We start from the raw sequence: 71,577 nt of genomic DNA, 5'->3' as shown, positions 1-71,577 counted from the left end.
TCCATACACATACATGCATAGCATACAATTGCATCTATATCAGAACAGTACACCAATCATAGAAAAATAAGTAAAGGAGATTGATATACGATTCTACGCATCACTACGAACACACAGTCGCGAGAGGCACTGCTAATCGAAGCTACAGTTGAAAAGTTACAACTACCGAGAGATTTGCCTTATACGTGGAAAAATAAACTATAGGCTTCATTTATGTTAACTTTATGAATTCATATACAAAAGATATTTTATAAACAATGTGGATTGATATTAAGTCAATTTTAGATTTAATATTATAAAACAAAAGTAATACAACTCATATTTTATGTATAAAACCTCAGTTGCATAATCATTTAATCAAGATATGATTTAAACTATGTATTTTATGAAATAGTAATATAGTAAACACTATTACTAACGTGTAAATCTCGTCACTTACGGAATCTAATGCAACTTGAACGGACTATTTCGGAGTTAGAATAAATAAGTTACGATTTAACAAGTTTTACTTTAATTAAATAATAGATTAAATCTACTCATGAATTTCAAGTGTTGAAAACATGCCTAACAGTTGTATAAACATGTAGAAAACGTAAATACGGTCCTAACGCAATTCGAACGGATCAAATCGGACTTAAAACGCAAAAGTTACGCATGAAATAAGATTCAGTGGCATTCCTGTAAATATTTGAACTCATTTTTGAATTAAAACAATTAAAATTCTGAATTTAAATGTATTTTGGACTGGGCATACTATTTCTGGAAAACACAGGGTCCTAAACGAATAAAAACAGGGCCTAAAAGAAATTATTTTGAACTGATTGGATTGCGGGTTGATTACTGGAAAACGCGGGGGCTTTTCTGCAAAACAGTCTGTGGCTTTGACTGCGGGTTGACTGCGACGCTGACTGGGCGACACACGGCAGGACGTGATTGGTGCGGTGCACCACGCGGGTGTGGGCCAGCACTGACGCATCACCGTGGACCGGGTCCGTGGGTCCACTGGTGGACCAATTACATAACCCCGAAGGGGTACGCGATCTCGGCCATCCACTGAAGATCTAACAGCATAGGTGCGTGCGGGTGTCTCTCCGGTGGCTGCGCAGTCATGCCGGCGAGCCTGCCATGGCCAGCGGCGATTCAACTCAGCGGCGGACGTCGGAGGGGGCGTTCCAGACCTCCTTGATCGAAACAACCTGCATGAGGATGATCTACACGAGCGCGCGAACACGAAGGAGGCAAAGCCGAGACGGGGTACTCGCTGGAGCGTCGGGTCCGCGGCGGCGCCATGGCCGGCGGGTCTGGAGCTCATGGATAAGGTGTTCTAGCGCTCCAAACGCGACGTGAAGGGGTCTAGAAGGTACAGGTGCTCACCGTGATTCGATTGGAACGGAGCACGGCGTCCGGGGAGGCTCCGAAGCGGGTCGTCGACAGCGGCCACGATCTAGAGAGAGAAGTGACGCGCGGTTGAGGTTGAATCCGAGGAAATCAAGACCAAAACCGCGAAGTGGAGGTACCTACGGCTTCGGTGGGTCGCGGTGGAACTCCTGGACATGTTGGCGACGTCGATTTGCGCTCGGGAGGAGGAGTTCACCGGCGGCAGTGCGAGCTCGAGCGGCGGTCGGAGAAAAGGGGGAGGGAGGGCGTCCAGGCTCGGGTTTTTATAGGCGGGCGGCTGCGGCGTACAAGGAAGGGAGCGGGGCGCGCGGATTGGTTACCTTCCTTGCAGGTGCGGAGGACCGGCGGCTTCCATTCGGGCATGCGCCATTACCGGGACGGAGGAAGGAAAGCACGCGAAGGAGAAAGGAAGGGAAGGTGGGGCACTGACGTGCGGGCCTCGTGTCACAGCAAGAGGAAGGGAGAGCCAGTGGCCGTGCGGGTGCGACGCTGAAGAGTGGGGCCAGGTCACAGCGAGAGGGAGCGGGCGCAGGCGCTGTGGTGCGACGCTGTGGGCACGGGTGAAGGCCGAAGCAGGCGCGCTGAACGGGCCGGTGCGGGAGAAGGTGGGAAGAAAGGGGAGGAGGAGGCGCTGGCTAGGCCGGCGAGCAGTGGGCCGGGCGCTGAAGGCCGAGCGCATGCGGGCCGCGGTGGAGCTGGGCTGCGCGGGATGGGCCAGGCAAGCTGCGGGCCACGAAGGGAAGCAGAGCAGGCCGGAAGGAGGGAAAGGGAGGGGATGCTGGGCCGGCCGTTTCCTTGGCTGGGCTGAAATGGAAAGAAGGGATATTTTTCAAATCAAAATCCTTTTCTATTTCTGAATTCCATTTTTTTTTCTTAATTCAAAACCATTTCAATATATACCAAATCAAGCATAAATATGATTTCGATATACTTCTAATTCCAACATAGAGGAACCAATTTTCGGGAAGTTTCCAAAAATAACTTTTTAAGTTCTTACATTTTTCCAATTCCTTTTCTTTTTCTAATCTTCCAATTCCAAGCTAAATTCAAATCCAATTCAAGTATGGTTTCAAAAATACTTTCCCATTTAATAAAAATGGTCAATTCCATTAGGTTTTCCAAGATAAACTTTACAACTTTAAAAATACTTTTATTTTCTAATTTTCTTTTCTTTCTTTTCTTTTATTTCAAAGCCATTTTCAACTCTTTTCAAAACCATCTTAACCATTTTGACTTTTCAATTAAAACCACTCAACCAATAAATTAAATGCAATAGCATGTATGCATCACACATGTTGCTACCTTATAATGTATTTTAATTAATGAAAATCTTTATTTTCCTATATTTCATGTGCACAAAAGTTCATAATAAATCATTTTAACTCTATTTCCAAAGAAGGCAATTTTAGGGTGTTACAATTCTACCCCCCCTTAAGATGAATCTCGTCCTCGAGATTCGGAAGACGTCGACTATGAGATAGGAATACTCCATCCTTGGATTCTTCTTTACTTCCTCGTGCTAGTTCCATCGTCTTGATAAAGATCCACTTTACTTTTGCATACCTTGTTGCTCTTACTCCTAAGTAATTTGCCTAACTAATTCCAAAATTTTGACAGGTACCTTGAACAACTCTCATGGTAACCCTAATCACTAGGCCATAATTCTCTTTTCTCATATGTTCACCCTTTCAATAAGGCTTCCTTATCGTCCTTGGTCTGAAAGAGAATCTATCACCAATCTTCAAAACATTAATGATCCTGGGAACCTGTGGGTTATTGGCCCATCACGCTTCCTTAGCTGACTTAACAAGCAAGACACTACTTTTCTTCTTGTATAAGGACACATCCCACACCTTCACAAGATGCATTATTGTAGATACAAAGCTCTTGTCCTGATCTATCAAAGCTAATACTTAGGCTTTACTTGGACCTCTTGGACTCCTTTAAACGCTTGGCTAAAGTCTCTTGATCCAAACTAACTTAAAAGCTTCTCCGGTAGCTTTTTCAACATCTTGCTGGTCTTGGATAAACCTTCCTTGGACTTCTAACCAAAACTCATTGAAACTCTGAGCTCTCTCTTACATCCTTGAGTACCACCATGCTTTCGCTGCGCACTCTGATTTCCATTGTGCAAACTCGAACGTATGATACTTCATCTTACCAATTCCTCAACTTGGCTACCCCCCTTAAGATGAGACAACTAGGGGACACCAAAGTATAGCTTGCATCATCTTGTGATTGCAGTCTACTGTTGTTCAAGATTTCCTCTGGGTTTTTGATCATCCAAAATCAAAGATATGAATCGAGAAAGACAGGCTGCTCCGAAGACAGGATAGGAAAAAAAAATAGAAGAACGATAACCCAACTATTTATTTCAGTAATCCTTATACCTTAAACCTATGAACTAAATGAAATTGCGGGAACACCCAACAAGATCATTGCAATCATTACAAAGATGCAAAACAAGCATAAACATAATGACAAATCAACAAAGCACTTAAAATGCACAACTCATTCATTGACTCAACTTGCGATACTATCGTTTTTATTACATAAGGGGCACAAATTCCTAATTCTTAAAAATGGCATGATTACAAGGACATCTCTCACATGGGAGTGACACGTCATCCACTACATCAATTTCATCATGGGCTTCCCTTGTATTGTGTGTCACCATCGTTTGCTGGTGGTAGTCCTGTATTGACCTAACTCTGGCTACCTCCATGGCATAATTGTTGATCCTTCTGTGGGCAAGATTTAACATAATGTCCTTCCTGCTGGCAATGATAACACTTCTCTTAGCTAGATCTTTAGTGATGTCATACTCCACATAATTGTTGCTTAGAGTATTGTCAGCTTGCTGACTTCTGTAAAGTTCATCTTTGTTTGACTAGACCGCTTTTTAGCTCGCTTGATCTTTTGGGGTTGAAACTCCGTGTAGGTGATTGTCCACCCATCTATGCATACCTTCAGGTGGAAAGAGTGGAGTAACCTTAGCTTGAGAAACTTCCAATTCTTTAGAGTCTGAGTTTAACTGACTAGGATTAGAGCTAGGATGTGACAATGTAATAGAACTCGAATGTTGATTGCTTTCTGATTCTGACTCTGGTGATATCTCCTTTCTCTTCTTATCCACATTGTCCTCAGGTACAGGCTGAATACCTTCGTACTCAATTCTTTCTCCTGACGGTGTTGTTAGAAGCACTGAATGCTGGGCATACTTGATCACTCCTTTACAAGCAGATAGCCATCCTATTCCAAGAATAACATCAATGTCCACTAACTCTAATACAATGAGGTTTGCTTCAAATTTTACTCCTTTGATGTTAAGACTAACTCTTGGGCACATGCGGTTTGCCTTCATTTCTCCTTCTGGGGTCTTAACTATCACTGGTCTCCTCATTGGAAGCATAGTTATCTTATGTTCCCTTACGTATGCACTAGAGATAAATGAATGTGAAGCTCTGGGGTCAAACAGCACTGTGGTGGAGGCTGAGTTTACTAGAATGATACCATACACAACCTCCTTAGCTCTATGAGCAGTAGTCATATCCACATTATTCAATCTTCCTTGGATGTAGTTCTTCTTTGCTTTACTTCCTTGCTCCTGTTTCTTCTGGACCTTCTGTTCTTGCTTCTGCTGTGGTTGATCCTGGCATTCATGTGCCATTCTGCCAATATCTTATTGGACTTCATATTCTTCCAAGCTTCTACTACTTGTCTCTTCACTGGTCCCGTTGGTATGTTGGTTTGACCTTGTGGCAAGCACTATTGAAAACTCCTAGGTTGAGTCATTCCTTCTGGTGCTTGTTGTTGCACAGCTACAAACTTCTCCTTGTTGAATGCAGTCAAGGGCAACATAGCTTGGTCCTCCTGATCTCTGATGCTGGTGGTCTCCTCATTACAATTCATCTATATAGACAAGGATAGAGGATTGAGAATAGAGACAAAGTTTTCATAACAGACAGAGGCTGAAGTGAGCATAAATTTTAGCAAATAACAAGGTTGGAGAGAAAACAAGAACTGAGCAAGATAAAAGCATGCTAAAACATCCAGTTCTATCTAGGCTTGCGTCCTACAGTCAGCATTGCTCTGATACCACTTTGTAGCACCCGGTTTTAAAGACAAAACCAGATACACACTATATGTGAGCCCAGGAAGTCAAATCTCACATATAGCCACAAATAAGGATAATATCAAGAGACAATACTTATTACATAACGTATTAGTAAAAAGGAAAATAACCTCAGAGTAAAGACAGTGGAAGGTCGACTCCGATCTTCTGGCGAAGACTCCAAATCCACAGGGACGACTGACTGGTTGACCACAAGCCTAACTCCTCCAAACCAGCAATCTGGTACCCATCCGGGATTTTTATCCAATGTATAGAAAAATAAAGCAAGCGTAAGTACATGTCGTACTCAACAATTATATCATGGGGTTCATGAGGCTCAAAAGGGCTGACACTGGTTTAACTGCGATTAGCTTTAATAGGTCATCTTTTTAAGTAATTGAGTAGCAAAGAATTTATCATTCCCATAAACACATGATCAGGTAAACATGATTAATGTATAGCATAAACAATCAATTATTAGCATCATCATTATCCATTAGTGATCATCTCTATTCTATAAGGGTCCAAGGCCGCTCGTGTCCGTGAGCACGGCTGTTATAACAGTTTTATACTCTGCAGAGTTTGTACACGTTCACTGTGAGTTGTGATTTACCCTTTCGCCCGAGGTAGCTATTCTCTTGACCCACTTCCAAGGAAGGTCGGCAGGGTTCACTATGAAGCCTTTCAAAGAATTCGTCTAACATGTTAGGGCCGCCAGGCGTATGTGGCCCATCTCTAGGAGTGGCAATGCGTGGGCATCGCAGCACGGTACACACTTCCTAGCAGCAAAGGAAACATACCCTGCGCCTCAAAGGTAACCACTAACAAGCTAGAAAAGATCCTCATACTGAGCTAAAGCCAGAGCCATATGGCCCTCACAGCTGTACTGTAAGTCCCGGATGATCGCTTACAGATAAGTCCTTAGGGAGAGGAATCTGAAGCATATAAACACTTCAGCCCCCTGATTCCATGTTACTAAAAAGTCATGTTTTAATGTTTATTGCATATATCATTAGTCAAGTTACAAGATCATGGTTTTGATTAAGCACTAGCAAAAACTATCCCAATGCAATTATCCCAAAGGTTATCAAGGTACAAGATATCAAATATCTAGGATATCCTTAATTGGTAACAAGGGAGACACATGCAATATGAATTAGTGATTAAATGTGAATAGGTAACAAGGATAGTCCCATGCTATACTTGCCTTACACACCGATCCTTCGGTAAGCTTTATTCTTTGATGTCTTTCTTCTTCTTCTGGATCACCACGTATATCTCACCGACTGGACAATCGTAGAACACCACACAAACTATCCATACACATACATGCATAGCATACAATGGTATCTATATCAGAACAGTACACCAATCATAGAAAAATAAGTAAAGGAGATTGATATACGATTCTACGCATCACTACGAACACACAGTCACGAGAGGCACGCTAATCGAAGCTACGGTTGAAAAGTTACAACTACCGAGAGATTTGCTTATACGTGGAAAAATAAACTATAGGCTTCAGTTTATGTTATCTATATGAATTCATATACAAAAGATGTTTATAAATAATATAGATTATATTAAGTCAACTTTAGATTTAAATTATAAAACAAAAGTAAAACAAATCATATTTTTATGTATAAAACCTAGTTGCATAATCTTTAATCAAGATATGATTTAAACTATGATTTTTATGAAATAGTAATATAGTAAACATCATTACTAATACGTAGATCTCGATGTTACGAAACAAACGCAACTTGAACGGACTATTTCGGAGTTAGAATAAATAAGTTACGATTTAACAAGTTTTACTTTAATTAAATAATAGATTAAATCTACTCATGAATTTCAAGTGTTGAAAACATGCCTAACAGTTGTATAAACATGTAGAAAACGTAAATACGGTCCTAACGCAATTCGAACGGATCAAATCGGACTTAAAACGCAAAAGTTACGCATGAAATAAGATTCAGTGGCATTCCTGTAAATATTTGAACTCATTTTGAATTAAAACAATTAAAATTCTGAATTTAAATGTATTTTGGACTGGGCATACTATTTCTGGAAAACACAGGGTCCCAAACGAATAAAAACAGGGCCTAAAAGAAATTATTTTGAACTGATTGGATTGCGGGTTGATTACTGGAAAACGCGGGGGCTTTTCTGCAAAACATCTGTGGCTTTGACTGCGGGTTGACTGCGACGCTGACTGGGCGACACACGGCAGGACGTGATTGGTGCGGTGCACCATGCGGGTGTGGGCCAGCGCTGACGCATCACCGTGGACCGAGTCCGTGGGTCCACGGTGGACCAATTACATAACCCCGAAGGGGTACGCGATCTCGGCCATCCACTGAAGATCTAACAGCATAGGTGCGTGCGGGTGTCTCTCCAGTGGCTGCGCAGTCACGCCGGCGAGCCTGCCATGGCCGGCGGCGATTCAACTCAGCGGCGGACGTCGGAGGGGGCATTCCAGACCTCCTTGATCGAAACAACCTGCACGAGGATGATCTACACGAGCGCGCGAACACGAAGGAGGCAAAGCCGAGACGGGGTACTCGCTGGAGCGTCGGGTCCGCGGCGGCGCCATGGCCGGCGGGTCTAGGAGCTCATGGATAAGGCGTTCTAGCGCTCCAAACGCGACGTGAAGGGGTCTAGAAGGTACAGGTGCTCACCGTGATTCGATTGGAACGGAGCACGGCGTCCGGGGAGGCTCCGAAGCGGGTCAGTCGACGGCGGCCGCGATCTGGAGAGAGAAGTGACGCGCGGTTGAGGTTGAATCCGAGGAAATCAAGACCAAAACCGCGAAGTGGAGGTACCTACTGGCTTCGGTGGGTCGCGGTGGAACTCCTGGACATGTCGGCGACGTCGATTTGCGCTCGGGAGGAGGAGTTCACCGGCGGCAGTGCGAGCTCGAGCGGCGGTCGGAGAAAAGGGGGAGGGAGGGCGTCCGGCTCGGGTTTTTATAGGCGGGCGGCTGCGGCGTACAAGGAAGGGAGCGGGGCGCGCGGATTGGTTACCTTCCTTGCAGGTGCGGAGGACCGGCGGCTTCCATTCGGGCGTGCGCCATTACCGGGACGGAGGAAGGAAAGCACGCGAAGGAGAAAGGAAGGGAAGGTGGGGCACTGACGTGCGGGCCTCGTGTCACAGCGAGAGGAAGGGAGAGCCAGTGGCCGTGCGGGTGCGACGCTGAAGAGTGGGGCCAGGTCGCAGCGAGAGGGAGCGGGCGCAGGCGCTGCGGTGCGACGCTGTGGGCACGGGTGAAGGCCGAAGCAGGCGCGCTGAATGGGCCGGTGCGGGAGAAGGTGGGAAGAAAGGGGAGGAGGAGGCGCTGGTTGGGCCGGCGAGCAGTGGGCCGGGCGCTGAAGGCCGAGCGCATGCGGGCCGCGGTGGAGCTGGGCCGTGCGGGATGGGCCAGGCAAGCTGCGGGCCACGAAGGGAAGCAGAGCAGGCCGGAAGGAGGGAAAGGGAGGGGATGCTGGGCCGGCCGTTTCCTTGGCTGGGCTGAAATGGAAAGAAGGGATATTTTTCAAATCAAAATCCTTTTCTATTTCTGAATTCCATTTTTTTTTCCTAATTCAAAACAAATTTAAATATGAACCAAATCATGTATAAATATGATTTGAAATACACTTTTTAATTCAAACACAAATGAACTAATATTGGGTAAGTTTTCTGAAAATAACTTTTTAAGTTCTTACATTTTCCAATTCCTTTTCTTTTTCTAATCTTCCAATTCCAAGCTAAATTCAAATCCAATTCAAGTATGGTTTCAAAAATACTTTCCCATTTAATAAAAATGGTCAATTCCATTAGGTTTTCCAAGATAAACTTTACAACTTTTAAAAATACTTTTATTTTTCTAATTTTCTTTTCTTTCTTTTCTTTTATTTCAAAGCCATTTTCAAACTCTTTTCAAAAACATTCCAATTTACTTTGGAGTTCTGGATCAACATCATTCATCACAATAAATAAGATGCAACAGCATGTATGCTCACACATGTTACTACCTTATAATGTATTTTAAATTAATGAAAAATTTTATTTTCCTATATTTCATGCGCACAAAAATTCATAAATAAATCATTTTAACTCTATTTCAAAAGAAGCAATTTTTAGGGTGTTACACAAGGCTAAGAGCTCAGCACAGAACTACTTGCTCGGAGGCCACTTATACTATCTATATCTCCAAGTTATTTCAATAACCGCCGAGCAGCACACGTTCCGCTCTATTCTCTATGGAGAAGACCCAGTCTCCAATCTCTCCCTACACGTGCCACGGGCTCCGTGCTCTGCGTTACGGGTGGTCGGCTATGGTTCCTTGGTCACACATGTTCCTCCTACACATGCACGGGCTCCGCGCTCGACATTATGGACTATGGGCTAGCCGAGGCCATGGGGTTCAGTAGCAAACCAACTGCTTGAACGCTACTTGTACTACATATAATTGCGTTATCGTTAAAACTACGAAGATTTTTTTGCCAAAATATAAGCTAACTGCATACACATGCACCTTATAACATTTATCATATACATAAGTGTTTTTGCGCTTTTGCGCGTTCTAACTACACTGTCCAGAAATTACAGACAATACCCTCCGAGCAGATCATTGTGCTCCGCCATCACCATCCGTCTCACCAAAGAAGTCTATATCATCGGCCAGCTTCTTTGCTATGTCCTCCACCTTATCCTCTAGCTGCTGGGTTTCTGCCTCGCTCAGCCCTTCGGTGAACCCACCTCCTATTGTTTGAAGGTTGATGGCTGGGTAGTGGGACCGAATCACCACAAGGGCATGAGTAGCAACGGTCACAATGGCATCACGGTTGAATATCTTGAAGTTCTCCCATGCCGCTTTGCACCTCTGGATGATGGTGTCCGAACATTGCCGCCTGTCGACGGGTGAAGGAGCCGGTTCTAGGTCGACGCAGTCGAGCACCGGTTTAATTGCGGCAACTACAGCGTTGAAGTTATCCCTTTGGGTCATGGCCTCTTGCACCAGCACATCAAACTATGCCTTGGCTTTATGACAGTAGCCTACAAGCATTACAATGTTCCATCATACAAGGAAATTACTTCAACAGTAACTCCGACTAGAAGGTATTCACCTTTCAGCTCCTCGGCCAGTTTGTCTGCTCGGTCTGACTCCTTCGCCTTCTCCTATCGGAGTTGTTCGATGTCTTGATGCAGTTGGCCAAGCTCCATGTCTTGCTCTACAAGCACAATAGTTATCACCAAAAAATGGTTGTTCAGCAATACAAAGAACATTCGCTGATATACCATACCTATTTTCTGCTCGGATACACTTCTAAGCTGTTCAGATTTCTGTTCCAACTGTTCGGAGGCATCCCTTAGTTGTTTGGAGATAGTGGTCAGCTATTCAGACTTGCTCCGCAGCTGCTCGAACACAGCCGCCAGCTGCCCGGACAGGACCCCTCTGATATGCCAGGTCCCACGCATTGGACTCTACAAGGTCTCACTCGCATCGGGCCCTCTGGATGTTTCTCTCTGAGAGGTTCATTGCCTCCCTGAGTTTCTTGTTTTCCTTGGCGAGGGGTTCCATTTTTTTATTAGTTGGTGTCGCTGCTCGGTAGTCCAAGTTATCCCCTACAAATGTACAATGCTAATGACAAAGTCCGATCTCCAACATCATAGTCGAGCATTCCAAAAGCAGTATTGACCTCGATTTGTTTCATTACTCCAGTGACAGCGGATTTTAGTCTCTTCATCTCCCTGGTGGTGTCTTCCTCCTCGATAACCACCACCTCAACGCCGTGCTTGCAGAGGATTTGGATGGATTGGAGTTGAGGTTCAGCGTGCTCGATCTCTTCCACCTCATCCTCTTCTGCCGTAGCTCGAGGCACCATTGGGGGGCTCCGTGGTCGGACAGTGGGTCCGACCATCCCCGGTGATGCCTCAGGGGGCACGCGTTTGCTCCTCGACCACCACCGACTTTGTCGCCCCAGACTCTAGTGCACCGCCGGTAGCTCCAGCTTCTGCTCCCAAAGACCCGACGATTCCTACCGTTGCCTTGGGTATCGTCGCTGACTCGTCTACTGCTAGCATCAATTGTTCGCTGCCGCCAAGTCCACCAGCGGTGGCAGTTGACTCCTCCACCGGCGTTGCTTCCACCCTAAGTTCAGCCCCTAGCTGTTCAACAGTCTAGACTGGTGGGGTCAGATCCATCATATGCTTTGCACTGCATCAGATCGGCTCGTTAGTCACCAAAAAAATTAAGAAACTACAGCAAAGTAACTCCAAGATAAGGGTACTTATGGCTTGGTCTGCCGGTTCAACTTCTTGAACCGGCGGTACCTACCTGAGCCCCCAGGCATAGCCATGGGGTCGACTCTCATGCTCTGGGGGGAGGTCCTGCTTCCTCCACAGTCGACCTCTATTCTGTCTGCTGCTCTGAGACCCTCTCCGCCTGCCATGTCGGGTTTACCTCTGCCTGTTGCTTAGGGACTCCCATCACTCACCCCGTAGGGACTCCCATCGTTCTGTTGTGTGGGGACTTCCCTTGTTTGCTACTTGGGGACTTCTTCGCCTCCCCTTGATTGATCCTCCACGCGCGTGCTGTGCGGAGGCTCCTTCGTGCTTGGTGGAGGAGCCATTGGAACTTCGTCGTCATTAGACCAATCGAACACCATGGTCCTTTGCGTTCGAGTGGTCCAATCATCACCAAGCGAGATGCCGCCAAGTTTGAAGGGAGCAGCAGCCGCCGTCTTCCTCTTCTTCTAGGCTGGCTCGTCTTCCACTGTCCTCTTCTCCTAGGCTTTCTCCAACACCAAGGGAGGACTCTCCATTCGACCAGCATCCATACCTCCGAACTCCAAAGAAACGCCGATGGAACTTTCTTCAGGTCGAGCCGATGGTCGTTCATCCACCACTGGTGGCCAATCGCCTTTTGGCACACCAAAAAAGTACATCGCCCTATCCTGCGAGTGGATCTTCACATAAGTGAATCAGTCCACTGCTCGATGATGACAAAGGATAAAAAGCATCAGGAATGCACAACTGAGATGTTTACCTAAGGATGTAGATTTTTGTAGTTGAAGGGCTTCGTATACCATGACATGTTGAATGAGGCAAACGGAGCGAATAGCTCTGTAGCCCGCTCTTCAACAACATTCCTCGATAGCATCTCTGGCCTCTCGGGTACCATCGGTCTCCCCCTTGAACTCGAAGGCTAGGTGCGCCCTCTCCTTATAGGGCTGCACGTGGCGTACTATAAAGCTTGCCGCTACCAATCCATTGTTGGTCCTCACGCCATTTATTAAGGCAAGAAGCTCCCTCACTTGCTCTATGTCAGCGCTTTTTAGCATCTTTGACCAGCTCCTCTGGCTCTCTGGGATGTGGTCGACGTCGCAGCGGACGGCTGGGTGGCTCTATTTCATGTAGAACCACCTAGCATTCCACCCCTTCAATGATGTGTTCAGCGGCATAGTAAGGTATTCGCCCGCCATCCCATCACGCAGCTGAAGTTACACCCTGCCGACCACCTTGGAACCACCGTCGCCTCTCTTCTTTGGCCAAAATAGGTGACGAAAGAGGTCAAAGTGGGGGAGGATTCCGAGATATGCCTCATAGAAATGGATGAAGATTGAGATGTGCAGAATGGTATTGGGATGGAGGTTGCACAGACTAACCACCCAGAACTCCAACAAATCCCTCAAGAATGGATGAATAGGAAATCCCAACCTGCGCTAGAAATAATCCTCGAATACCACCACTTCATCGGTATGAGGCATTGGGAAGGACTCACCGAGGGCCGGCCGCCATCCGGCGGTAGCACGGTCAGGAAGAATGCCAGCCTCCACCAATTGGTTAACCTTTGCCTCTCCTGTTCGCGATGACACCCACACTTCATCACGTCAGGCGCCGGTGCTCGCCTTCTTGGGGCTTGTTTTCTTTGATTTGGTAGCTCCCTTCTTCGGCGCCATCTCTCAGATGCGATTGGGGTTTGGCGGCGGAAGCAAATGTGGATGCGAATTTGGAAACACAAGGATTGAGGATGTAAATGGAATGGCAAAGGTAGGAGCGAAGGATGTGGCGGCATAGTTATAAAGCACTTTCCCCACCCTTTTGCATTCGAGGGTTTTTGGGGAACCGTTCCCACGATTTGCGCCCCTCTAAATTCTCCGATGGGGCTTAATGGGCCGTAACCTGGGCTTTCACTCAACCACAGCCCACGTTGCTCATTTATCGCTACTGTTAGTTATCACTCGCCGAATAATCGTTGACTTCTCCGCCATTTATTGTGGCTCGGTAACAGTTACTGTATAGCCGTTACTCTAGTTTTTTCTCCATGATTGGGTTTTTTCAGATATCTCTGTAAACGGCTCGGGGACTGGCTGCCTGCTCAGCTGGTCTTTTTATTATTTTTCTATTTCTAACCCCGGCACCACGTGACTACGTCATCTACTGTCAGGCTTTCTCACTAAGTGGGCACACTTCACCTTGCGGTGAATGTGCTCTCTCTCATTTCAGGGCTTCGCTCGAGAACTGGCTACCTGCTCGGCTGGTCTTTTACTATTCTTCTACTTTGGACCCTGGCACCACAAGACTATGTCATCTACTGTCAGGCTCAGGGACTAAGTGGGCACACTTCACCTCACGGTGAATGTGCTTGCTTTATTTCGAAAGACTCCATGCCTCTTGAAGTTGAAGAAGACTATCGCCTTTTCTCGTGGTCGGACTCTAAGTGGGCACACTTGTTCCACTGCGAAGAAATTTTCGGTTCTAAACTTGAGCTCCTTACACCCTTATGGCAAGCTATACTTGGGTTATGCTACTCGGCTACGGTTTGAGCTGCTCGATGATAGTATATGCTGCTCAGCAACTGCTCACAACTGCTCGGCAACTCATCATGGTGGTCAGACCATGAGTTCGACTGCTCGGCTTCGTTCGCACCTGCCTGGACAAGCTCAAGACGGCGTTGCACTATGGGTACAAGGCGCTCGAGGACTAGCTGTGGGGGGTATGACCCTAGATACCCATGGCAAACCACATGGGTTGCGCCCTCAGGGGTGTCCTAGCCCATAAGATGAAGCCTTGCGGGGCACGACTCTGGTCAGCGCCTTCCGCAAGACATCTAGAAGATATCCTGAAGATACTACGAGATCTGTTAGGATATGTATGATCCCAAGATTCCTGTAATCAGTTATTACTTTCTGGTTATCTCTCAGATCTAACCGACTTGTAACCCTGCTCCCTGGACTATATAAGGCGGGCAGGGACCCCCTCCAAATTCACGTAATATCATACGATAGCTAATACAAACCAATAGACCATAGGAGTAGGGTATTACGTCATACTAATAGCCTGAACCTATCTAACTCGTGTGTCTCTGTTGCCTCCTTGTTCTTGATCCCACACTCCTCTGCCGATCAATCTACCTTCGTGGGATACCCCTCGGAGGACTACCGACAATATTCTATCAACACAGATTGAATCACGGATGCCGCTACACCACATTGAGGACTCCACCTAGTCTCGGTGACTTGTTGGTCGATGAAGTTGATGAAGAAATCCCCATACAAGATCGAAGGTCGATCCCACCGAGAACGTCAAGTTGATCATGAGGCAAGCCATCTGATTCACAATGGAATCAGCACGCACACCCCCTACCTGGCGCGCCACTGTCGATGAAATCTGGTCAACAGTCTACCGAGGGGTATACCCATGATATGAGCCAGATGGTAACAGAGACACAAGACACAAGATTTATACAGGTTCAGACCGTCAGCTTGATGTAACACCCTATATCATGTGCTCTATTATTTTGTATTGATTGTGTATCAGATTCAATATCTCTTCTAGGGGACTCCTGCCCCTCCTTATATACTCTGGTGGGGTAGGGTTACAAGAAAAATATCCTATTTAGTATTACAATATCTTCTTGTAGTCTTGCGGTGCACGCCGACCAGTGTCGTACGCCACACATCTTGATCTTATGGGCTGGGCCCACCTTTGGTTGTATGGCCCATGTCTTATCTTGTGGGCATCGGGGGCCATACCCCCACATCAATGGTCAATTGTACTTTTTAGAGTTATTGCGTGTAACTAGGGGTACTGTATTCTAACAACTAGACTTTGGGAATAGAGAAAGTAGAGAAAGGCTACTAGAGTTAGATTGTCCCATAATTAGATGTGCATTTATTTTTGGATAAATTTTGAATGTTAGAAGTGCACTTGTTACAGGAAGAAGGGATTTGATAGAATTGAGTTGAGACCCAATCCAAGTTGTTAGACTCCCAGTACATACCGGACACATATTTTCTTTCTTCCATCCTCACCACCATCCACTCCGCAACTTTTTTTCGTCCCCCACTATGGTCTCAGGCTGCTTTACCATTATGGTTGAGTCTCTCTTGGGCCATGATGGACGCTTAGGTCTTGTTCGTTTTATCCCAAACGAAGGGGGTTAGAGGGGATGAAAGGAGTTTAATCCCCTACAAGTCAATCTCTCTTAATCCCCTCCAATCCTCCTGGTTTGGGGAAGAAACGAACAAGACCTTGAGGCTTAGCTCAATGTGACACGATGGTTGGGTGCTCTAGTCTCCATGTCTACACAAAATATCCGTTGATGGTGGTTCATAGAGAAAGCCTATAAACAAGGTGGATGTTTAGGGCATGTTTGGAACCCATTTGCTAAAAATTAGCACTATGTTTGGATGCTAATTAGAACTACTAAACGTGAACTAATTTAAAAAATAATTACATAAGCGGTGACTAATTGGTGAGACAAATCTATTAATCCTAATTAGTCTATGATTAGCCCATGTTTATTGTAGCACCATATGGGCTAATCATGGTCTAATTAAGATTAATAGATTCGTCTTGCCAATTAATCATCGCTTATGCAACAATTAGTTATGTTTGATGCTTCTAATTTGCATTCAAATATAGTGCTAATTTTTAGCAGTTGGAATCCAAATAGGCCCTTTGTCTGACAAAAGGCATAGCGCTATAATCTAAGCGCTCGTTGAAGGCATGAAGGCCTAGTTTAACAGAAGCCATAGGCTATAATCTTGCTCCAGACCTTTCTGGAGAAGCATCAGTCCAACAAAATACAACTCAATAGAAAAATAAGAAACATTCAATACTATTGATCAGTACAAAACCTGTTAGAACATCCATGGGAAACAAAGAACTATGTTGCTATAATTTCTAGAAATTAGAAGGCACAAATTCACTACTATAAAAAAGATTTTGCGAGGCGTTTGGCATAGGGGCTTAAAGGCGGGCAGAAATTTCAACCACCTTTAATGCCTGGCATTAACTGAGGCGGGTGCTTTTTATAAACTGAGGCGGTTACAATCAACCACCTTGCAAAATCAATTTACAGAGGTGAGCCTCCAAAAATACCTCCATTTTTGGAGGCACGGGCCACTTATAAGCCCGCCTCGGTTAATATTCTTGAGGCCCAGAAAAAGCCCATATCCAACGGGTTTATATATATACAGAGGGGAGCTAGGGTTTCTCTCACTCAGCCGTCTCTCTGTCCCTCAACCTAAAGCCCCCCTCAGCCTGATGTCTCTGCTCATCCCGCCGCCCCCTCCCTCCACTCTCTCCCTCTCTCTTCCCACAGCGGCGTCGTCCGTCCCTCTCTCTCCCCATGGTGCCCTTAGCTCCTCCCCCCACACAGAGGGCCGGCATGCCTCTGCTCCCTCCCTGGCCGGCGGTGTGGATCCGAAGAGGTATGCCCTCATCCTCTCTCTCTCTCTCTCTCTCAGATCTAGGGAGGATCGGTCCCTCACCAGAGCAGATCCGGCGGTGTGGCCTCCCTCTCCCTCCGGTGAGCGAAGCAGATCTGGCGGTGCGACCTCCCTCTCCCTCCCCTAGCTCATCGGATTCAGCTTCCCCAACTACGGATCAAGCAGCGGGGAGCACGTGGAGGCTAGATCTGGCTTCCCCAGCTATGGATCGGGTGGCGGGGAGCGTAGGGGCAGCGGCGGGGAGCATATAGGGGTGGCGGCAGGGAGGCTATCGATGTTTGACCACCGATAGCCTGCCACGGGGGTACCCGGGGCAGTATGTTCGGGCTTTAGTGTGTGTAGAACTCGATGGTAACGCAAGAGACAGTCGATTTATCCTGGTTTGGACCCTTGATCTTTGATCGAGTAATAGCCCTACGTCCAGTCGGCGTTAGCCTTTGCGTTGGATTGATCGTAAAGTGTTGGGTTGTTCAATTGTTGTTCTGATCTCCCGATTCAAGGAGCCCTGCCCTCCTTTATATAGTCAGGAGGCCAGAGTCCTAGTTGATTTATAATGAGAGTTCCTAGTAGGATTACAGGATAATACTACTACTAAGATTATAGGAGAAGAATCCTAGTCAGGCTAGTTCTTCTCCCTTCCTTGCGGGGTATCCCATGGGTCCCACACCGATAAGCCCCCAAGCACTTCATGGTTGAGTTCTGGAAGCCTCGTCTTGTTCCTTCAAGTCTTGTCGAGTAGGAACAAGCATCGTTCGAGTGCTTTCTTGAGCGAAACCGTGTAGCGCTTCGTGAGATCTTCGTGTGGTGTGTACCTTTTTGTAGAAAAAAGTACCCCCATTTGGATGTAGCCCCCGAGCCTCTTGTTGTTTGGCACAAGGAGCTTGAGGGTCTTTTCTTGAAATCTTCCTGATTCTTTGTTGAAAGGTTCCCCGGCTTCCTTGTTGAAAAGAGCTCTGATTTAGCTGTGTTCGGGTTCTTTTTGTCGGAAAGAGCTCGGATATAGCTATGTCCGGTTCTTTTTATTTTGTGGCCTTGAAGTCGTCTGTATTGAAGAAGTTTTCTGAGTGATGTACGCTTTTTGAAGAAAAAAGTGCACTCATTGAGTGTAGCCCCCGAGCCTCTTGCTATTTAGAACAAAAAGTTGGAGGGTCTTGAATCTGAGTTGTTCGACAGAACTGTATACCTCTCCTTTTGCAGCCCCCGAGCATATATATGGGTTGTTTTGTTTAGGAAGAACTTGGATGCAGAGTCTTGGCGTATTCTTTGGTAGTCTGCTATTGTCAGATGTAGTTGTATGGTGGTGGTTGAGTGTAAATGCCTTTTGTTCACGGGTTGTACTGTGTTGGTATATTCTTCCAAATATGCTCATCTTCGAGTATTGTTCCCTCTCGCCTGAGTCTTCCATTATTGAGCCCTGTCTTTTCACTGTGTCCTTTATTAGGCTTGTTTTGTTGGTACTCCTAGTCCATGTGCACCGCTCCTTCGATCTATAAATACCCTCTCGGAGTGCTTGTTTTCATTCATTGAACATTCTGTTGAAACCTTTGTGGTCATGAACATGGTAGTTTGCGAAGTAGAGCAGCCCCCGGGCATGTTTTGTAGTTTCTGTGTGTCTTGTCGTAGCTGGAGGAAGTCTTGTGATAGGGATTAGAGGTAGGCTAATCCCGCAGCAGCATTGTACCAGGATGCACGTGGCGGTAGTTGGAGGAAGTCTTGTGATGTGGCTTCGTTCCTTCATCTGGCAGTTCTGGGTTGATCCTCATCCCCTATCCTGAGACTGTTCGGTGCAGATCAACACCATATCCAGCATCACATTGGTCTTGGGTAGACAGATGCCTGCTGGCCTTCTCTCCTCCATGTTGTCCCGCCGTGCTGCTGATTTCCGCCTTGGATGCACTACGTCCATCCTTTGAAGAAAACAGTATAGCCGATGGCGGTTTGTCCTTCCGAGTAGCAATTTGGGACACGTAGTCATTCCAGAGCCTAGCCGTGTCTGGGTTCCTCTTTGCTACTTTGCTTTTCGTGGTACCGAGTTCGTTGGGTCTTGTCAGATTTGTAATCTTCTATTTTTGAAGTCCCTTGTAATGGAAAGAATCTTGTCTTCTGAGTTGTCATTTATTTTTCTACTGTAGTCCTGGTTGTTCATGAGATTCCTAAGTTCTTTCCATAAGAACCGAGTTCTTATGTTCCTTGTGAGGTAGCCCTTCTTTTCTTCATGGTTGACGGGTTGTTTTTTGTAGTAATCTGATAACTCCATCGTAGTGCTGGATGAATAAGTCTAAAATCTGTCCATTGAATTGTACCGTTGTGTGGATTTGTGCCCTCCGTCATTTTAGCTGTGTCAGTAAATGGACCGTTGCGTTCTCACACCATGCTTTAACGGGCCTGGTGGGCCGTTTTTATCGCTGTAAAATCTATTTAAAGACCTTTCATCTTCTTTTTCTTTACTGTCCATCTTTTGCCTTGAAACCCTAGCTCTCAGAAATCTGCCGTCGCCATTGCTGCCGCCATCTTAGCGCCGCCGTCCAAGCTTTCTCTTCCCCTAGTTGCTTTTTGCCTCCGTTAGTACATGGGTAAGAAGAAGGCCGCGAGCAAGTCCTAGGCAACCTTCGTGGACGAGGAATCATCCCTTTCTATGATTGAGAACCAGGAGTTCGTGGCCATGTGGGCTGCCTAGAAGTCTTGGCTGGCTCCGACGACGACCGAAGATTAGCTTCGAGAATTTGTCAGTGATGGTTTGATCCAGAGCAAGGCCATTGCTGAATGGAGAGTTCTAGGCAAGCATCAAGTCCCTGCTCCAGGTCCTGGTGAGATCGTTCTTTTCGTCTCCTTCATTCGTGCTAGACTTTGCCTTCCTGCCTCCGCCTTTCTTCATCAATTTCTTAACTATTTTGGGATTTGCCTGAATCATCTTGCTCCTAATGTAGTCCTTCACCTTTTTGTCTTTGTTCATCTTTGTGAAACTTTCCTTGGAATTCCCCCTTCCCTTTCTCTCTTTCGTTACTTCTTTTGCCTAAAACCCCAACCCCGCCGCGAAGACACCAGTGTTCTTGGTGGCTACGGGATTCAATTTCACCAGGGTCTTAAGAGCAAGTTCTTTGACTATGACCTGGTTGATTCTGTAAGGGATTGGCGTGCCGACTGGTTTTATGCCGCCAATCTGATCCCTTCTCTCACTGTCCACTCTGGATCTGGTCCCTTGGTTAATGACCGATGGGATAAGAACCCTGTGACGATGGCTGAGGTTTAGGCAATCTAGCCATTTCTTGATAGGATAAGTATCTTGAAACAGCAGGGCTTGACCAGCTTCGGTATTGTCTCAAGCTTTCTTCATCGTCGTGTTCAGCCTCTGAAGGAGCGAGACCACCTTGGCTTCAAGTACTCTGGGGCTGAGGATCCTTCGCGCATGGTCCCAGCCCTTGAGTTGACTAACGAGGAGGTACTCGAGCGTCTCTAGAAGATGCTGAAAGGAGCAAGCATTGTCCCGCTTACTGTTTCTGAGTTCTCCACCAACAACTCGCCCCTAGCTGTAAGTCATCTTTTCTTCGCACGGGTACTTTCTGTATTTCTTTTGCTGTATCTGTTTTTGCTTAATTTTCCTTGTCTTGTCATTTTATTCTTTTTGTAGGGATTGGGGCGCAACTTTATTGACCTGATCTCTCTTGATGTCCTCCCTGCCGTGGTGAATACTGGGGAGAACCTTGCTGGGGCTTCTATAACTAGTAAGTTCCCAATCACCACAGTGTTTCCTGGAGTTTCTTCTGGATTTGTTGATGTATATGAAGAATATGTTCCTCGTCCAGTCCCTTGAGGTCCTCATAGTGTCTCGAAGAGGGGGCGGGCGGATGGTCCTTCATCTGGTTTACCTTCTTCCAAAAAGTCTCGCCAGCCAAGTACTCATCCAGGTACTCCAGTTGTAGCTAGCATGCTCCTAGGTGAGCATATTAATACACTCTGTCCCTTTATCTTCTTGTTTTTGTCTTGAACCAAGTACTTTTGTTCCTTTTTTAGCTGGCGCTTTGGTGGCCTTGGTCGAGACTGAGGAAGAAGAGGATGATGATGTGCCCCTTATGCGGCGGTGAGTTGTTTTCTTATTTCCCTGCACTTGAATCCCTCCCCTTTGTTTTGACTTTGGTCTTGATCTTTTTGTAGTAAGCGGTCGTCGGGTACCAGTTCTTCTGAGGCTCCTACACCGGGTTCTTCTATGGCTCTGGTGCCAAGTTCTTCTGTAGCTCTAGTACCTACTATACCGCTCCTACCGCCTAGTGGCGGGGACGTTTTTGCTGCTGTGGTTCCTCCAGCGAGGTCTTCTTTTTGTTTTGCGAAGAAGAAGGTGGCTGGGTGAGTGGATTCTGGCTTCGTCTCTTTGCTTCTGTTCTCCTTTTCTCTGGATCTCATTGGTGAGTTCTTTTATCAACTTTCAGGCCTTCGTCTTCTCTTGTTTCTCCGTCGACTTCTTGCTAGCCCTCTGTTGTGCCATCGAGTACTAAGCCTCAGGACTCACAGCGCACTATCGGTGAAGTGGTTGTGGGGGCGACGAAGCTTTCTGGCGACGGTGCCGCTGCTGACTTGGTTGCCCCAGAGGTGACGGTGGCCATAGCGGTGGGTCCTTCTTAGGGATTGGCCTTAGCTTCCTGGGAGATTGCTCTGGCCATGCCTTCTTTGCCTCGGCCGGCTTCTCCTTCTCCTTCTCCTTCTCCTTCTCTTGCCTCTGGTGGTCCACCTTTTGCTGACGATGTGGTGCAGCAGTTTGATGCCACTCATCGACTATCAAAGTTAACTGCTGCCTGGGGAAGCTTATCGACCCTTATGACTTCTTTTGGAGAAAAGCTCCAGGTAAGTTTTTCCACCATTCCTTCTTTGGATGTTCACTTTTCTTCTGTCCTTATGCCTTGTTTTTCTTTGTCTCTTTTTGCTCAGTCCTTCTCTCATGATCATACCAGTTTCTTTTTCTTGTCTGAAAACGAAAAAAAGTTGTCTTCCGAAGTGAGCACCCTGAAAGCTGACCTTGACCTCCTCCAGGCCAAGATGGAGGCTGAGCGTCAAACGCATCAGGAGGAGGAAAAATCTCTTCATGCCTGGGTTGTTGAGACCGAGAAGCAAAGGGATGCTGCTTTCCAGGAGGCTCAAAAGAACTTGGAGGCCATGAAGAAGGAGTGCAACAGTATTGCAGGTTCTTTTTGTTTCCTTCTGCATTCAAATTCTCCTTTCTGCTGACTTGTTGTTTGTTGTCTTGTCCAGCTCTCCGGTTTGAAAAGCAGAAGCTCTCGGAGGGCGTTGAAGAAATGAAGACTCTTGTTCGTACGAGTCACAACAAGGCTGAGGAGGTAATTACTCATGCTGAGGAGGAACTTGCGCTTGCTAAGTTGATTAGGCGTGGAGCTAATAGAGATCTTGTGCAGGCCCAAAAAACTATTGAAGACTTGTTTGGCAAGTTGGTGACGACTACTAAAAATTGGAAAGCTTTGTGGAAATCCTTTCGTTCAGTAGCCGATGTTCTCTAAACTCCAGCGGATGATGGGCAATCTTGGGCACAGTTAATTCCTCGAATTCTGACTCGTTTCTAAGAGTTTGTAAAGAGGTGCGCCCAACTATGTACCAAGAATGTCCTGGCCCAGGTCCGGGTTCTTGCTCCAACGGCTCCTTTGTCCAAGATAGCAGAGGAAGCTGATAGTCAAGAATATATTGATGCCGTTGAGAGGATGGAGCCTAAAGTTGAAGACTTAGCTAGTAGAATTGTAGATAATCATAATATTGTTATCTTTTCTCCTGATGATGAGGCTTGATGTATTTGACCTTTATGCTCGTGCCTTGTAATATGACATTATACTTCTTTTTGAATGAAGATTTTTTGTCGATGTCTTCTTTGCCTGGATGCCTTGCTTATTCCTCGGATGATTTGTCCAATTGGTCAGAGTTACTAGACTTGCTAAGTACTTTGTCTTGCTTTTGTCTTTGCCTTGTAAACAATTCTGCGCGCTATCTTGACAAATTTTCTTAATTTGTCGAGTACTTTTCTGCCCATGTAAACAACTCGTTATATATAGATCTTTGTGTTGACAGCCTTTGTTGATCTGTCGAGTGCTTGTCTTGTCGAGTACTTTTCTGCCCATGTAAACAACTCGTTATATATAGATCTTTGTGTTGACAACCTTTCTTGATCTGTCGAGTGCTTGTCTGATGATGTACTTTTCTGCCCATGTAAACAACTCGTTATATATAGATCTTTGTGTTGCAACCTTTCTTGATCTGTTGAGTGCTTGTCTGGTCTTCCTTTTTGCCATGTAAACAACTCGTTATACATAGATCTTTGCGTTCTTGGGTATCTCTAGTGTAGCCCCCGAGCCTCTTGCTATTTGGAATAAGTAGCTAGAGGGTCTTGTCTTGAAATTGATGTGGTCTATGCTCAGGCTTAGTTTCAGTTGTTTTTCTTTTTGTTTTGGGTGTTAGCTTGTTAGCTACCCTCATCGGTGGGCTCAAACATCTTTTCAGCTATTTTGCTTTGGCCAGGATGCTCAGGCGTATTTTCAGTCATTTTGCTTTTTATTTTGGGTGTTAGCTTGTTAGCTACCCTCATCGGCGGGCTCAAGCGTCTTTTCAGCTATTTTGCTCTCGGTCGGGATGCTCAGGCATCTTTTCAGCCATTTTGCATTTTATTTCGGGTTTTAGCTTGTTAGCTACCCTCATCGGCGGGCTCAAGCGTCTTTTTAGCTATTTTGCTCTCGGCCGGGATGCTCAGGTGTCTTTTTAGCCATTTTGCATTTTATTTCAGGTGTTAGCTTGTTAGCTACCCTCATCGGCGGGCTCAAGCGTCTTTTTAGCTATTTTGCTCTCGGCCAGGATGCTCAGGCATCTTTTCAGCCATTTTGCATTTTATTTTAGGTTTTAGCTTGTTAGCTACCCTCATCGGCGGGCTCAAGCGTCTTTTCAGCTATTTTGCTCTCGGCCGGGATGCTCAGGCGTCTTTTCAGCCATTTTGCATTTAAGAAACAACTCAGAGAAAGCCATGATGAGACATACGTTTGTCGAGAGAATCATCTTTATTGATCTTGAATATTGATGTGTCACAATGATACATATGTTTTTGGTGAGCGCTATCTTTGTTGATCATGAACGTTGATCTCTTGTGTCTTGTATACATATTTTCTATTGAGTTGTTTTCATGCGTAGAATCTTCGTAGCTGACTGATGTGCCATGTGTTGTTGACTTCTTTTCCGTCTTCAGTTATGAGCTTGTATGTGCCTGGTCCGATGACTTTTGTGATGATAAAAGGACCTTCCCATGAACTGAGTAGTTTGTGGTGTCCGTCGGTTTTTTGTATTCTTCTTAGTACTAGGTCTCTGACTTGTAATGATCGAGACTGTGTATTTTTGTTGTAGTGACGCCTTAGTCCTTGGAGGTATCTTGCTGATTGCAGGGTAGCGTTTACTCTAACTTCTTCTGTACTGTCGAGTTCTAATCTTCGGGTGTGTTCTGCTTCTCCTTCATCATATTGCTCTATCCTTGGTGACGTCCAGATCAAGTCTGCGGGTAGTATGGCTTCTGATCCGTACACCAGGAAGAAAGGTAAGTATCCGGTGGCTCTGCTTATTTGAGTCTATAGCCCCCATACAACCTTGGGTAATTCTTCAATCCATTTTGACCCATAGTCTACTAGTTCTTCATACAGTCTTGGTTTCAATCCGGCTAGTATGAGTCCATTAGCCCTTTCTACCTGTCCGTTGGCTTCTAGATGTGCGACTGATGCGTAATCTATGCTGAAGCCACAATCCTGTGCCCAACTTTTGAATTCTATAGCTGTGAAGGGAGAACCCAAATCTATGATGATTCGATTGGGCATGCCGAAGCGGTGCATAATGTCTTGGATGAACTCGACTGCTTTGGCTGCGCTATATTTTGCGAGTGGTTTGTACTCGATCCACTTGATGAACTTGTCAATTGCTACAAAGATGTACTCGAAACCGCCCTTTGCTTTCTTGAGAGGTCCTACTTGATCTAGCCCCCAGCAGGAGAATGGCCAAGCAGGTGGTATGCAGATGAGGTTGTGGGCTGGCACATGAGCCTGTCTTGCAAACATCTAACAACTTTTGCATCTTCTGACGAGTTCTTCTGCGTCTTTCAAAGCGGTTGGCTAGTAGAAACCAGTGTGAAATGCTTTGTCGACTAGTGTTCTTGAAGCGACGTGATTTTCACAGCAACCTGAGTGTATTTCGTCTAGGATTTGTTTGCCTTCTTCAAATGAGACGCATTTTAGGAGTACTCCTGATGATGCGGCTCTTCTGTAGAGCTTGTCTCCTACTAGGACGTAATTCTTGCTTCTATGGATAACTCGTGTGGCTTCCTATTTTTCTGCTGGCAATTTATTCTCTTTCATGTAATCAATAAAAACCTGGGTCCATGAAGTGGTGATTACCAAGATCTGGTTGTCTTTAGCTGAGATTTCAGGGGTTATCTCACCGGGTTGTTTGATAGAGGGAGCTGATAGCTCTTCTATGAATACACCGGGTGGGACCTTCGCCCTGTCTGATCTAAGCTTGGCGAGGATGTCTGCCGCAATATTAGAATCCCGTAGGACATGTAGAATTTCTAATCCTCGGAAATGTTTTTCGAGTTTTGGATTTCAGCACAGTAAGCACCCATGTTTTCTTTGGTGCAATCCCAATCTTTGTTGACTTGGTTGATGACTACTGCCGAATCACCGTATACGAGTAATCGCTTGATTCCGAGGGTAATTGCCACTCGTAACCCGTGGATGAGAGCTTCGTATTCTGCTTCATTGTTGGTATCTTGCCATAATATCTGAAGGACATACTTGAGTTGTTTTCCGTCTGGAGAAATTAGGAGGACGCCTGCACCGGCTCCACCTAGCTTGAGTGAGCCGTCAAAGTACATCTTCCAATGATCAAGGATGGTGCTTGGTATGGGTTGTTGAATTTCTGTCCATTCAGCAACAAAATCAGCAAGGGCTTGAGATTTAATCGCTTTCCGTGGGGTGAAATCGATGTTGAGAGCACCGAGTTCAACCGCCCACTTAGATATGTGCCCTGTTGCATCTCTGTTGTGTAAGATGTCTCCGAGTGGGAAATCTGTCACCACGGTAATCTTGTGGCTTTCAAAATAGTGACGAAGCTTGCGTGAAGTGATCAGTAGGGCGTATGGTAGTTTTGCACATGCGGGTACCAGATTTTTTATTCTGACAGTACTTCGCTAATGTAGTATATTAGGCGTTGTACTTTATACACGCGCCCTTCTTCTCTTTCCACTACTATTGTCGTGCTGACTATAGTAGAAGTTGTCGCAATGTATAGCATCATGTCTTCGTCTTTCTTTGGTGGTGTTAGGACTGGTGAGGATGTGAGGTATGCCTTAAGTTTCTTGAAAGCTTCATTAGCTTCTTTTGTCCACTCAAACTTGTCTGTCTTCTTTAGCAATTTAAAGAAAGGTAACCCTTTTTCGCCGAGTCTTGAAATAAAACGATTGAGTGCCGCCATGCAGCCTGTTAGTTTTTGTACATCTTTGACGCTTCAAGGAGGGCCCGTCTCTGTTATGGCTCGAATTTGCTTGGTGCTTGCTTCGATTCCATGATGACTGACCAAGAATCTGAGTAGTTGTCCTAAAGGAACTCCGAATACACACTTGTTTGGGTTCAATTTCCACCTCCATCTTTTTAGATTCTCGAAGGTTTGTTTTAAGTCTTCAATCAGTGCATCCGGGTTCTTTGTTTTTACAACCATGTCATCCATGTATGCTTCTATGTTTTCGCCGATCTGATCACCAAGGCATGTTTGGATAGCTCTTTGGTAAGTGGCTCCAGCATTCTTGAGTCCAAACGACATGGTCTTGTAGCAATAGGTGCCGAACGGAGTGATGAAAGATGTCTTGCTTTGGTCCTATTCTTTTAATGCGATCTGGTGATATCCGGAATAGCAGTCCAGAAAGGATAATAGGGCAGATCCTGCTGTTGAATCAACTATCTGATCAATGCGTGGTAGCTCAAATGGATCTTTCGGGTAGTGTTTATTGAGATCTGTGTAGTCGACACACATGCGCCACTCGTCTGTATTCTTTTTTTATACTAGAACTGGGTTTGCTAGCCAATCTAGATGAAGGATTTCTCGGATGAATCTGGCTGCCATTAGTTTTGTAATTTCCTTTTTAATTGCTGCCTTCTTATCGGGAGAGAATCGTCGTAGTCGTTGTTTTACAGGCCTGGAGCCTTCATTGATATCAATTCTGTACTCAGCCAACTCTCTTGGGACCCCTGGCATGTCGGCCGGCTTCCAAGCGAAGATATTTTTGTTGTCCCGAAGAAAGTTGGTGAGCGCGAGTTCCTATTTTGCTGATAGGTGTGCACTGATGATTGCCATTTTTGAGGGATCACTGGTGCCCAGGTCGATTTGCTTGACGTCGGCTTCTTTTGGTGGTGCTAGGATGCTTGGCTTTTTAGCCGGTATCTCTAGTTCTTCTTGACTCATTTCCACAGCAATAGTGGCTATTTCTTTTCTTCCATCGTTTGCTTGTGCTCTTGCTGTGATTTGAATAGCCTGAACATCACAGTCAAATGCGTGCTTTAAATCACTCCGAAGAGAAAGAACACCGTTTGGCCCTGGCATCTTAAGCAACAGGTACGGATAATACGGTGTTGCCATAAATTTTGCTAGTGCCGGGCGCCCGAGGATTGCGTGATATGATGAATCGAAGTCTGCGACTTCAAACTTGATGAACTCTGTACGGTAGTTTGAGGGAGTTCCAAAGGTAACCGGTAGAGTGATTTGTCCAAGTGGCATTGCTGCCTTGCCGAGTACTATGCCATAAAAAGGTGTGCTTGTTGGTGTGATCATCCCGGCGAGTTGTAGTCCCATCTTCCTTAGAGTTTCTGAAAAAATGATGTTGAGTCTGGCTCCTCCGTCGATTAGTACTTTTGTAACGGTCATACCGGCAATGGTTGGATCTAGAACCAGTGGGTAATGGCCTGCGTTTCCTATGCTGGTCCATTGGTCTTCTCTTGAAAATTGGATTGGATACTCTGACCAATTGAGATATCTTGGTGTAGCAGGTTCTGCTGCCATGATGGTTCGTAACGCTAGTTTTTCTTGATGTTTGCTTCTGGAATCTGAAACCCCAGCAAAGATTACCGCCACTGTTCCCCTAGATTTTTGGAATCCCTTGTCTTCAAGGTTGTCTCCTTTTTTCAGATTGTCTTCTTTATTGTTTCCCTTGCTATCTTTTCTAGTGTATCTTTTGTTGAAGGTGTAGCAATTTCCGATGGTGTGCTTTCTGTTGGGGTGCAAGGGGCAATGCATGTTCTCAATGTCGTCATATCTTCTGGGCTTGGTAAATTTCTTTGATTTGTCAGCCATTGCTACTGTGTTGTCTGGACCACGCTTTCTCTCCTGATGTCTGCTATTTCGAGGAATTTGCCTATTTGGATTGTCTCTATTGTTTCTATCCGGGAATCTTTCTCGTGTCTTCTCCTCTACAGTAATCATCTTTTCTACTGTTCTTCTGAATTCTTCATTGTTTCTTGGGTTTTCTTTGCAGAAGTCTTGAAATTGCCACCTAGCCATGATTCCGTGAGAGAAGGCTTCGATTACTTCTCGTTGTGTGATGTCATATACTTGAGCTCGTAGTTCGCCAAATCATCGATAGTAATTTCTGAGACTTTCACCTCCTTTCTGCTTGAGTCCTTTTAACTCTGCGTGGGTGATTGGATGTGTAATAATTCCCACGAAATTTTCACAGAAAGCTCTTTGCAAGTCTTCCCAATTTCTGATTGATCCTGGATTCAATTTGTCAAACCATTGGAGTGGCATGGTTTCTAGGGCCATGGGAAAGAACAAGGTTTTGATGTCATCATCTCCTCCAGCCAATTCAATCGATTGTGAGTAAATCCTGAGCCATTGCTTTGGTTCGGTCTTGCCATCATACTTGGAGTGGTTGGACGGCTTGAACTTGTGAGGTAGTCGTATTGAAGCAAGTCTGTTCGCAAAACAGGGGAATCTATCATGCGTTCTGGCTTCCGTATATTCTGATTCTGTGCCCCCTTCTTGCCAACTGTCGTCTTGGTGAGAGTAGTTCTACGTGACTGTCCGAGTAGGTGCTTTGCTTCTGGCCTTTCTTGGTTGCTCGACTCGGTTGTTCTAACTGTGATTTCTTCAACTCTCTCTATTGTGACTTCCACTTGGTCCAAGTCTTTCGAAAGCGGACTTCCTTTGATTTTGATCTTCCTGTTCATGAGATGTTGCTTTTCCGTCGTGCATTTTAAGGACTGTTGATCGGAGAAAATTTTGGAGCTGTTCTTGTTTTTCATTGGGATATGAGGTCGCCCTGAGTTCTTCTAGTGCTTCTCGGATTTTATCGTAGGGTGTGTTTGCTGCTCATCCTTCTTCAACCTCTCGTTCTGATTTTCTTCTATTGTACTCGGCTAGGTCTGATTCATATTTGATCCAAGTGTCCTTTCGCTGCTTAGCACGGCGTTGACGTCCTTGTTTTAATTTGTTCTTTCTTTCTCTCGCTTGCCTCTGACTCTCAGTCTCACCATCGTGCCCCTGGATAAATGGTGATATGTTGGATTCGGATTCATCTGAAGACCTCACGTCAGGTACTTCTGGGGGGATCAATGGTGATCGAGGACGGCGAATCATGAATACTTCTCTAGCGTGAGTCGTTCTGTCATCGTTGTTGATTTCTGTACTGCCAGAGCTGTTGATAACTTCAGTAGATGTTTCAAGGTCATAGATCAAATCTCCCTCTTGGTAGGGTAGAGTTTTTGTCGTCGTATCGTCGACTAGTTGGGTGCCGTCATCCTTAGGAATGGTACCCGGCCAGTGAACGATGCAGTCTTGAGAAGTTATAGTTAGAACGAGACCTTTCTGGGCTCCCTTCAGTGGCATTCCGAGCACCGGATCGAGGAATCCTTCAGGCCATGTTTGATTAAACGTCGCCATGTTGTGGAGTCTGAACGGAAGAGGACCCGACTTCTTTGAAGTACTCTGGGTGTACTCCGAGTAGTATTCTTGACAGGTTGACGTCATGCTCCGAAGCTTTGTCAGAAAAGAACTTGGTTTTCCGAAGGAACTCGGATAAGACTTTGTCTCGGAAACGGAACTTGAGTCTGAATCGGATGCGTGAAGTCGCGGAATCCGAGCTGGATTGGACATTATGAGCTGCGCAAATCTTTCAGCAAGTTGATCTGTCGTTGTCGTCGAAATGAAAGAGTCCTGATGATGATTCGAATCTTCGAGGAGACGGCCTTGGAGTTGGCCATCGTCGCCTGCGTCGCAGATCCATGAACCGAAGATGAAGATTGATCCCTTCGAGAAGATCATGTTGTCGAGGTCCATTGAGCTCTCGGATGCAAAGTCGCCGAAAGCCCCTACCTGGCGCGCCAGCTGTCGATGTTTGACCACCGATAGCCTACCACGAGGGTACTCGGGGCAGTATATTCGGACTTCAGCGTGTGCAGAACTCGATGGTAACGCAAGAGACAGTCGATTTATCCTGGTTCGGACCCTCGATCTTTGATCGAGTAATAGCCCTACGTCCAGTCGGCGTTAGCCTTTGCGTTGGATTGATCGTAAAGTGTTGGGTTGTTTAATTGTTGTTCTGATCTCCCGATATAAGGAGCCCTGCCCTCCTTTATATAGTCAGGAGGCCAGAGTCCTAGTCGGTTTACAATGAGAGTTCCTAGTAGGATTACAGGATAATACTACTACTAAGATTACAGGGGAAGAATCCTAGTCAGGCTAGTTCTTCTCCCTTCCTTGCGAGGTATCCTATGAGTCCCGCACCGACAGAGACTAGATCTAGGCCCAATTGGGCTGCGGCTTTTTTCTTTTTTAATTTGATTTATCGAGGCGGGCATTTCAACCGTTTCGGTAAATGCCTGATTTACCGTGACTTTTCTGCCGAGACGGTTGTGATGCCCGCCTCGAAAAATTAGTTTTGCCCGCCTCGGTAAAAGTTTTCGGTAGTCGTGATTAATCAATCCTTATGGTCATCATTTTGCTGCAACAATGGTCAAAGTTGAACCACGTCCCTGAAAAGTACCTAACAAGTTTTTTGTTTGTGAGCTAAGCTTAAACTTTGGCCTTTTTCCTTCTTATTATATTTTCATCTCTAGTTATCTCTTTTTTCTTCGGATTATCTTCTAGCTTGTCCGGCCAGATAAAATTTTATAAAATTTCAGAGGTAACTTTCTCCGACCCAAGAGTGCACGGTAAAAATGGGTAGCAGGCTAGCAGCACGAAAGCCTGGCTCGAGTTGGACCAAACTCAGGCCCGAGTACAGCGGCTACCAGCTGGAGGAACTGTGACGAGAGTACACAGCCGGCAGTCTGGCCAATACGAAGTAATTCTAAGAAGAACAGGACACTGTATCCGTATATGCATACTGCGTACGTGCTGTGTACTCATCACAACAACAACAACAACTACTACTATATTTCGCTTTTCAAAAATTATAATTATTGAATTTATAGTACAATATAGTTTTATAATAAATATATTTGAGAAAAATCGCTGCTATTTTTTTTATAAAACTAGTTAAAAATTAATAAAATTTAAAAGAGAGAAGCGTTTTTTTAATGATGAGTAGGTAACGTAAGTGCGGGTGTCAAGCAGCCAGCCGGCATGCACCAAAAGCTACAGTACGTACCCGTGCATATGCATAACGCATGCACGCTGCAAAGGGCGCTGCAGATTATCACGTTTGCTGTCCTTGTATACATTACAAATAAAAAAGAAAAGTTTATTGCGACGTGCTGATGATCAAATCAAAGCAGAATTTGTTTGGGTCTTTTCATGGTGACCTGGTGTGGTCTGAACTCTGAGCTACTCTGCAGCAATTTTGAAACGCTCCCTTCTTTCTTTCCTCAAAGTACTGTTAGCAACCAATTGAATTGGAGAATTGAGGAAAAAACTAGAAGAACGAGAGTTGCTAGGACGGAGGAATGATTGCTGATGAATGAATTCAGTTACAAGTTCATCCATATGCTTCGTTACTGCAAAATGGATTTTTAAAGACGGGCATTAAAAATTAAAAAAAATAGATATTTTCTAGGACTCAAATCCACGACCTAGTTTCAGCTAATGCACATATTTAGGATTCATTCTATCTTTTTTATAAATATCAAAATCTTGTATTTAATATTTTGGCTATTAAATGAATTCAAATGAAAAAAAAAGTTTTAACTACACAGTTTTAAATCTTGTCAAGCACTCAACTTTAGTATTGAACATCAAAGAGGATGAGGACAAAATTAACCATAGAGGATGAGCACAAAAGATAACCATGTCAGATCGATGAGGTTGCATTCTGCCTTTCGTTTACAGAACGACTCGAATAGAATAGCTTGCTAGAATGCTAGTTGCTAGATGATAACTAACCTCTGCTGGAAGGTCGAACATAGCAGTTGGCAAGCTGAGGCCATTTTATCAGAAGAATTCAAGGTTCATTTAGCTTAATAGTATTTTCTTTTTGAATCACACCGGAGACAAGCTTTTTGCTGTTTACAGTTCTAAGTTCTTGGCTATGTACAACATACGCCAAAAAGAATGGAGCAATCAGAAAAGGAAAAAAGTGGCAACAGAGACCACAAGCTGTCTTCTCAAAAATAAAAATAAAAATAAAAATAAAAAAAGAAAGAAAACACAACTCCACAAGCTGTTGTCAATGCAATCAACTTTGAGTAACTCAGAGCAATGCTATTACCAAATCAAGCGGCACCGATTTACTCCGAGCACAAGTGAAACCACACAAACAAACAGACAAAAAATGGTGCTCATAGCGACGTGCGACCTGCTTCGTCACTCATCATCCCTTTGAAACTTCTGGCCAGCCAGATAGCGGTTTCTCGTGGGGACACCTTATTCTTCCCAAACGGCTTGAGAACAATTGCTAGCTCCTCCAGCCTTTGATTCTCCAGCAGATCCGCGGAAAGCTCCAGAAGCCCTTCGAGAGCCTCAGCACGTTGCCGAAACGATGTAACATCAAGTGCTTCCTTAGTAGGGGATGCCTCTTCCTTCATTCCGTTGCTGGTCCCTGATGAGGCAGCAGATAATTTTACATTGTCCGAGGCAGCTAGTGCCTTAGTAGCAACATTGGCTTCTGGGACATGTGATGTAGCAATAACTGATGAGGACCGTGCTGGAGGCAGGATGTTTGATGAGCTGATCCTTGCATCAGCCTCTTCTGGTACCACATCCAGTAGTTTGATCACATCAGCGGTCTGAGCTTCTCTTTGAACACTTTCTTGTGTTGGCTGCTCATCACTGACACAGAAAGTGCTGTGTCTTATAGGCTGTATAATAACATCATCAACTGGAGGGTTTAAATGAGAAACTACATGTCTCTTCCATGACTGAAGAAAAATGGGTGTGTCCAATAGTGTGCCTTTTGTGGCTGGAATAGAATGAGCAACTTCTGGTGCTGATGAAACAGGAGGAGCAACTTCTGGTACCGATGAAAGCAGCTCCTGGACAGTGAACTTATCTTCACCGCTTTGGAATGCAATGTTGCTCTGCTCATGATTGCTAGATTGCACATCTTTGGAAACAAACTCTTGTTCAGAACTCAGAAAGGATGGTTCCAAATCTGACCTCAGGCTTGAACCACCATTGTTAGTTGCAACATTCTTGTCAGTGCTAATTTCTGAACATGGTATGGTGCTTTTGTCATCCTCTTCGATTGTGTTGGGTGAACAGCCTGTACATGGTGAAACCAAGCAGACAGGTGAATTAGGTTCAGATAGTTCAGGCTGGTCCATATTTTCAGTACAACCAACTGTAGAACTTGAGCAAGTGCTGCTGTGTTCCTTTGCTGAAACGGTGAAAAGCTCCCAAAGATTTGTTGAGTTTGCTCGTGAAGCATCCAGTTTCATATGCTGTCCTTCTGAAGGATTTGAAGAAATCATTAAGCTTCGTGGAGGATCACTAAGAGCATCCAGTTTCATATCTGGGCTACAGGATGGTCGCTCTGGAGTTTTCTCTCTCTCTCTTATGAACTTGGTATAAGCACGTCTTGTCATTGTGACTGGAAAGCTTGGAGTCCCTGCTCCAGCTTGCCTCTGAGGGCTAGGACGTCTAGCAGCAGGTGATGTCTTGTTCTTAGTTTTTCCTGAAGCTGCAGCCCCATTTTCTGTGATTTGTTTGGCAGGTTCAGGAGTTGATGGCCCAGCGGTTTTCATTTTTGCACTATGTTCAACAATAGGTGACTGCAAGACCGATACCAGGAGACATAAGTAAGCAATATATGGAAAAAAAATTGGATTTCATGAAAACAAATAAGTTAACTCATACCAGTTGCTTTAAGGGTGGTGATGCTTCAACTTCATTTACATGTTCGTCATGGGATAGAATGTTGCCAGACTTTAAGCTGCATGGCATGTCACTGTTTGTCCTTGAAACCTGTAATGGTTGCTCTACTTGATTATTGTTGCTGAGGCCAGAACTCAGCTTTACATCACCTCTGACAGGAGAGTTGATTTCTCTCGTTCTGCTCTCCTCTCTAAGGGTTGTCATTATCTTCTCAATGATCTTTGGTTGTTTGCTCTCTGGTCTGGGATGGTGATCAACATGTATGCATTTCAATGAATCTTGCCTTTTAAACTGAACACTAGAATTGTCTCTAAGATCTTCAGGTGTTGCACCATTTTCATCTAACTTACCTTGATCCACACCTCGAATGCTTGCAGTATCAATGGTCTTTCTGTCAGTACTTGTAGTCCCGCCTGATGTGCTTCTGTCACTTGATTGGGCACTGTCAATGTCACTACTGGAAATGCTACTGCTTTGGCTGTCAGACATGCTTCTCTGACTGCTCCGTGAAGTGGGCAATGGTTTCTCTGGCATCCGCATGGGGTTTGAAGAATCATAAAGGGGGCGGTATTGATTAACATAAGGTAGCAAGTACGGGTTCTTCAGGATCTCAGATGCCTGTTCAAATGATTTAACATAAATGTTCAAAATCCAGATGAAAAGAAGAACTGCTGCATGAAGGTTCAAGGTTCATAATATCTTACAGTAGGTCGATGCTCTGGACTCTTCCTCAACATACTTTTGATTAGGGTTTTCCTGTACCCAACAGTAAAAAACGATCTTTTGAGCTGTACATTCTATATGAAACTGTTCTAACAATATTGTGTATAAAAAAAGGAAACATTTAGCAGTTTGCTATTAACATTACTTGGTTCTCGGGAACAAGAATAAGCACTGCTTATATAGAGAGTGCATACCATGTGATAGAAATGGTTACCAGGATCACTTTTAAACATGCAAAGAACAACTGTTCCAACTTCCACAAGATCTACTTCATGTAGAGAAGTTCACTTACATAGACACTGAGTAACAGGCAGGCAAAGGACCCATGGAAGACCGATTTATCTTACTTATTAATCCAGCCATATCCTGCAGGCAATGAAAATCAGGTAAGACCATCAGAAAGCAGTAATTACATACACTAGGATCACTAAAAGAGCGCCAATGAATATCCATGTTCCCTATATTTTATGTAATGTAACATAAAAGGCATCAACCAGAGGAATCTACATCTGGGTAACCATTTTGAAGTACTCCCTCTATTCCAAAATTAAAAATGCAAAAACATGTACAAGATCAAATTAATTTCATCAAATTCACCATGAAATATGTCTTGATAGTGGATTTATTTGGTATTGTAGATGTTAATTCTACAAACTTAGTCTAAGTTAGAGAAATTTGACTTAAGACAACTAAAAAGAACTACATTTTGGGACAGTGATAAGAAATAAGATCAGACAAAAACTCACAAATGCCTTGAAGGCAGGTCGATGAGCTGCCATCTCATACATACAACATCCTATACAAATGAAAACATGTTAAGTTAGAAATTTATAATAAATCATCAGTTACGTAAACATCTTACATTACAGAAAGAACTGAGCCAGATAATACATAATACCGAGAGACCAGATGTCGGACTTGAAACCATATGGAATATCGGCTAGCAGCTCTGGGCACATGTAATTTGGTGTCCCGACAACCTAAAAAAAGCATGGTGCCACCAGTTATTGCACAAATACAAAACAAGAATTACACCTTCATACATTCCATGAGATGGACTAGCATATCTACATGGTTCATGGTAACCTAAAAAAAGCATGGTGCCACCAGTTATTGCACAAATACAAAACAAGAATTACACCTTCATACATTCCATGAGATGGACTAGCATATCTACATGGTTCATGGTAAATCTACAACAAAGAATTATGAAGCGATATCGTCTGCCCGGCTACCTTTCGATTCACCCCCAGATATGTTTCACCCGGTGCCTTCGCTTCACCCCCCACGTACGTTTCACATGGCGGCTGTGAAATTTTAAACGGTGCGCGTGCGCGACCCGGCCACGATCGACGACGCCATCCTCGGATGGACGCCTCTATCACCTTGTGCTGCCCAGAGGAGGATATCCGCTTCTCCCCCGACAGCGACAACCACCACCGCCATCTCCTGCGCCAATGCCGCCGTCGCCATCACCTCGCGCCGCCATCGACCACCAACCCAACCCATGGTCTCAAATTGGAGCTGCTAGGCCTCCGGATCCCCTCCGAAACCTGGACGTTGGGGCGAGCTCGAGCACTGCGGCCTCAATGCGCTGATGGTCGAGGGTGCCAGTGTCGTCCCCCGCCACCCATCGGTTCGGCGTGATGGCGTGCCGACCCGGTTGGGGCGGGGTGGATCGAGTCACATTGCCCCCTCCGCGCCGCCACCTCCCCGTGCATCGCCCCCTCAGCACCGCTCTACGCCATTGCGGCTGTGCTGCTGCCGGACCTAGGACCCGTATGAGCAACTGGAGGTGGCGCACAAGATCATGGCCATGGCCGTGGCGGATCGGGCCTCGCACCTCGAGCTCAAGGCCGCGCGACTACGACAGAGGCTGGCGAACAGGAATTGCCTTGCCATCGAACTCGACGACAGGGCCGCCAAACTCGAGCTGGCTCTCCATGACGTCGACACGCGATTCTGCATCGAACTCGATGACAACGTGAGAGTTCACCACCTCGCCTCACTTGGCTGCTTGCTGCTCTGAATTTTTTGGTTTTGGCGGTGTCTTGCTTGACTGATGAGCCAATTGATTTCACTGCTATTCTGGTGTAGATGAAGGCCAAGATGGTCAAGGAGCAGTACTCGCTCGCGCATATATACTGGAAGCTGGCCAGGGACCTCGCCTAGGTGGCTGCTTCTTGTGATCTAACAAGATGTTTGGTTCACATTAGTTGTTTCTTTTTATATATATATTTCTTTAACTGACTATGTATTTGGAAACCTTCAAGCAACATCTCATGAAGCCGTTAGGCGATGATAATTCCCAAGTGAGTCATCCCCTTCCCTGCATTTCTTTTTCCGTTAGTTTGTGCAAATCAGTAAGGCAAAGAACATTCACGCCCTGATTCAAGTTTTCTATATTTTCCTCTCTATTGGTTCATGTGCACATGTGCTGCTGGTTGCAATTTATTTGAAATTGAACATGTGCACAGGTCCTTGTTAAGTATATCAAATTGTGCTTGGGCGAGGCCATGCCCGAGGCAAGGCGCAGGCTCACGTGATCCAAGGCTGAACGCCGGTGATGGTAGCCAAACAGCAGAGCGACGTGATTGGAGGGACTGTCCATGAATACCTTTCGCTGTCGCTATAGGATGCCGCTAGACTCATGCGCCCTTACATAAAGGAATTGTTTGTGATTAGTGATTCCACTGGTTCTGTTAATGTTAATTTGGTTTTTCACCTCTTCGTTTTTGCCAACTTGTAGCGGAATCCATGGCATTGGTGGCGCTGATCTGCAACATGGACCAAAAGAAGGCCTTGCAGGTGCGTGACCCCGTGGCCGCATCACTATGTTGATTGCATTGTAGAGTCCTATACTGTGATTATCTCACTGTTTGTTTCTGCTTTCACTTGTGCAGATGCAGGTCAATCGTCAGTTTTCAGAAGGCGCACCTGTGGGACTTGATGGCCGACGCTGGCCGCTGCAAGGCAGTGATGGCGTAGGGATTCATGTCTGTGCTCGTGGAACTCGTCTCTTGCGTGTCTGTGGGTTCTGTTTACTTAGCTAAGCTGAAATCAAGTCCCCTAAATTTAGGAGTACAGAATTTCAGTATCTGTTCTTGTCACTAATAAGGCCTTGGTGTTATTGTAGGCTTAGGAGCCTGCAAAGCTCCATCCACCGGGGACTTCAGCCGAGTACAGCTGAGCTTGTTGCCTCAACAGTTGTTGACAGTATCTTTGAAACTCTAAATGCACGTGCATTCTTCCCATTCATGGGCTTTTGTCAAGGATGTGATCAGGGTAGGTGACGATGTGAGATATAAAGAGGTGGTTTTCTGGATTGGATGAAAGTGCCCAGTGGCCATTGCAAGTGAAATTTACTTAGGGTGGCCATTTTGGACATGAAAATAGGCCTGACTCTGTGAATGTAGTGCTGATGAAGGGCGATGACGTTCTACCTTTTCTGAATTGCATGCCATTGAGCAATCAAGGCAGCTGCAAGCCTGCAAGTATCTAATTAGAGCTGACCCTCTCCCCTCTTGAAGCTTATTTAATCATCCCTTTTTGTTTGTGGCTCTGCCTAGGAAGGTCATTTCGATCTGTGACAACCAGCACAGTTCCACATACATTAGGAGAGTAAATGTGCAGCAAGAGAAGGGAGGGTTTGGTTTCTATGATTGAGCACAACAAATATTTTAAAATCATTTAGTTATTTGTTAATAGTATTGTGTATCTACAATGGTCTCAGGGAAAGCAAAAGAAAGCTTTTGCAATGGAATGCTGCAATGGTCTGACCGTTTGAGTGGTATGCCAGAAGCCCAGAAGGCAGCATAATTTGAAGGTCTTGTTCCCTACAATTCCTGTATGTTTCTCATGTATGTGCTTCCATTCATTTTTAGTATGTCCTCAGTCTTTGATAGAGCCATAAATAACTTTAGTTGTTTCTACTGTGGGGATATGGGCAAGTAGACATATTACTGATCTTTGAGAGTTTTTTTATTCATAATACACACACATGAGAACCTGTAACCATTCAGTACAGTGCTCCCTGTCTACCAACCGTTCTTTAATTTAGTAATCGTTTCTTTTGGTCTTGCATATAGTTCATTCTTTCATTCAGTGTTTCAGTATTTCAGTTTTTTTTATTCTATGAATTTGCTGCTTTTTAGTTGTAGAATAATTTTCCTGGTTGAACCTGCAACCTTTCAGTTTCAGTCCTCTGTTAAGAAACTAGATGGGTCGGCAATTAAACAATGAAATATTTGATGGTCTGTTCTTGCGACCTTGAGCAAACAAAAAAATCAAAAATCAAAAATTCATCGCAGGTAAGCTGTAAGTGAAATGTTTCTGTTGTCTGCTGAAACTTGATTCACCAGTTAATTTCCAAGGTAGTTCTCTGTGCATATCTATTGGAGAACTCAGCAGTACTACCACTTTGTTTTAGGGAATGGTCTTTTACCATGTTGCATGCTTCAGCTTTAGATGAATTGGTGTGGCTATAGTTTTTTCCATGTTGCATAATGTTTGCCTATAGACATGCATTGACACCTTAAATTAAACCTATACAAAATTTCCACTTGGTATTTGAATTTGCCAATCAATTGATGTAAACAGATAGCTATATAAGCTACTGCTACTTTTGTTTATCATACTAAGAATTCCCCTGATTCATATTAGTGTATGCTCTGCTGTATGATATTTGTGAATGGCCTATCGTTGACACTAATTCCAGCATTGTAATATAATTACAATCAATATTTTTGAAAAATATATTACAACCTTCAGGCAGTATACTGATATCTCGCATGTTTTTGCTTGTCATGTTGTTGGTTGTAGTTAACAAATCCATTACTGTTACTCTTTGGAGGCTGCGCTGTTGGGGGTGGGTATGTACCTGAGTCTGTTGTTGCCTCCACAGGTCTCTAACAAATCACACAAGATAAGAGTTGTTGCTGGTGTGTCCTACCTCGTCATTCCTTCATGGCTGTTGTTCAGGTAGCCTTTGCAAGGGCATGGACAAGGGAAGAGAGAAGCAAGGAGGGACAATAAGGAAATGCTCATATGGCTCTGAAATTTCAATAAATTAGTCATAGAATGATATTGGTTTGAAATTTAGGTTTTGGCTTAGGCCGAGAAACAAATTAATTAGAAGAATGTAATCATGAATGGTCTTATTTTCAGGCATGCTCCACAAAGACAATAATATAAGGTGAAGGATGAAGTAATATCATAAGATTTGGTTATGGAATGTATTTTTGAGTTAAATACTTAAATTGCTCAGTTCTTGACTTAATTCATGTGCCTTTTAAGGCTTGATGTCATGACCCTTTTCTTGAACTCGAAAGACGATCAACTGGATCAAAAACAATACGTGGTGAACTAATGAAGTGGTCGTTTTGGTCAATAATACATGTTTCAAACAAAATGCCAATGAAACAACACTTTATTTTACTATCCTTGAAAATATTTAGATCACGTGTGAATAATTGGACAAGGCTGCGATTTGTGTTTAGCACATTGGAATCATGATATGATAACCATGAATGGTTAAGATGATTTTTTTAATAGCATCACATAAATTATCACCCTTGAAACATGATATTAGCCCGTACTAAAGTAGTCGGACATTAATTTGTTCCCATTGCAACGCACGGGCATGATCCTAGTATAAGAAGGGAAAGGATCCTCCCCCCAGGGGCCCCTGGATCTAAATTTTAATTCCTATCTTTGAATAGACTCTAACTGGAATTTGGGTCAAAAGTCCCAAAACCCATCCAGTGGCAGTAAAGAAATGAGGTTCCCAATCAGTTGTAAAATGAAATGTTAATCCAAAAATAAACAAGATGAGGGATAAATTCACGGTTGATGAGTATTTAGCGTTTTACCTGGTGTATTGTATGAGTGATTAACAAATTCAGTAATTTTTTTCTATAATCAGGAAGCTTTAGGATGACACAAGGTTTTGAGACAGAACAAAGAGGAAGGAAAGGAAACATGCTGGAACACCATACCGATGAAGCTAAATCATCTTCCTTCAAAGTCTTTGCTAGGCCAAAGTCTCCTGCATGAAGACCAGATAATAAGATAACTTGATATGATGAAGCATAACAAGAAACAGATGTAATATGTCATTACTGTATTTGTTGTGAGAAACTAACCAAGGCGTATGTCCTGATCTTTGGTGAGAAATATGTTGGAGCACTGCAAGCTTGAGGAGTCATGACCATTTATTGCATAAAAAATTGACAATGATGATCATCTACTGTGTTTCACTTACCTTCAGGTCACGGTGCAAGACATAGTTCGAGTGCAAGTAATCTACAGCCAACACCAATTGAGCGAACCATTTAAGCAATACCTGAGGATTATTCGATGTTATGAGTGCAATGTGGATGATTTCCTTCCTTCAATCAGATAAACAAAATAGACAAGTCTTCTCATACCTCCTCAGAAAAGTATGTACCATTTGATTTCTTCATCAGCTCATCCCTGAAAAATAAGACCAATGTGAGATATAACACAATGTGGTTATGTTGCAACTTAAAGGATGACCTCCAATACGAAAGCACTAAATCACACTCACATGTCTCCACCTTCACAATAGCCCGTGATAATGCAGACATAACAACCCTGCATAACTCACCTTGTCAACTAAATAAGTTCAGACAGAAGAAACCAGGTAAGAACAAGTTCCTGAACTACAAAACCTTCTCAACCCAAGCCTCCTTGAATTCAACAATGTAAGGGTGCTGCAGCCAGGCAATCAGAGCCATCTGCAATTCATCTTTTCTCTTACTAACTCTTCAAGGCACAACCAATGAATCAGAAACAAAGCATCACATTTCACCAACCTCTTGATGGGCAGACTTCCGACAGCGCTCCGTCTGCCTCGCAAGCCGGATTTTCTTCAACACATACCTGCAAGGCAATCATACAGTCACCCGAATGGTAGACAAAGCCATATATAGCCTACATACTGATGGAAGAGCGATGTATCTTACTTCTTCTTTTCAATCTTGTGATTGACTAGGATGGCGGCACCGAAGGCCCCGCAGCCAATCTGCTCCATGATTTCGTATTGATCCATCCGTGACTCCATGAGCCTCAATACGTGACAAAACAATCACAGTCTAGCAGCAGCAACTCGCAACAGGTACGTCAATCTTTATATACCGGAACCAGTCACATTTCTCCTGCCCAAGCCCAACTGAGGTTCAAACACCGCGACATCCTAAGCCAGCTCTGCAAAAGAAAGCACACAGACACCTAATAAGCCAAGCTGCAAGCTGCTTTGATGAAAGCGCACGCGCTATCACGTGGCGTCCAATCAAACCCACAACATTTGCCTTTTCTTAGAAAGGAAGGGGTGATGTTACACAGGAAAGTTATTGAACCACGGGAATCGATGAACTACTCGGCGAGAATCTAATGCATCGGTTATCCAAAACAGTGGTGCTACTACTGATTTCGCAGCAGCTCTGCACACAGCACGCTGCTCCCACCAACCGGAACCGGGCGCCGACAGAGGCAAGGGGCCTTACCGCGGCGGTGTCCACCTGCATTGGCGAGCGACGAAGCTTCTCCTCCGCTTCTGGCGGGAACCGGCGACGCCAGCGGCGACTGGACGACGTCGCGGCGAGATCTCCTGCTCCGTGGACGCCGCCGCCTCTGCTCTGTCGAGAGCCGCGGGCTCCTCGCGGCTCAACCTACCACTCCCTACTGGCTCCGGATTTGATTTGGTTGTTGGTTTGCGCAGTGCGGCGTAGGCTAACGGTGTGGCCGACGGAGTTTTGCTCGGCGGCTTTTATACGGCGCGGCCGCAACAGCGGGCGGTGGGGTTAAAGGCACATCAGCAGAGGCAGGGTGATGGTTGCAGGGTTAAAAGGTACCAATTTTTGGAAGTGTGGCTTCCACCAATCCTTTTTAGGTTATGTTTAGATTCCATTATCTAAAGTTTAACCTCTAAAATTTAGATCATTTTAGCTCTTAAAGCTTCAAAAGTATAATTTAAAGTGTTGTCTGAAGTTTAATCAACCTCGCAAAAAGATTATTAGCTTATTAGACCACACAAATAAATCTTTAAATTTAGCTGATTAAACTTTAGTCCGTATAGACCTCAGTTTTTAATGTGACTTACACCAATTTACTGTCCTGTGACGTGTGCTATTAGTGCAAGAAAATTACATCTGACCTACAATGCTGAACCGAATTACCATTTTTTTTACGGGAGTACCTTCATGGTTTTGAATATTGAAAGTTTCAGTAATTAAAATTTTGAATTTAAATTCCATGTTTGAAGTAGTAGATAATAAAAAATATTTGGATTTGGAACATGAAAATTTTGATTCTTTATATAAACTGAAGTACATTTTAAAGACTATCTCGTGCTCACTTCATTCCACAAGTTTGGTTTGCATGTACTTTTATTATTTGTTGTTTGAAAGGTCCCTACTCTCCTAGTCCTGAAGCCAAAATAAATAAGATTGAAGCTAATCCAAATCATTTGATGCAATATCATGCATGGAGGATTAGTATAAATGCTATTATACAAACTGACGATATGAATACGGTTGGTTTGCTACTACAAATATGCTGCAAGCCATCCAACAGACCGATTTGATGTGTGAACCAAGGCAGAACCATGAGTCCATAACACATCCTCACAAAATTAAAAATAACTTTCTTTTAGAAAAAGAAAAAAAAAACACAATGCATCACATGTTGCTGGCTTACATGCCGTTTGGACTTTGGAGTGATTAACTATAAATAAATAAAAAAGTGGTCAAATCATTGCTCACATGCTGACATGCATATCTCAACTTGCCTGACATTTCATTCTAATATATATATATATATATATATATATATATATATATATATATATATATATATATATATATATATATATATATGCCATGTTCGTTTGGCTGATAAGCCACGGCTGAAAGTATTGTTGGTTGATTTGTTGTGAGAGAAAAATATTATTTGTTGGCTGAAAAAGTATATCTTATAAGCCAGGCGAACAGGACGATGGTATGGTTCATTTCGCTTCACTGTACTTTTAGCAGTTTATTGTTTGGTATCAACCATAATATACTCCCTCTATCAAGAATGCACAACTCATTTTGTTTCTGTCTCCAACAGGTCACCCGCAAGGGCATCCAAACTCAAAATGAAAAATAAGTCTTCGACAGTATTGTATCGGCCTCCAACATAGTACCTATATAGGAGGCTCGTTTTAGGTGCCAGAAGAGACACAACCTAAATCTGAGTATCCTCTCTCCTAGAAATCCATTTGCAAAAAAAAAGGATATTGAACCATTTGCATGTAGCGCTATCCAAACGTAGAATATGTCTTGTATTTTGGGTGTCGTCGTTGGAGATGGTCTTATTATCAAGCTTTTGACCAACAATCACTCTATTAACAAATACTTTTGTGATATAAAAAATTTGTGTTACAATATTAGATTCAGATTTGAAAGAACTTATATAGGAATAAAAGTTCGTGTCATAAAACGACATCTTGTTAATAAGTAATGCTGGTCAAAGTATCCTCCAGATAAAACAAAATCAGTTTTGCTATATCATATCCAGTTGAAAAACTTCCCTCCTACATCTGAATTTTATGAGCATGTTATAAGAGGAAAAAAAAAAACAGGCGTTTTACAACCAGATTAAAGGTGTTGTGAAATGGTAAAATATTCCTTAAACTTTAGTCGAGTGAATTGGCAAATTGTGTTGTGGTCCTTAAACTTTTTCCTACAATATTTTTCCTATTGGTCATATTCGCTTGAACTTATCAACCGGCTTACCAGCTAGAATCTACCGTATTTTTCTCTCACAACAAAACAGTTTCAGTCGGCTTATGTATCCGCCGAACAAAGCGTAAGTCCATACACTTTGTCAATATCCTAAGCCGCCTTCCAAAGCAGGCCAGATAAGACTCTGCCACCTACGTGGCATATGATGTGGCGCCATGTGCTCTCTTTTTTTTTATTTCATAAATTGGTTGAAACTTTGAAAATGGTATAAAATTATAGAAAATTCGTAAAAAGCAAAGTCCAGTTTTGTTAGACTCCACATATACAGTTGATATATAATATGGCGTATTTTAGTTTAAAGTTTTTGCTGTAGTTGTAAATCTACATGTCTCTGTAGATCCACATGAGTACATTTTACAAGTGCAAGATTTTTGGGACGGGGACTGGTAGTAATTCGCAGAGCATGGGGCGGTGTGATTGCTACACTGGTGAGTGGTGAGTGAAGACTGAAGAGCTGCACCGTCCGTGCATCATGATTAACATCGACTGCTTCAGCATCAGCAACGTCAGATCCGGCAAAAACAGGTCCGCGTCTCTTTTTTTTATCACTGACATGTGGGTTCTATGCTTAAGAGCAAATAGCAATAGAGCATGCATGCTGTTGCTGTTACCCCAGGTAGACGACGTGGCTGCAGCAAAGATGACGCCATGTCGGCAAGACGGCAAAGGTTCAAACCGGGCAACGATCGGATAAGGAGAAATTCAGAAGAGTCAATTCCTCGGTGCCACTGAAAATTTTTGGACTTCCCTCAAAGCCATCGAAATTTTTAAGTTCCCTTCACTACCGTCAAATAAAATTTATGTTTCCCTTACTGTCATTCCGTCTGATCTCGGTTATATTTGTGTCACTGACAAATCTGCACCCACACAAGGACGGTGACGTCCCTAAAAATTTGATGCCCAATATACCCCCTTAGAGATCGACAACATGGGCCCACCAATAGAGTTATTCTCACGTGATGTTTTTCCCAACCCTCCCCATCTAAATTGTAAGCATCCTCATCTGAATCGCGAGCTTTGCTCGCGAACCCTAGCATGAGGTGACCGAGACCCGCGGAGCGGCTAGGAGGCGGCGGCGACCGAGACCCACGGACCGGCTCGGAGGCGGCAGGCGTTCCTCGCGGCCAAGAGGTAGGGGTAGTGTGCGAGCCCCAGTGCCTGGGAGCGGCGGGCCGTCGGCGGCCTCGCCTCGCTCCTGGGAGGCTATGGGCCGGCGGCGTGCGAGCCTCGCACCTGGGAGCGGCAGGCCGGCGGCGACCGCAGCCCCGCGCCTAGGAGGACGTGGGCCGACAGCGCTGAACCCCCACGCCAGGAAGGTGCGGACCGAGCCCCGTGGTAGGAAGACGTCGTGGCCTTGGAGTGCCTGGGCTGTGGGCTTGCGGTGGGCGACTACTGATTCGTGGACAACGAAGATGGCAGCGGCAGATCCACACCAATCTTAGCTTCTTCCAGGGTATTGCCATTATCCATTTGTTCTTGAATTCTTGTTCTTAGTTCACAATATTACGCTTAATGTACGATAAGAAGCTGAAACCAGTAGTAACTCCTCTAGTTTTTTATGCCATCTTTAACAGGATGGATCCGAAATCGAGTTTTTTTATTGGAAATAAGGCTTCTGGGGAACTGTAGAAGTAGGCAGGATGTTTCTTGCTTTCGTATCAGCATGGTTGACGACTCTGACACGTGCAATTTCAAGGACTTTGTTGATGAAACTGTGACAAAGTATCCCCCAGGATATGATGAACTAGTTGCAGTTGCCTATTATGATATTATCACTGAGAAACACATAGAAATCAAATCTGACCAAGACCTGCTTGCATTGTTTGCTAAACATGTTGAGTGCAAAGTAGTGAATATGGTTATTGCATACCCACTTCCAACAGAAAACCTTGAGTGGCCTAATATGTCAAAGGAGCATGTGAAAATCCACTCCACCAATCCAACAAGTAGCCAACCCACTGATCCAACAAGCAGACAACCCACTGAACCAACAACCACCTACCCTGATGATGACGAGTACCTAGCAAATCCTGAACCAGAAAATGAATTTGTTGGTGTGGATGATGAGGGTTTGTACTTACAAATTGCACCTCAAACTGGGGCTTCTCTTGAGGGTGGCGCCTCTAAGTCTAAGTCTGATCTTGATTTTGACGAAGACTATGAGGAAGAGGATGGGTTGGTTGGAAAGGATCCTGTACCACCTCCTATTGTTGCTTATGATAAGGAAGACCCTTCAATGGTTGTTGGTAGCAAATATCTCAGCATGGGACAATTTAAGTTGGCGCTAAATCATTATGCAATCAAACACGAATTTGAGTATCTTACTGAAAAGAGTGCAAGCAGTGTTCCCAACTGTTGAACAAAGGGAGTGTATGTTCCATTTGGTGACCAATTTCAAGAAAAGATATCAAGGAAAGGTGTTTGATGACCACTTATGGACATTAGCCTATTCATGGTCTCCATATTTTTTTTAGAAGCATTGGCAAGCAATGGATGAAGCTAGACCAGATGCAATGAATTACATAAGGCAATGGCATAAGAGGATATGGACAAGAAGCCAATTCTTAACTCATTGCAAGGTGGACTATGTGACTAACAATCTGGTTGAGAGCTTCAATAACTGGATAAAGAATTATAAGGCAATGAACTTGGATGTTTTGATGGACAAGATCAGCCAACTATAGATGGGGAAGTGGCATACAAGGAGGACAATAGCAAACAAGTTTAACGGATTATTTTTGCCACACATCAAAAAGAGGTTAAAGGAGGAGAGTTTCAATTTGGAGATGGATGTAACTGCATGCTCACCACATGTTGCAGAGGTTTGTGTGAAGGGGAGCAATGGCTTTAAGTGTGTGGTCAACCTATAGGACAGAACATGTTCATGTAGAAAATTTGAAGTCTCAGGCATTCCATGTAAGCATGCTATTGCATTCATCACTTCAATGAAAGAACCTTTGGTGAAATATGTCGACACATATTATTCAGTTGACACTTTTAGAGCTGCATATGAGAATCTTATTCCAGCCATGATCGATAAGTCCCAATGGAAGAAATTTGATCATGGGTTTTTCATGTATCCGCCACTCTTAGTGCCCACTGCTGGTAGAAGGAAGAATGTGAGGTTCAAAGGGGGTACTAAGAGCAATGGCAGCAAAACACGCAAGAAAGGGCAGCACAGATGTGATATTTGCCAAGGCTATGGACATCACTGACACACTTGCAAAAATGGTAACTCAAATGACATTGCAGCCATGAAAGCTGAAAGGTACTGCGTTCACTATCCACTATGCAATCTCTAGTACATTTGCCATGTTGTACACTCATATATATGACACTAATATTATTGTGCATGCAGGGGCTCACCAAGTGAAAGGTCCTAATGGCTAGAGGGGGGTGAATAGCCTAATAAAAATTTCTACAACAACACTTAACAAAAGGGTTAGACAATTATGAGGCGAAGCAAGTGTTGCGCTAGGCTACTCAAAATGCAAGCCACCTACCACAATTCTAGTTTAGATAATATCTATCCACACAATAGCGATGACACTACCCTAAGTTAGTGTGCTCTCAAAAGCTAACTAAAGAGCTACACCAACCAAGCAATTAAGCTCTCACAACTAGCTACACTAAAGGGCTTGACAACTAGTTTGCGGTAAGGTAAAGAGAGTAAGCAAGATAGTTATACCGCCGTGTAAATGAAGGAGCCAATCAATCACAAGGATGAATAACAATGAAGACCAATTATCTTGGAATCAATGATGAACACAATGATTTTTTATCGAGGTTCACTTGCTTGCCGGCAAGCTAGTCCTCGTTGTGGCGATTCACTCACTTGGAGGTTCACGTGCTAATTGGCTTCACACGCCAAACCCTCAATAGGGTGCCGCACAACCAACACAAGATGAGGATCACACAAGCCACGAGCAATCCACTAGAGTACCTTTTGCCTCTCCGCTGGGGAAAGGTCAAGAACCCCCCACAATCACCACGATCGGAGCCGGAGACAATCACCACCCTCCGCTCAACGATCCTCGCTGCTTCAAGCCATCTAGGTGGCGGCAACCATCAAGAGTAACAAGCGAATCCCGCAGCAAAACACGAACACCAAGTGCCTTTAGATGCAAACACTCAAGCAATGCACTTGGATTCACTCCTAATCTCACAAAGATGATGAATCAATGATGAAGATGAGTGGGAGGGCTTTGGCTAAGCTCACAAGGTTGCTATGTCAATGCAAATGGCCAAGAGAGTGAGCTTTAGCCGGCCATGGCGCTTAAATAGAAGCCCCCACGAAATAGAGTCGTTGTACCCCTTCACTGGGCACAACACGGGGTGACCGGACGCTCCGGCCATATCGACCAGACTGGACCTCAGCGTCCGGTCATGCGATGCGTGCCACGTGTCCCCTCTCTTCAAATGTTGATCGCCCGATCTCAACGGTCAAGTGATGACCGGACGCTGTAGCTCAAAGTGACCGGACGCTGAACCCCAGCGTCTGGTCGTTTTCAGTAAGTATCCAGAGACGACTTTTCACGACCGGACGCATCTGGTCATGCTTGACCAGACTCACCCAGCGTCCGGTCACACGGTGACTCCCCTGTGCATGACCATGTCAGTGTGACCGGACGCAGCCAGCCAGTGTCCGGTCGTTTCAGCGCCAGTGTCCGGTCAAAGACCGACGCTGCGCTTCTTCTGCTGCTACTGACCGGACACGCCGGTCCTTCAGAGACCAGCGTCCGGTCACTTACAGTGGCCTTCATCTTTTCTATCTAGGGTGCCGGTGGCACCATCGGACTGTCCGCACTCTACGGGCGGACACTCCGCCGGTGAAGTTCCTAACCCTTGCTCAAATGTGCCAACCACCAAGTGTATCACCTTGTGCACATGTGTTAGCATATTTTCACAAACGTTTTCAAGGGTGTTAGCACTCCACTAGATCCTAAATGCATATGCAATGAGTTAGAGCATCTAGTGGCACTTTAATAACCGCATTTCGATACGAGTTTCACCCCTCTTAATAGTACGGCTATCAAACATAAATGTGATCACACTCTCTAAGTGTCTTGATCATCAAAACAAAATAGCTCCTACTATTTATACCTTTGCCTTGAGCCTTTTGTTTTTCTCCTTTTTCTTTTTCAAGTCCAAGCACTTGATCATCACCATGGCATCACCATTATCATGTCATGATCTTCATTTGCTTCACTACTTGGAATGTGCTATCTATCTCATGATCACTTGATAAACTAGGTTAGCGCTTAGGGTTTCATCAATTTACCAAAACCAAACTAGAGCTTTCACCAAAGGAAGAAGAAGAAAAAGAATGAAGGTATCCAGGAATCACCAGATATGAGTACTGTACCTATTGGTTCTACTTCAGGACCCACTCCGATGTATTTTCCTCCTAGGTAAGTATGTGGATACACAAATTGTTAATTTTTTGTTATACTTCAAAACCCACTCCACCTAAATTGCAACTTGTGATGCAGCCAAGGGTGCTCAAATAACTTGAGTTCTGGAAAAACTTCAAAGTAAGTTTATGTACATTATGTTAATTCTTCACATCTTTTGTTCTTTGCTGAATTTATAATTAAGATAATTGCATGTGTAGGTCTGCATGTGGTTCTAGCCAACCTGAGATACTCTCCATACAATTTCCTTCTAGTAACACTACTCTGCCACCACCTGCTACCTCCAAGCCTACAAAGAAGAGAAAGGAACCAGCAAAACCAAGTGCAAAGAAGCCAAAGGCCACAGGGATGTCAAAGAAGAAAAAAAGGATTGGTGACACCTAATAGTCCTGCAATGTGCACTGGAAGCAAGACTTCAGAAAGTCCTGCAATGGGCACTAGAAGCAAGAGAAAAATCATAGACTGAATATCTAGGTATGGAGGCTTATTTTGCTGATTTTATAAGCTGCATGTGAGCTGCATACGCTTTGTTTGGGGGCTGAAACTCAAACTATTATTATGTATTAGAATTGTGGCTTCATTGCTCTTAGAATTGTGGCTTCATTGATGAAGAACTAATACTCATCTAATTTTGCTTGTGAGCACAACTGTAATGCTCTTTCTGGTATTGTAATTTGTTGGCTATCAGTACCACTTGGACCATATATGATGTAATGATGATGTGCAAGACTGTAATGCAGTGTAATGTGTCATCTTGAGGCTTGAACCATTGTTATGCTTAAATTATGTGTCATCCATGTGCATTGAATGACCAATTAAATGCTTGCCTTGTCCATGTAATAATAAATGTGTTATACATGTATTTTTTTTGTCAAATATATGTATGTATACTTGCTGTTAGATTTGGAATGAATAAATATTCAGCGTAATGGTACCTACGGGAATGCATGAAAATATGGTGTAATGGCATCTAGGGAAACATAGCAAAATTGTACTGTGACTCGGAGGGTAAAATCGTCATTTCTGCATCCACGTAACTGAGAACCAACGGAATAGCAACTAGGGAAATAAAATTTTCATTTGATGGCACTGAAGGTAGAAGGAAAATTTCGATGGCTTTGAAGAAGCCCAGAAATATTCAATGGCATTGAGGAAATGGACTCAATTCAGAAAGAGGCGCAGGCACGCAGGCCGGCACGTGAAGCTCCCGTGCTGGCCGCTCGTGCTCTGCTCGTGCTGTTCCGGGGCGAGCTCCAGCCCCCGAGGTCAGGTCATGGGTTTCATGGCTGGGTCTGGCCGTCTAGGCGCTTGGCCTTGGCTCGCTCCTCTGAAACCAAAGCATTGACCTGTCCTTGTGTCAGAAGTACTATTGCAGATCACAACCAGTGACGGCATGCCGGTGATTCTCCATGTTCCCGGGTCCCCGCTGTTGCTTGAATGCTCGTGCGACCGCGGCAGGCTAGCAGCTCAGCAATAATTAGAGAAGATGTTTTGTACAGACCCAAAATAAACTTCAATATAGGATGTGCAGGCTGGTCAACCTTTCTTAAATTTAAATAAATTTATAAAAAAATATTAGCAATATTTATATCTCTAAATAAGTTTATCATAAAAGTATATTTAATGGTTTACCTAATGATACTGATTATATACTATAAATATTAATATTTTCTTACATACATTTGGTCAAAGTTAAAAAAATATTTAATTTTTCGAGAAGTGACAATAACACTTATTTTGAGAGGGAGGAAGCACTCCAATAATATAATAGACCCTAGCTATCAGTTTTCTTTTTTCTTTTTAATATATCCATCGTTTTCGCATAGTGTTTCTCCCCAGCGTCATTCTCCTCGACATTGCATCACCCCTCCTCGGCCTTTTTCACCATCACGCCACCCCTCTTTGCCTCCTCCACTGCCCTGCTGTCCCTCTACATATCCTCCAACGGCAACCCTCTCTAGATCTATCATCATGCACCACCACTCCTCTCCTCCTTGGCCTCTCTATTGTCACGCCACTCCTTCACAGCCTTCTTATCTGCTGCGTTGTCCCTCCCTAACGCCGATGACTCCTTATCAACCTTCGTGCTCCTTGACCTACTCGATGCTGAACTTCGCAACGAGCATGGTGATCTTTACCCGTCCGCCGCATGCGAGCTTAGGGCTACGTCAATCTAGGAGGCAGCAGAGTCAAACTTCCACATGGTCGTTGACAAGCTCACGCATGTCTACTTCATAGAGCCAAGAAAATAGCATCCCTTCCCCTGCTCCCAACGACATTGACCAATCTGGAGCACTTGGATCCCGTGTAGATGGATGAGCTCTCATTGGCAATAAAGCATGGGCGACAATCGCTAGGCCTAGAAGAAGGTGGCACATGCTCGAGGTGGAAAATGGACCCAGCTCCCCCTATATGGTAGTTAGATTGGGGAAAGGAGAGCTGTTGGAGATGCTCGGTCTGCCTACACGTAGAAGTATTTGTTAGGTGACTAAAGTTTAGTTCATAAAATTTATTCAAGTACTGTTTGGATACATAGAGTAATAGTTGCTGGTTCACTTTATCTCTCTTTTGCCGACCAGTGAAATAATTGTTAGTTAAGGTATTGACTACAGTTTAGTCTACCTGTTTGGATGGACAAGGACGAAACTCAAGTTTAGTTCTGGTATCTGAATAAAACTTAGCTAAGATTGTCAAGCGCTGCAAAATACTGTATCCATCCAAATAAAATCCAAATGTCATAAATACGGTCCAGCCAAGGTCAAAACCTTTGGAGTAACCAGTAACCACCGTATTTTTGCTTCTCATCTAACAATAATCTAAGCGTAAAGAGTAGCCGGCCACACAACGTGCCACCTCGTCTGTTTTTCGTGGCCGTTCGATCAGCCGCGTGGACGGCCCAGATCAGGCGAACCGCGGTCATTTTTCAAAAAAACCCTTCTTTTTCCGGAAATCAACCTGAACTCCAGAGTCCCTCTCAGGACAGTTTGCAAAAAACACCTCAGATTTTTTTGAAATCAACCCGCGGTCCAGAACGGATGGCCTCCGGTTTTGTTTTTTCAAAAAAACCCTTATCTTTGTCGAAAATCAACCCGCGCTCCACAAACCCTCTCATCATTTTTTACGAAAATCTCCTCAGATTTTTCTCAAATCAACATTCAGGACAACTTTGATCGTATCTTTTTCTCAAATCAACATACAGGACAACTTTGATTGTATCTTTTCTTTCCAAAAAACGTGTGGCCAGTGGCCCGCGCGCATGGGCGCGCCCGGAGGACTAGTATCATTGCGAGACTTGGACGCGTACATGCGACGATGTGATCCACGATGTACAGTTCCAAACACATGTCACGGGCTGCCTGCTGAAGACAAATCCGCGAAAGCTAGCGCCACCTCCGAAAAAAAGGGGCAAAAACGATGAGCAGTAGCGTTGGTCACCATGCACGATGGCCAACCTTCCACTGAGGGCCTGTTTAGATGGCAATTTTTTTTGCAAAATACACTGTAGCACTTTTCGTTGTTATTTGATAATTAGTGTCCAATCATAGTCTAATTAGGCTTAAAAGATTCGTCTTGTGAATTTCGTCTAAACTATGTAATTAGTTTTGTTTTTTATTTATATTTAATGCTTCATATATGCGTCCAAAGATTCAATGTGACGAGAATCTTGAAAAATTTGGCAAAGACCTGAAAATCCAGTTCCAGGATTTGAACAGGAAAAGCAAGCTGTACGAACCCCATCCATGGTTGGTGCCCCGTTGGCGTCCGACCGACGGAGCGGCCGCCCAGATCTCGTCGCCGCGCAGCCCCCGCGAGGACAGGACATTATCCCGGCGCCGGCGGGAAGTCCCGAAGGGAGAAGGACGCCGCAACCACCGCGATCGCTCGAGGACGAGGAGATCGAGAGAGGACACGGGACTAGCCAACGAAAGCTACAAATGGAGAGGGGTTAGGACTCGCTTATCCCCCGGCCAGCCGCCGCCAGCGACTGGAGGAAGATGGAAGATGCTTTCGATCGGGTCGGGGCGTGCGCGAGGGGTCGTGTCGATGGCGACGCCTCTCTTCTCTTGCGCGAGTGATTTGATACCTGCTTCTGCTTAGCCTTTTGGTAAAGTACTGCACTTTAGCATGGTTCAATTATTGTTAATCAGGCTGTCGTCCATGCCACCATGCGTAAGCTGCTGGTTTGGGATTCTGGAGAGCTCGTTTTGTCTGCCCAGTGCAGTGCCAGCCTACCTACGCCTACTCACGGAAGAAAGAAGGAATGTGGGCCGTGGTGGTGGATTTTAGACGGTTCCTGTGTAACATCAGCGCGGTGCGACGTTTCTGTTAGCAGCTTGTTGCATGTACTGCGTGCCGTGCAACCACTTCGAATTGAAGAAGAAAAAAAACCATTCCTGTCATTTCAGCGTGGGGGAGGGATCAGACCAGCCGTGAAACGATCAGGCCTAAACAGGAGATAAATCCAACAACCAAAAGTTCGACTGAAAAATGTTGTATCACTGGAGGTAGTACTGGAGGAGTGGCGGTCAAACAGTGGCGAAGCTAAGGACAACCATAATTGTCTGAAAAAAGTGATGTTCGTAATTTTCGATCCAACCAATCCCCTCTAGTATTTGGTGTCGCTACTGGGAGTCTGAATCACGGTACAGTGTGAAGCTTAGCGCTTTCATCTCTTGGTTAGTACTTGATACTATATCTTATTTTCTCTATGTTTTACGTTACGGCCGTTTGGATGGTAGGAATTCCAAAGGAATTTTAAAGGAATGCATTTCCTCCATTTTGGAGGCGTTATGTGCCGCTTGGAACGAAGGAACCAACCTTGCCGTTCATTCGGAAAGTAACGCTTTCATTCACAAAACGCAGGAATGAAGAAATCAATCCAAAGTTTTCGCGGATGCCTGAGACAGATACGCGTGTGGAGGTTAAGAAGCTGGTAGAAGCAAACCGTTTCATGCCTCTTCTTACCTTTCCAAAGTGGTCAACTAGTCATCTTGTTCGTTGAGCTCATGGTTGTCCGTCTATGGCCGACCTGGCATAACGCTCCTGTGTGGGAGCGAGAGAGGGGGTGTGGGTGGCTACATGAGGGACGGTTGGGCGGCGGCAGTGCTGGGCGGTGGCCGCGACGGCGTAGCGCGTGCGACCGAGTGAGCGAGAGAGAGAGAGAGACTCGAGGCCCTGTTCGTTTCGCTGAAAAGTCAGATTGAAAAGTATTGTTCGCTGATTTGTTGTGAAAGAAAAATAAAAACATTGTACCATGGCTGATAAGTTTAAGCAAACAGGGCATTGGAGGAGAACATAAAAATGAATGGAGATGAGAAGGTACGAGTGGATGAGGATGAGGATTGCTCTGAACTTTTGGTCAGATAAGACCATGGACCAATAGGCCCCACATGTAAGTGAGAGCGAGAGGGGGATAAATGCCCCCACAGGAACTAGAAAAAGTTGTTTGGTCCCACTCAAACATATGTGTGTAACATATGGATGGGTCCAGTCCGTGGGCCAATGGCCCCACATGCAAGAGAGTCACACACATGCAAAGTATGCAACCACTCATAATGAGCTTTTATCCTTTACATGTTTTGTGACTCTCTGTTATGAATTTATGTGTTCCAAACACCTCTTTCTAGTTTCCTGTGTTTTTTATTTTCCTGTATTTTATCACTACACACCTATCATATTCCTGCGTTTTTTTTTTTCAATTCTTCTGTTTTCGATTCATTTGTTCCTAACATGCCCTTAATATGCTTCTAAGCTCCCCTAGCACGCCAAACTTTTCAGCACTGGGCATTGGACGTGTCACCAGCTTATCATTGGTGCAGAGGCTATGAGTGACGTACCCAAATGGTTGCATCTGAACTCCCTCTTCAATCGACTGAACAACTCATCTAGATTTCGGAGCCAATTAGACCGGACAGAATGAAGCCATTTGGGCCAGGAGCTCTGATGAACGGCAAAATGAGCCATCACAGGGTTGGGCCACAGATTACACCAGCAGCAGCCGGAGCTACGCTAGAATGGCCGCGGCAGCATCTCGGTCGTGTGCCCCAGGACGCGCGCGCGCGAGCGAACCTGACCCGAACCCCGAAACAGGAATTTGGCAACGAAGCTGCCTGCGGGCTGCGGCTGCCCCTGCCCCTGCAACCTGGATCCGTGGATCGGCGAGAGCGACATGAGCGATGTTGCCGTGGACTGGTGGTGGAGTCCACGTGCGTCCACGTTGGCCACGGAGAGGATGCCAATCCGGCGGGGAGCAGCGGCATGTTGACTGCACGCGAGCCTGACGCCGCCCGTCGATACCGCAGACGCTTGGAGCCAGCAACTGCTGCGTCGGCCGTCGCCATTGGCACCAATGAAATGGGAACGAATTGAAACCATGTTTCGTTGGCAGAGTACTAGAGTAGTTATGGCTCGTCGTAACCCACTTTGAACCTCCGGGAATTTTTGTAGCGTTTGGTTAGGCGTAAATGGGATGGTTCCGTCTCTGATATGTGGAACACGACAATTCTATTTTCTGTTTGGTTGAGTAGAGATGGGATCAACCGTTTTCTGTTAGGTTTTAAAGACATTAAAAATAGGATCAGTGAATGACAGGTGGGCCCTATTTGTTAGCTTTTTTCTTTTTCTTTCTCTCTCCTTATCCCTTCCATCGTGAGCTTCTTCCACCCGCGCCTCCTTCGCGCGACCGCGTAGCAGGGCCGGCTCGCCCGCCGGCAACTCACAACAGGGCTGGGGTTGAGGTCACCCGTCAGAGACCAGGTTCCCTTCGGATCTTCATGGAGAACTTTTGGATTCCTCAAGATGCCCTATACTATATCTGTCACAGGAAGGCATTACATATTTATATGCTTGGCCTTTCACGAGTTATGAAAGTACCAAAAACAATACTAAATTTTATTTTCAATTGAATTCAGAATAGAAAAATTCAAGATAAACAAAGAAATACGGATACCGTAGTTAAACTGATTTTTTCTGCGCCAAGCGAACTCATCTGCTGACTGTAGAGTGCAGACCGGCTTTGCTATTATCTCTGTCCAAAATAAATGTAATTCTAGGGCTTTTTTATTAAAGTATCTAAAGTTTGACAAAATATATAGAGTAGGTAAAGATATTATTGTTTATGACATCAATTAGCTATACTAGGAAAATACATCTCATAGCAAGTCTAATGATATTTATTTAATAGTTAATACTTTACTAGAATTTTTGTAATTCTTTTGAAAGGAGAGGGTATCAAGTACTGTACCAAGTAATTCTTTTGAAAGGAGGAGTATAATATGTGCATAGCATGAGCAGCCTGACATGACACTGCTGTCAGTAGCCACATACCAGTATGCCAAGATGCAAGATCCCAACCGCCCAATGGATTCCATTGGATTTTCTTGGTGTTTGCTACTAGGTGCACGCAGCCTTTTCTTGGTGTTTGCCACTAGGTGCACGCGCCACGCGGCAACATGTTGTTGTGTTTTTTTTGTCAATGGCAAAAAAGGGTAAATTTCAAAACCTACCGTAAGCATTTTGACATATATTCTACAAAAAAGAAAAGTGCAAGATCCCAACGGCCCAAAATAGCTATAGGTTTTGAATTTCAATTGGAAAAACGAAGAAAGACTCACAGCAGAACTGCCAGAACAGCTACCAAAGGCAAGGCCCATGTACCTACGTCTCCCGAGGAGAGCAGCACAAATAAGAGCCCATGGGCTCTCATTCTGGCCCATGCAAACACCAATTGCGTCTTCATCTGTTATCTCTCTGTTTCAGTGTCTCACTGTCTCTAAGGGCCTTCATCTGTTATCTCTCTGATCCACAGCTCCAGATCCACAGATTCACCTAGCTTCACCATAGAGCAGCTTCGTTGTGGATATAAGATCTTAAAAAGCGTTTGGTATAGCTCCACTCCCATTTATATCTCACTGACAGTTTGGGCCCACATGTCAGAATAAAAAAAGAAAAAAAGTGTTTGGCTGCATCGCGGACGGGGTGCGCTGGGGAGCGACCTCACGCGCGGGGGCGGGCTTGCCGGCGGGCGGGTCGGGCGCTGCGTCGGGGACAGGGCATGCCGCGGTGGAGGGGGGCGGGGGGGGGGGGGGGGGGGGGGGGGCTAGCCATGGTCGACGTGGCAGCCCTGGCACGGGCTGGGGAGCGCTCGTCGGGGGAGGGGAGGGGCAGCGCGGGCGCTGCTGGCCTAGAGGCCCTCACCGGGGAGCTGCCGGTGGAGCTACGACGATGAAAGGACGCGACGGGAAGAAAAGCTATGTCAAAAAAGAAAAAGATCGAAGGGGTAAGTTGTTTAACGAGTGACAGTGGTGGATAATTTCCTCCAACTCTACCTGCTGGATCTAAAAACGTTTGGCTGAAATAATCGGGAGCGGAGCTGGTTTTGAGAATCTGAAGCTGCTTGGAGCTCTGCCGCCCTAAATCCGCTCAAAATAAAAAAAAATTGCGATTTTGCTGGGACGCTGAGTCATACTGAGGCGTTGATGGTTGAACAGCAGGCGCCGTCACTGCGAAGCGAAACCCCCCGCGCGGCCGCGCCGAGCCGCCGATGGCGTCCGAATCCTCCCCGCCGCCGGCGGAGGCGCCACCGCCGGGTCCGGGAGACAAGCTGGCGGTGTTCTGGCACGAGGGCATGCTGGCCCACGACGCCGGCCGCGGCGTCTTCGACTCGGGCCGCGACCCGGGATTCCTGGACGTGCTCGACCAGCACCCGGAGAACGCCGACCGCGTCCGCAACATGGTCTCCATCCTCCGTCGCGGGCCCATCGCGCACTTCCTCTCCTGGCACTCGGGCCGCCCCGCCCACGCCTCCGAGCTCCTCTCCTTCCATTCCTCAGGTCAACCCCCAAAGCCGAAATCCCCTCAGACTTTCTTGTAGCTCTTACTACCTGCCCATCGCATTCTGGAATCTTGATTCACTAAATTTGTCTCTTTTCCTGGTGTTTGCATAGTAAAATATACAGCATTTGTAAACGCTGAGCAAAATTCAGTTACCTTCACGGTATATTGGCTAAAATCTTCTTGGGGTTGGTTTGCAGAATACATAGAGCAGCTCGTGCAGGCGAACGCCACCGGAGCCAAGAAGCTGTGTGAGGGCACGTTCTTGAACCCGGGCTCCTGGGGCGCGGCGCTTCTAGCGGCCGGGACCACGCTCTCCGCCGTGAAGCACATACTTGACGGGCATGGGAACCTGGCCTACGCGTTGGTTCGGCCCCCTGGCCACCACGCGCAGCCCGACCATGCCGATGGTTACTGCTTTCTGAACAATGCCGGACTTGCTGTGCAGCTGGCTCTGGATTCCGGCCGTTTAAAGGTTGCCGTTGTGGATATTGATGTACACTACGGGAATGGTACCACGGAGGGCTTCTATCGCACAGACAATGTGTTGACAATGTCTCTTCACATGAGGCATGGTTCTTGGGGGCCATCGCATCCGCAGAGTGGCTCCGTCGATGAGATTGGTGAAGGCAAGGGGCTTGGGTACAATCTCAATATACCTTTGCCTAATGGAAGTGGAGATGCTGGGTATGCATATGCGATGAACGAGTTGGTCGTTCCAGCGATTGATAAGTTTCAGCCTCAGCTATTGGTTCTTGTGATTGGTCAAGATTCTAGCGCGGTAAGTTTAGTTCGCACACTTGTTTTCCTTGCTTCATTACATGTTGTGTCTATTAATCACTTAGAATTCCATGTATTTGTGCGGTCAATCCATTGCTCCAATAGTCAATTTTGCTAGTAAAGATTACATAGCAGCTAGTGGATATGGTTGTTGTTGACAAATAATGGGAGGATGGTAATATCATAAAGAGGAACAATTGACTCCATTTAACTGGTGCTTTCATTGTGAATTGTGATGCTTAAAATCCGTGGACCAAATAGCCAATAGGTCATATTTCTGGGTGTTACCTTTGCTCCCAGATGTACTTTTAGTGATTTTGATTTGTGAGAAGCACAACCTGTTGTAGGATAAGGTACATTTTAGCAACTAAAATTGATTCCCAGATTTAACAAGTAAAAGACATACAAGAAGCACCAAAAGGTTGCAGTAAACAAGATGAACATTTAATCATCTCATTAGGACAGATTTATGCTACTCACAAAGGCCCTGTTCGCTTCATGGTTGACACAATAAGCAGGTGAATATAACTAGAAAAATGCTACAGGAATGATTCTCTCAGTATGGGTTACCAAACGAATGGCCATCCAAGGCCTAAAAGGCTTTTAGGATCCTTGACTAAGTATGGTAGCATCCATTTTATTCTAGAATTTACTTCAACTAATTCACAGTTGATCAATTACACACAATTATCATGAAGGATACAAATCACCTAGCAATGAGAAAGTGCTAAGGAGATAATGTGACAACATAAATGATCAATGAACAAATTTATTCATGAGTAAACCAGCCTCTACTGGATTCTTAAATAATTGTATGCTGCCATACATGAATGTCACTGAACCCATTCATCATTGAGCATCACATTCAAACCTGCAGTTGCGATTCAGCCTTTAACCAATAATAAAAGCTTGTTCGAAAAAAAAGTGCTAAACAAGAACCTAGCATTAGATATTGCACATATAATAACAGATAGGTGAGTGCAACGCACTTACATAATCCTTGTAGAAACAGGACAGAGAGGCAATGCGCACTTGTGCCTGTCCCAGAAAATTATTCACCCCCTCTATGCCGAGCTAGTACAGGTGTTTTTGGAGATATGGTGCTGCTGTGCCAACTGCAGGGCACACTGCAACTGGTGCCCGAGTAGCAGGAGATTGCTGCTACTCAGAGGGCCCCAAACTGCAGTCTAAAAGTAATAAACAACTGCATTCTGGATTGGATAGCCTCAAATTTGGCTAGGTTCTGTTTACATGATAGAGAACATTGCACTCTGGCAAATTTTGTTGAAGTTGTTCATAATGTCCTTATTCTCTTTTCTTCCTTTCCCTGGGACCAACTATGAAAGAAAGGAAACTAGTGCAAGCTTGATTGGCTCAGCTGAGACCACCGCCTGGACTGGCAGATCCATGTTTCGTAAAGAATATTTCTTGAGTCAATGTCTGGGACTGGGAGCAACCTGTATGCATTCTCATTATTAACTTCGGGCAATCACTCTTCCATGCGTTACTGATAGCACTACTGACTGCACAATTGTTTGATCACAAGGGGAGAGCTGAACAGGCTGCCAAGCCTGAGTTATTATATAGAAGATTCTTTTAGGGTTATTTACTCTGATAAAAATTTAGTAAGATTCTCTGTTTGAGTCTTTATATGATTATTAATCTGACTCAAGTGAATCCATGTTAAAGATTTCTACATAACCCACATTTTAGTTTTGATATAGTATATCCTAGTGAATCCAAACATTATCTTTAGATTTTAGTAGTTATGCCAATATATTTCTTTGGTCATGTACTCATGTGATGCTCTGCTTGAGGACACCTAGTTTCACATTTTCCTCGTCTTTGTTTACCGTCCATCAAAATCCTGTTGGTTGGTGGTGATAATTGCAAACGTTTTTAGAAAGAGAGAAATTTTCTTGGAGACTCTATGACACCTGTTAGACAAACAATAACTACATTATGTTTTGACTTATGCAGTTTGATCCCAATGGAAGACAGTGCTTGACCATGGAAGGCTACAGGAAAATTGGACAAATAATGAGGAGCCTGGCTAATCGACATAGCAATGGGCAGCTATTGGTTGTCCAGGAAGGGGGTTACCACATCACTTATTCAGCATACTGTCTGCATGCTACACTGGAGGGAGTTTTGGATCTGGAAGCCCCGCTGCTTGACGACCCAATCGCTTATTACCCCGAGGATGAGAAATACACTATGAGAGTTGTTGACATGATAAGGAGTTGCTGGAAGGAATCGGTTCCTTTCCTGAAGGAAATTTAGCGAAAATCAATCATGTTTTAGATGCCCTGTGTTGGAAAACGGTGGTTTCCAGCAGGTGGGACTAGAAGGAGATTGCCGAAGTCTTCGCCCGGACAGGTGCCTCGGGCTAAAGTGTCGGGTGGAAAGTGGATCTAGACTAACTTAGGGTTTCATAAATGCATTCAACTATCACCCTCTGTACAGAGTTTGTGTTCCCCTTTTATAGGGCATTGCTTGCTAAGGCTACTCTTTACAATTATGTCCCTTGACGGTTACAGTACATCCTATCCATGCACTAACATAAACCGTTAAGGGTAATTTGGGTGCCTTCTTCTTCGATCGCCTTTTCTTGATGGGCCGCAACCGTGAGTCTGTCTGCGGCCCACGACCCGGCACCACCGCTCTTCAGGAAGTTCCTCGACCCTCTGAGCCTTTGTCTAGGGCGGCCTTCGAGCGTACTTGCGTGCTGGCTCTCCGTAGCCTTCGTAGGTGCCGCCAGAGCCTTCGTCGCTGACGGCCTCTAGGCGCCTTCGCTTAGGCCGCCAGAGCCTCCGCCTCGGACCTCCTCCAGGCTCCTTTGCTGCAGCCTTCGGTCCTCCGCCCTAATTGATCGATAAGGCGGAGGCTGCCGTCCTCTTTCCCTACACATCATCCACAAAATTTGTTAACCGTTAGCTCTCGTCATTGCTTAGGTCCCTGACCTCCGCGACTCACAACCGTGTCCCAACAGTTCCCCCCTTGAGGGCTTGGTCTGATGCTGGCGGGCTTTGCCCTCAAACATAGTTCTCAGGTTCTGAGGCGCGGAGACTCCTATGCATGCGGCATGCAGAGGCCTTCCCCCCTCTTTCAGTACTCAAGTTCTGAGGCGCGGAGGCTCTTGCGCATGTGGTACACGGAGGCTTCTCCCCCCTTTCCCCCCTAGGATGTCTGAATCAGGTTTTGAGGCTACGAAATTGGCGCGCTTTGAACGGACGTGACCGTTGGTCCTGAAATTCGAAGCATCACGACGGGGGCTATATAAGGGGTGGTAGGTGAAGGCCCCCATGTCCCTTTCCTAGGCATCGCTTTTGCTGCTACGCCCCCCTGCGCTGCCGCTTTCGCCTAGTTGGTTTTTGCCTTCACTCCTCTGCTAGGTTACTTCTGAGTTTTTTAGAAGAGGCTACGCCTGTCAGCCCTCCTCCGCACCGAACTTCCCTCTTTGGGCCGTACCGACGCCTTCTTAGTGTTAGGTCTAGTGGGTGGTCCGTGAGGTTTGAGGAGTGCATGATTTCTAGCGCGGAGATGTTAGGGCTTGAAGAGGATTTTTCTAGAGTTGAGGCCTCTATCGCAGACCTGATCACCGCTGAAGAGGCAGGAGACATGGACGACACCTCCAAGACATGGAATTTCGGGCCTTCGCTCATGACCAAAGACATGATCGAGGATTTGTGGAAGTTGGGCTGCTTCGGGGATTCTAAGGTGAAGCCTCCAAAGGAGGCGATGATTCCTAAGCCAAAGGCTGCTGATGCCGTCGTTTTTAGGGATTTCTTCCTCTGCGTCCTTCACTTTCTGGCGGTGCGCTTCCTTCATCAAGTGTTGGAGGCATTTGAGGTACAACTTCATCATCTAACGCCCAATGGGATAGTTACCCTGAGCAAGTTTTGTTGGGCGTACTTGTCTTATGGCGCGGAGCCTAACGTTGGTACTTTTTGTGAGTACAACGAGCCCAGCGCCAGCCCAAGCGAGTTGGCGAAGATCAGCTGGTGGCGCCGTATGGGAGCTGCGCTTTTATGCCGTGAAGGGCCCAGAGGGGCGAAAAGTTGGTGATCTCCTTCACCTAGAAGAACAAGTGGTCGAAGGGTTGTATGCAATATTGGTTCTATGTGAGGACCGAAGGCATGACATCTACTGGCTCAGACAGGAAGAAGAACACCTGCTACCCGCTGGCCTCCGCAATGACCCCAATGAGGCATTTGACCTAGGGAAGCCTAGGTCTAGGGACTGAAGAAGGTCATGAAGCGTGAGACAGGGCCTTTGCTCTGGCCTGCCGGTACTCCAGAGGTCGTGACTTGGTCGAGGAGATGGTGGCGGCTAACTGCTGGCCCCTCGGAAGGAACAAGCCCGCTATGACCATAGAGATGGTTAGCCTGCCTGTGTTTGGCGAAGGTATCGGGGTCCCTTTCCCGTGCTTCAGCTTTGAGAAGGAGGGCCGTGCTGTGGAGAAGTTGGTGAAGTCCGCAGAGGCGGGGGCACGTGAGATATTAGGCGAGATGTCTGATAGAGAGTATCTGGCGCGTCGGGCCATCGTTGGTATGATGCCCCGGCTTAATAGAGTATTTGAAGAATTCAGGATCCACCACGAGGAACATGAAGTTCCTGCGAAGGTGTACAAGTCCATAGAGGACAAGGCGAGGAAGGCCGCCACCAAGAATACAACTGTTGTGGTGGAGGCGAGGAAGAGGAAAGGGGCTACTGCGTCTAAGGTCACTACCAAGAGGCGGAAGACTAGGGCCACTTCTGCTGCCGCCTCTACCGATGCATCCGCGGCTGCCTCCGCTAATGATGGTGAGGAGGTTGCCGAGAACGTTGGCGGGGGCTCTGGCTTTGCTATTGTCGGGACGGGAGGCGAGCGCTCTGCCGCCTCCCTAGAGCTTGGTGGCAACGATTTGGCGGATACCGTGCTCCAGGGTACGCGCGGTGCCCTTGCTGCTGAGCCCTCCGTTGTGGCACCTATGCTCGGCGTTTTGGGTGATGAAACCTGTGGCAGAACCGCCTAATCTAATACCTCTCAGGAGTACTTATCTTCCATTAGACACTAAGTACTCAAGGGAGGGCACCAAATTACCTGGTTCCATCGAGCACACCCCAAGGGAGAACCAAAAAATCCATATTTTTCTATCAGGACCACAAATGAGAGAATAAAGCTTACATAATTCTTAACCATTTCTTACATCACTTTTTATGCAATATCAGAGTATAATATTTACTGTTGATAATAGCATAATATGATCATGTTATCAGAGTTATGAATAATTTAATTTAATAGTGGAATATAAACATGTGATCAGAATTACAGCGGAAATAACTATCTATCCATGGCATGATGAAGCATTGATATATAAACTATGACAGTAGATCATAAAACTTCCATTTATAAAAATATTTAGTGAGAGTTATAAATAAAAACTATGATCGCAGCGTAAAGGAATCCTCTCTGAGCCCATCTGAAGGAATCCACACACAAGGGTCAGCTCTAGCATCAACTTGTCACCTGCAATAGGGGGAAATAAAACTCTAAGTACTCAATTGTACTCAGCAAGTCTTACCCGACAGGAGGAAAGAAAAGACTCCAAGGATATGGAAGACTATCTGGCTTGTGGGTTTATTACATCTGCAGGAAACATTACTAAGCGTGCGTCCTTATATTCAATTTTATTAGCAGTCATCATTAGTCCATTAACTAACCATTCTATGTAAGCACCTGTGCTACATTCAAGCAGGTGGTAAGCAATCAAATTTCTTTTTACCATCTTTCATCTTCTAGTTCTTACTGTGTTGCTAGACTGTAGACAAGTCATACCGGATCGCCCGGCGATTCGTGAATCAATATGCCCAGCTGGGTACACCAAAACACACGCCCTGCTTGTACCCTAGGCACAAGTAGGACCAACCCACTACCCTCGTGTCACGGGGTCTAGGTCCTCGTCTAAACTTAGACTCCAAGCCCCCACCCTAAGTCCCGGAAAAGACCTCCACCCAAAAACCACCCTGAAAGTCGGTCCGGAAAGAGCCAGAACCCATGACATGAGAGTAACAAGTCTTTCCTGCGCCCATACCCAAGTATGTGCTCGGGATAATATGTCTGTGACCTGCCTAGAACCCAATGCAACGGCCGGTCCTTAACCGACATAGACAGGGAAAACAGTGTAACCAAGCTATGCCCCGTTGGCCACAGGACAACCCATTACACCCACCATTACCCAAACCATATCCCTGCCTGGTCTCTATTTTCCTTTCACCATTTTATATATTCCAAGTGATAATAATATAGTAACAACAGTAATATATTTCCTATCTCTCACGAGTGATAGGCAATCACTCGACTTCTACTAGAGTCATGTAGCATAGCAATCTATACGATCCTATCATACTAGTAAGACTCATAGGATAAAGATATATATGCAAGTGGGTTTCATTCAACTCCTTAAAACTTAATGCACAAATATAATTTAAAGTGCAGAAAAGTAGGGGTTATGCACCGGGACTTGTCTGGGTAAAATATAACCAAAAGTTAGCATTCCATCTCCGTGACATGATCCCTGGCACCATCTTTTCAGCTACTCCAGTTGATACCATTGATCCACCATCATTCCTATTATGATAGATATTGATGCAAATGCGTAGATGTAAATAATCAACGACAGTCGAAATGCTTAGAAATCCGATCACGCCTCACAAGCTAACGAGATAGCTCTAACGCGCTAGTCTACGCATCAACATCGTCGAGAAAGGTGTCATTTCCCAACAAGTGTTTTAGTTATAAAATTCCAAGGTGTTTCCTTATTTTATTTATTTGACTTACTATATATTCAAACTAGGGCTCATTTACTATCTTAGTAATTTAATTTCTCTGCAACTACAAAAATTACAGTGGACACCTACCCATATGATGAACCTAACATACAAATTTCATAGCATTTGGAGCAAGGAAACTAATTTAATTAATTACAACAACAATAGATTAATTTTTAAGGCAAATTATTTTGCACTAAAGCATATGATTTTATGTGTTCAATGTGTATAGACTTTTATTCAGAGTTCAACAAAACTAGATTTACCATTTTATGATTTTTATTTGATTTATTACAGATTTACAAACTTCAGCCATTTTAAACAAAATAATAAAATTAGCAGAAAAAGAAAAACGAACCACGGGCCGCATTAGGCCTAGCCGATCAAGGCAGCCTAGACAGGGTGGGGCGCGCGCGTGGTGCGAGCGGCCTAGACGCAGCGACCACAGGCCGGCCCAGCACGTGGGCATGAGCGACCCAGCAAGCCGGCCCATGCGCAGTCTGCCCAAACTGGCCTGGCGGTTATGCAAAAATGCACCCATGCTTCTATCTATTTGGTACACTACTATTCATATGAGTCAAATATTTTACACCTAGAACCCTGTATTAGTTGCTATTCACCTTTCTCACCTTTTCATCATCCTCAAGGCAGAGCACGGACAGGGGAGCACCGGTCGACGGTCAATCCTAGCCGGGGAAGGCACGACGACGGCGGGAAGCCTGCCGGAGAGGTTCATGGGAGCCCACGTGGCCTTGGGCTGGCTGCGGCAAGACTAGAGCCGGCCCCTGGTAGCCTGCCCGCGCGAGCCGTGGTGGCGGGTACACTGGTTGCGGCGGCGCCGGCCAGGCGGTAGCGGCAACGGCGCCCTAGCGTGGGTGGCTGCGGCGCTATGGGAAGGAAGAGGAGGGGGGTGCCGGTGCTACATGCGGCGTCAGCAGCAGGGTGACCCGGCATGGACGACGGCGGGGTCGGCGGTGGCGCCGCCACGATGGGGACGAGGCGTGGGGCTCGGGAGGGGTAGCGCCATGGGAGCTGTGGACCAACGCGAGGCAACGGGGCACGCACGCTAATGTGGGGAGCCGGGCAATGGCGCAGCAGGTGCGATGGGAGGTGGCGTGGTGCTGCGACCATGACGGCCGTAGGCGCGGGCGGTAGCGGCCCGGCCAGACGCTCTGTGGTGGCGAGCCATGGCCCGGCGAGGACGACGCTACCCGACGCTGCTGGGCTAAGGAGGGCGCTGCTTCAGGACATGGTCCCCCGATTCGGCGCGGTGAGACGGGGAAAGAAGGCAAGGCAAGGCAAGGCCGTAGTTGGTGACATGTCTCCCATGTCCGTGGGCGGGGAAGAGGGCAGCGACGGCAGCAACAGCTCGGCGTCAGCGTGCATAAGAAAGAGCATGGGGAGAGGGAGCAGCGGTGCATGGGCACAACAAAGCAACATCACAGCAAGGACGGTGCTGCATGTGCTCTGGTCAGTGATGTCTAGCAAGCCCACGTACACGGCGATGGGGCCCAACAACGCGGCGCGACGCTAATAAATAAGATGATCACTTGATTTAGAGCAGGGGGAACGCACCACCGTATTCAAGCGGTCAGGACCGCAGTGAGGCAAGGACAACAGAGAAAGAGGGGCCAAGCGAGAGAGCAAGCTGGAAGGGCGAGCCGGAGCTAGGTCCCCTCCCTTCGGCAGGAGAAAAAGAAAAGAAAGGAGAAAGCAGCGTGAGGGCTCAGCCTCCATGGAAGTGTGAACGCAAGGACAACGCGGCAACAAGGACATGAGGGAACATGCTGTAGCTGAACACATGGGTGTCACGTGGCTCTGCTGGCGGCGTGCCTGTGCATGAGACGATGTGACGCGGATTTGAACAGCGATACATTGTCGGCAGCTCCAAAAGATCTAAATCCTATTGACTTCAACCAATAAACATTTCACGCGATAGCTCATACTTCGAACCAAGCCATGGAACAAAAATGTTAGGGTGTTATGTAATTATTTTATGCAAAACAAATCGCCACAAACAACGCTTTAAAATATAATTTCTGATTTTTAGCGCTGACGCGAGAAGATGGTTTTTAAATTTTAAATTCTATTTTTGAGCCATCAGAAATAGAACAACATCTATTTGCCAAATCCACAGTTGCAGTTTCATCTACTAACTTGCACTACAAATTTTATTTAAGTACCAATTACAAGTTATATTTTAGTTTTGTTTATAAAAATTGTTTTTCATGCTTAATCAATTAAACAAGCTAGTCGCTATTTATTTGCTATCAGGCATTTTTAAGCACTTTCTTCATATTTTTCCAAACAAGCCCTAAACAACTTTTGTCCATGAGATTATTTAAAAGTTGTTAAGCACCGCGACAAGTTGACTAGCGACACTTATTTGTTCGTTTTATTCACGAAAACGAGTCACACAAGATTCATTTATAAATCCCACGTGCGCTTTAAATTTTTAAACCCAGAAACTTGTGTTGCTAATTTCTCTTAGGCATAAACCTAGGTGCTCAGTAAGCTCATAACACCAGAGGTGTTTCAAAACCTCTGGCTTCAAGGGCGATGGCGATGCGTCTCCGCCTAGAGAGGGGGAGACCGCTGGTACTGGCCTTCGTCGACCTGCGGCTGGTCTCGACGAGGTGTTCGAGGATAGGCAGAGGCGAGCTCTCTAGTTCATTTACCTCAGGGCATAGGGTTTGAGGCCACTGGACACCATGCCGAGGGTGCTGGATGCTCAGGCAGCGTCCCGAGTCCTTTGCATCTTGGTAGGTCACTTTCCAACTTTGCTTTTTCCTGTAGTAGGTAAGCTTTCTTATTTTATGGGGACTTGTTTTCTATTTTTTAGGGGGTTTGATGGAGGCCCTTGGAAGGATTGATGAGAACCCTGACGACCCTTTGGGAGTGGACCTCGCCCGGATTGGCTTGGGAGCCCCTCCGTAGCCTCCGCTTAGGGGTCCGACTCCTCGTCCATTCGGCGCTGGCTTGGATGGTGGCAAAGGTTACTTTTTTCTTGTTTTTCGTTTCTGCATTATTTTTATATTTGGTCTTTGTTGATTTTGTTCGCTGTTTCAGGTGCCTCCGACAGCACAATAAGTGGGTGGGCGGATGTCCTTGAAGCTGTTTATAAGGATATAGGAGGTTGTTCTTCCTATATTCCTTATTACATTACTTTTTGTCTTACGTTTCTTACACTTAAATTTGCTGCCAGGCCGCCTTCGCCACCATTTGAGGAACATGGATTACTTCAAGTTGCCGCAGATGAACTTGGAGCAACAATGTGTGGTATGTTTCTTTTTTCAATTTCTCGGCTTGTTACTCTACTCTTTTTGTGGCTGACGCTCGTTTGGGCAGAGCCATTGTCTTTTGGAGGCCATTGAAGAGTGTGGCACGCGGGAGGTGGTCGACTGCAATTTGGCCATCGAGGCCTTGAAGAATGAAGTGGAGACTCTAGAGGCCAAGAAGACTCAGCTTGTGGGGGAGGTTGGTAGCCTTTGCACAGCCCGTGCTGAACTGGAGGAACTCTAGAAGAAGGTTGACTCGCTGAGTAAGGAGGTTGAAGGGGCGAAGGTGGCGGAGCAACTGGCTGCTGAACGCGCCTTGAAGGCCATTGAGGCGGGCGACAACCTTCGAAGGGAAAGTGGCGTAGCTCTAAAGGCGCAAGTAGATGTGCTATCTAATCGCCTTGAGGATGCTAAGTCCATCGTCCTGGCGGCAACAAAGCTTTATGTGGGGGCACTCAAGCAGTTCGGAGGCTCCACGCTGCCGTTGCCTTCCAAGTCTTTGGCCTTCAGCATCTTCTCGTGGTTGAAAGCCAACTTCATGAAGCTGCCTAACTTCGTTGGGGGTGCTAGGGATTTTGGAGCTTTGGCCTCCGCTACAAATCTTTCAAAGATGTTGGCGCAAGATGGCTGCCCGCACACAAGGGGCATGAAGGAGAGAGACCTTAAGGGCCCGATCGACCTTGGGGCGACTTCGCACGATATCCGTAGATCGGTCCACCATTTCATGAAGTCATTCTGGGTGAGATTTGGCCAGGCGAAGGCTCGCTCCATGGCGGAGGCACGTCGGGTCGAGGCTAGTTTTTTCATTTATAACTTGTTTGTCTTTGTCTTAGGTACTTTACTGCTTGCTTGCTATTTTTATAACTTGGTGTTATTTTCTGCAGGAGTTGCAGAAGAAAGAGGGTACACGTGGAGCTACTGGTGTGCAATCTTCACCGGCTATAGAGGCGCTGGCTCCGAAGGCTCCGTCTCCGGCTGCTGAGGCCCCGAATCCCCCGGAGCCCGCGACTGCTCCTACTAATCCGGAGGTGTAGTGTTGGTTTTAGTTTTCTTTTAGGCTTGTCGATTGCAATACGCCATAGTTGTGTATATTTTGGTCTAAACTGTGAACTTGTCCTACGTAGGTCTCCTTCGCTGGGGCTGTGCAGGACGTGCCTCTTGTTACTTGTATCATGACGACATTTATGTTAATAGTGAATTATGGCGATATTGGTGGGAAACTTTTCCCCATCGTTTATTGATGATATGTTTGCTTTTGTAAAGTATGATATTGACAATGAGCATGTGGAGTTTACTAGGTCACTGGCTTGGCAAGGGCGTTGTCCTTAGTTTTTTAATTGAATTGTTTGGCTGGCCTTCGTGCCTTTGTAAATGTTATTT

General features: G+C 45.4%; 2 protein-coding genes and 2 long non-coding RNA genes across 4 annotated transcripts; 3 read left to right on the top strand and 1 right to left on the bottom strand.

Moving 5' to 3' along the window:
• Window positions 1–32,658: 32,658 nt before the first annotated feature.
• On the bottom strand, window positions 32,659–43,042 carry LOC136512674 (serine/threonine-protein kinase Nek4-like). The gene is made up of 15 exons (XM_066506652.1): window positions 42,801–43,042; window positions 42,261–42,501; window positions 42,111–42,177; window positions 41,967–42,032; window positions 41,843–41,889; window positions 41,703–41,748; window positions 41,537–41,617; window positions 41,418–41,460; window positions 41,271–41,320; window positions 36,173–36,254; window positions 36,021–36,070; window positions 35,567–35,640; window positions 35,256–35,307; window positions 34,534–35,169; window positions 32,659–34,448 (listed from the first exon to the last, which is right to left on the bottom strand). Exons 2-15 carry the CDS (start codon window positions 42,356–42,358, stop codon window positions 33,018–33,020), a joined length of 2,823 nt encoding a protein of 940 aa, XP_066362749.1. The 5' UTR covers window positions 42,359–42,501; window positions 42,801–43,042; the 3' UTR covers window positions 32,659–33,017.
• On the top strand, window positions 43,025–49,023 carry LOC136512677 (uncharacterized). Its single transcript, XR_010773176.1, has 3 exons — window positions 43,025–43,144; window positions 48,174–48,348; window positions 48,439–49,023. It is a non-coding gene; the product is annotated as an uncharacterized lncRNA (long non-coding RNA).
• Window positions 49,024–49,717: 694 nt separating this feature from the next.
• Window positions 49,718–50,956, top strand: LOC136512676 (uncharacterized). The gene is made up of 3 exons (XR_010773175.1): window positions 49,718–50,491; window positions 50,573–50,614; window positions 50,695–50,956. It is a non-coding gene; the product is annotated as an uncharacterized lncRNA (long non-coding RNA).
• Window positions 50,957–58,954: 7,998 nt separating this feature from the next.
• Window positions 58,955–62,627, top strand: LOC136513291 (histone deacetylase 8-like). The gene is made up of 3 exons (XM_066507285.1): window positions 58,955–59,325; window positions 59,527–60,107; window positions 62,087–62,627. Exons 1-3 carry the CDS (start codon window positions 59,037–59,039, stop codon window positions 62,387–62,389), a joined length of 1,173 nt encoding a protein of 390 aa, XP_066363382.1. The 5' UTR covers window positions 58,955–59,036; the 3' UTR covers window positions 62,390–62,627.
• The last annotated feature ends 8,950 nt before the right edge of the window (window positions 62,628–71,577 follow it).

The sequence above is a fragment of the Miscanthus floridulus genome, chromosome 16, assembly GCF_019320115.1.
Source record: "Miscanthus floridulus cultivar M001 chromosome 16, ASM1932011v1, whole genome shotgun sequence".
Classification (NCBI taxonomy): domain Eukaryota; kingdom Viridiplantae; phylum Streptophyta; class Magnoliopsida; order Poales; family Poaceae; genus Miscanthus; species Miscanthus floridulus.
Note: the sequence above shows the minus strand (reverse complement) of the source record. Positions and strands in the feature narration are given on the sequence as shown.

Bases quoted from the DNA above. Each gene is read 5' to 3' on its own strand.
- LOC136512674 (XM_066506652.1), bottom strand. From the start codon at position 42,358: ATGGAGTCACGGATGGATCAATACGAAATCATGGAGCAGATTGGCTGC. The intron at 42,033-42,110 runs GTTGGTGAAATG...GATGAATTGCAG, and splicing joins GGAAGTCTGCCCATCAAGAG to ATGGCTCTGATTGCCTGGCT. The intron at 41,890-41,966 runs GTTTTGTAGTTC...TGAGTTATGCAG, and splicing joins AGGAGGCTTGGGTTGAGAAG to GGTTGTTATGTCTGCATTAT.
- LOC136513291 (XM_066507285.1), top strand. From the start codon at position 59,037: ATGGCGTCCGAATCCTCCCCGCCGCCGGCGGAGGCGCCACCGCCGGGT. The intron at 59,326-59,526 runs GTCAACCCCCAA...GTTGGTTTGCAG, and splicing joins CCTCTCCTTCCATTCCTCAG to AATACATAGAGCAGCTCGTG. The intron at 60,108-62,086 runs GTAAGTTTAGTT...TGACTTATGCAG, and splicing joins TTGGTCAAGATTCTAGCGCG to TTTGATCCCAATGGAAGACA.